The sequence below is a fragment of the Excalfactoria chinensis genome, chromosome 11 (assembly GCF_039878825.1).
Source record: "Excalfactoria chinensis isolate bCotChi1 chromosome 11, bCotChi1.hap2, whole genome shotgun sequence".
Taxonomy (NCBI): Eukaryota; Metazoa; Chordata; class Aves; order Galliformes; family Phasianidae; genus Excalfactoria; species Excalfactoria chinensis.
The window spans coordinates 14,898,319-14,968,360 of NC_092835.1; the positions used below are offsets into that span (position 1 = coordinate 14,898,319).

At 48.2% G+C, this 70,042-nt stretch overlaps 1 protein-coding gene and 1 long non-coding RNA gene across 2 annotated transcripts; one reads left to right on the top strand and one right to left on the bottom strand.

Moving 5' to 3' along the window:
• Positions 1-37,083: 37,083 nt before the first annotated feature.
• LOC140257311 (uncharacterized) lies at positions 37,084-42,245 on the bottom strand. The gene is made up of 5 exons (XR_011904995.1): positions 42,111-42,245; positions 40,926-41,156; positions 39,963-40,151; positions 38,134-38,236; positions 37,084-37,426 (listed from the first exon to the last, which is right to left on the bottom strand). It is a non-coding gene; the product is annotated as an uncharacterized lncRNA (long non-coding RNA).
• A 1,161-nt stretch (positions 42,246-43,406) lies between these two features.
• Positions 43,407-46,440, top strand: IRX5 (iroquois homeobox 5). The gene is made up of 3 exons (XM_072346532.1): positions 43,407-43,755; positions 44,689-45,094; positions 45,252-46,440. The coding sequence occupies exons 1-3, from the start codon at positions 43,507-43,509 to the stop codon at positions 45,998-46,000; spliced, it is 1,404 nt and encodes a 467-aa protein (XP_072202633.1). The 5' UTR covers positions 43,407-43,506; the 3' UTR covers positions 46,001-46,440.
• The last annotated feature ends 23,602 nt before the right edge of the window (positions 46,441-70,042 follow it).

Consider the following 70,042-nt stretch of genomic DNA (forward strand, 5'->3'; position numbering starts at 1 on the left):
CTACATTCTTCCTACCTCACCACAGCCCACGAGCCTTCTGCCCTGTCCTTTCGCTCTTTGGAGGATTCTTCCACGCTTCTTCCTACTTCGTTCTTGTCTGCCACTGCTATTTGATAACAACACCTTATAACACTCACAGTGATTCTTTATGAATGAAGAAATGCTGGACCATACATTAGAGATCACACAACCGACGGATACTGCCTGACCTGGGAAGGAGACAACCAGCTGTGCCATCCTCACGAGCCAGCTGGGTTTGTGAGCCATGAAACCAGAGGAGCTCTGCTTCCAGGATGGGCTTCCTCAGCCTGCTACCTCAAAGAGAAGGCATCGCTTAAATACAACAAAACAAAATTCTGAGTAACTTGAGCACCTGTCCTTCCAGAAGCAACAGGATCAGTGCCCAGCAGACAAATACTCTTGGATTGCTAATGCCCTTCCTAAAAACATCAGCTATTTGCAAATGACTGGGAGGAGTCTACAAGCAGAGGAGAACCTCAGGTTGACAGAACAATAGGCACGCACCTGCAGCTGCAAGAACACCAAGAGGGGCTGCGGGTCTCCAGGTGTGCACCAAACTGCAGCAGCGCTGCTTTGTGGGTTTGCTTTTGGTTTTTTGTCTTACCCCTAAAGGAGTCAAGAGCACAATTCAAGAAAGGAATCTATCTGGAAAAGAGCTCGTGAAGCCCTTGATGAGCTGCATCTCACACACAGTGCACACTGAGCTGCTGTAGCACAACCTCCCTTCCACCCACCCGTCAGGAAACAGCTCCATGGAGCAGCTCTTTTGTTTTAGTCCTACTGCATTAGACATGAAAACTGGATATAAATACTGCCTTAACGATTCCCCAGTCAGCCAAAGGGATCAACCTGAACTCAGCTCTTTGAAGTTTGGTATTACACACTCTTCTCTGTGTATCCAAATTTTGTCCTGCTTTTATTTTTCCACACTCCTTACCCCTTTGTAGGGAGGGACTGGAAGAGTGAAGGGAGGGAGGTGAAGAAGAATGGAGAAGGGTAAACCAGCACACAATGGGGAGTGGGAGAAGGGGACTTTGTAGTTAGTCATAAGGGCCTGGGTTTGTTCCAGCCTGCTTCAAGTCCTGATGTGGATATGAAGTCAGTGGCAAACTAACACCCTCAACTTTAGTTAAAAGAACTATAAATCTGAAATGAATGTATAAATAATATGCAACTGTCTAGACAGTATAGGTCACTTGCAAAGAGACTGGGTCAGGAAAAGATTGTCCATCAGTCAGACAACCATAACTGATTCTGATGCTAAATAATGGTTTAGATATTCAGTATTCTATATATGCGAAAGGCTTCACTGAGCATTGGATCTTCCCAACCAAAGTAGCTTTCTACTTACACATATCTTTATGCAGCCGTAAGAAAATGCACACGCTATTTAAACATTAAAATTAATGCTGAAAGAAAAAGCTATTTAGCGAGGGACTGGAACCAACCTATGTAACTGGCTTTTGGTAAAGCAAAAAATAACTATCATATTTTATCTTTGGTAAACAACCGAATCTTACGATACCGACAGAATCTTAAAAAGGGCTGGAATTAGAACTTTGAGCTAACAAAGAAACTTATTTCACTTACAGAATCAGTTCACAGACGCATTGGGGGAATTGCGCGCTGTATAATCCTACCTGGAGATCTCCCACTTCAGAATGTGCAGACTCTCAGGTATCACAGATGTAACCACATTGACTACGCACGCTGTTGGAATTATTATGTGCATGGTAATGCGTTTTGGTTTGGTTTTTTTTTGCTATTATCCTCACAAAAGAAGTAGGTGGTCTTCACATAACAATACTGTCATCCCAGTGCTTTCAGGATATACAGAAAGTTTTGGCAGCGCTTGGGTGATAACAGCCAAGAGCTACAGAAAATACTCAATTCGTTAGCAATGAAGAAAGCACATTTTGATACGCCTGCTAAAAGAGAACACGAAGGTACGGGGGGCAATAAACCAGCACACTCATCTGGGGCACAGCTGAGAAGCAGGGGCTACATCTGCATGCAGCAGGCGCTGGCTGGGTGCCGTGGCACAGGCTCCATGGGGACACAGTGCCGCATGCCTGTGCAGTGTGCTGCCGAGGGGTGCGTGGGAGCTCAGGAACAGACTCCATCAAACAGAACTGCAGCCATTCCTGGAATGGTGTGCCTCCTACACCCTGCTGGTGCCGAGTCTGAGTGGAAATGCACAGGTTATCTTGGCCTTCGAGTCCGAAAGCAGCCAATTGGTAGTAACTACTTCTCTATGGATTTAAGCTGAATTCCTATTAAAATCTTGCTGTATTTTTATCTGCAAAAGGTATTAAACATTTCTGTACAGAAGCTGCAAAACTGTGGCGTGAGCTCAGGTTATGTTGACCTATCCTGGCCCCACCTGAATGCAAGACCAAACCTTACGAGGAATTTTAAATGCTATACACAAACAGAGAAGAGAAAGTCATAAATGCTGAACGGAAATGTTGCTCCTGTCTACCCAGGGTGTTGCACACAGAATGGGTTAAGGGCTGCCAGGTGCACCAAGGACACTTGCAAACTTACACCCAGCAGAGCAGCCCAGCCCTCTGAACACTACGCTGCAATAGATCACCTCCCAGACACAAAGAGGGGTATGAGGGCCTGGTGGGCAGCCCTGGGGATCACCTCCCACACCCAGTGAGCCACCCCTGGTAGAAAGAATGCAGAGGGGAAACATCCAGGTTTATTTACAGGGCTTAATGGCCAGAATATTGTTAATATCAATAGCACTGGTCCTTCCTCCAAGCACATTTCTGTATTTTCCTCTACCAGCAGAAATGGTTAAGAATGAGCATTATACACAAGTTGTCAGAGACTTGTTGTTAATCAAGCCTAACAAAATGAACACTGAAGTTATCATTTAAGCCGTATGGGCTAATCCTGCTCATAAATAAAAAGACTTCCTTGCAGTTGAGAAGAATTAAGATCAGGATGTACACAGTTAAATTGAAACGTTACATCTTGGGAAGTTTTTTGCAGCTTTTTGAAGGCAGAGATTTCGTGAGAGATCCTATTAGCTGATAGCATTTGTTGTTTCTCCATTAGCAGCCTACAGGCAGAGATTTAGGGCTCAGAGACAAACAGGTGACGCCAAAATAGCTGTTCCTGAACAACTTTACATGTGGACACTTTTATTCTGGAATAAGAATGCAGTTATTCAGAAATACCTATCCCTATTTTAAATTCAAGCCCCGCATTAATCCAAATTAGCTTTCAAGTACAGCCATCCCTTAGGCTATTAGAAACCCAATTGTGCCTGGTATTACAAACTGGTGTAGAAGTCCTCTTCTACCATTCTGCCTCTAATCAAATTTATTCTGAGTTGCACTGAGGGGAAAGCAAACTCACACTCACATGGTACATGACTTGGAATCTTTGAATCCCTGTTCCTCCTGTGCTTTATTTCCTAATGATCTCTGTCAGCTGTTCAAAGCAGCTTTGTCACTGCCATCAGGTTCATCCGACTGCTTCCATAAACCAAGGTTCAAACGGGCACCGCTGGGCTGGAATTAAATGGACTTATTTTGAGTCTAAAACATGGCTCTATAAACTTGGAATATTTCAGTGGTGGTGGAAATTCTTCACTGCTGCCATCCAAATGGAAAACCTTTCATTGTGGAGATGCTGCCCCATGTAAAGAGGTGACTTTCTCCCTTCCCCCCCCCCCCTTTTTTTCTTTGATTTATAAAAAGCAAATAAAAAAGCCAGGCTGCTTTGGAAAACATCACCTCTGAGGTTTAGAAAGCACGAGTTTAGTAAGTAATTCTAAAGGCTTGTCTATACTTGAAAATTAACTCGGATCAAGATAGAAATGTGAATTTATAGCACAGCATGTTTTTATAAAGTTGCTCTCTTTGCAATAAGCCCTCAGGTGCTCTTCATACACGTATTTTCCTTAATGAAAAGTACCTTGGCTTACACAGACAGCATGCAGAGCATGGAAGAAGATAATAACTTTCACATATTTTTGCAAAACACAGACAACCACTGGAACCAAGTTCCATTTGGGGTAGAGGGGAGCACCAACAGAAAAAAAAAGGTGAAGGAAAAGCAGTCCATATTACTCAGTGCAACGCTGAACATCTTTGAAGCACGTTCCCTCCCTTAGCACTCCTAACCATTCGTACACCACTACGAACCTGGCTCCTTACTGAAAAGATCCTGAAAGTATGCTCATTTCTTAACAACAAACAGTAGAAGGCAAAAGCAAAAGTAGCAGCCACCAACCAGCGGGGAAAGCAACAAGCTGCAATCTCAGAAAAATAAATGATAGTTTTCAGTGCTTCGGGGCTTAGCTAAAATTAAAGAGCATAGAAAAGGAGGCTGGAAAAAAAAGGTGACATTACTGAATTCTCCCCGTATCAAGGAGGGAGAACGCAGAAATAGGGTATGCTGCTGTGTTGTCTCTCACCAAGGAGCTTTCTCCCTTCAGTGTAAAAGTTACAGAGCTATACTGAAATGCTCGAGATCCTTACAACCAAGTATGGCATGAGCTGCCATGGCACCCAGCTGAGGCCATTCCCTTATCCTCACACACCAAGCCACACTTCCAGAAGCACCAGTGCTGGGCTATGTCTGCATTCCTGTTCCATGGAACCACACCGAGCAGTTTTAGAAGACCCCAGCCCAGTTAACAGCAGGGCTGTCTGGCCTGCATGCTGGAGAAAACCACACAAACCAAACCAACAGAGAAACAGCCTTCACTCATCAGCTTAAGCAGAGAGGGCAGCACTTAAACAGTCCTCAAAAAGTCATTTCCTACAAAGGTGGGATTCATGGGATCAATTCAAACCTCCATTATTCCCAATGACACTGCTCCTCCATCCTTGGGTCCTGGATACATTTAAGCAATCTGCTATTCCCTGCTTTGGCATTACATTTTGGCAAATGAGTTCTTCCTGAAAGAAAGTTTTATTGCTATTAGGAAGTCAATTCTTATGCAACACTTGGGGTGAATGTAAATATGCAATGAATTTATTTGTGCTCAGTTAATGCAGTTGTCCCTGCCAAGATGGCTTTTTTCTTTGGATCTATTTGCATTTGATATGGTGACAGTTTGACCTTTGCAATCCAGAATTGCAGTTTTCTTAGAGTTATTCACATCTATCAAGAACCAGCAAAGCAACATTACAGAGCCGGTCTTCAGCGCTTTCCTAAAATTACATTTTCCTTTCTAATATAGAGAAGAAAAAGCTACAGCACCGATATTTCTTCCTATTTTCTTTTCCTTCCTAAGTCCTAATATTGGACTGCATGCTGTAACTGTAATTACCTCATTATCAAATCATATCTTGCTGATAAACTACTAACCTGTAAGATTTATCTTTACCTGAGAATGATGTGAAAGCACACTGTAAAGGTAGATGCAGGTTTTTGGTTTTTTTGCAGTTATTCAAATGGCGAGCAACCTGGTTTGAATTCGGTGAGACAGAATGGAGAAGGTGCCAAGTGAAACAAAGGCAAAGCCAACAGCTGACCTTAGAAGAAGAGAAAGGAGCACAAGAGAGAACCTTTGGCAAAGGTATTGTTAGTGGAATCAAGGAGCATCACACTGTACGGTCACTTAGACCACGATCTCCAAAGGCTCAGTGGGAAGGCTTTATGCAGCATGCCATTGGGAGTCAGCGCACGGGATGCAAAATTAAACACGAGTAATCCTTTGCAGAACTGGGGCCATATTTAGTTAACCTTTAGTGAAAAAATAAATCTTAAAGTTGTTTTCTAAGACTCTGTTAAGTCCTCCTGTATTTTAATAGGAATGAGGGGTTTGTTTCATTTTTTGCCACTCGATTGTTTGCATGGCTGAAAGGAAAACAAAATATTAATCCAACCCAATATTTTGAGAATCAAAATCCCAAACAACACGTGAGAAAGGCAGAGGAACACACAAGCACTAGGGAAGGTCTTTTCTACAAAGCCTTGCGCACGCTTAAATCCACTTTAAGAGTCGAACCATTATGAGAGCTTTAGAGGTTAAAACAATAAAAAAATATATATTTCTCACATGTAGAACACTTTGAAGAACAAGTTGCCTTCAAATTTCTGTCACTGACGACAAGTCAATGATAACATTACGAAATCAGGATCACAGAGATGCCAGAAAAATTAGTCAGAATGTATCATGCTGCCAGATCAATCTACTGCCCCAAAACTAAGAGTGAGATCTGGACAGCAGAGGAAAGGAGAAACGAGAGCTACATTTTCAGGACAAAAGCCCAGCAGAAAGAGGGTAATTTTTAATTCTTATTTCCAAAGAGTTGCAAGCTTTTGGCTTCTGATAAAAACAAAACAAAAAGAAGAAAGGTGCGGGGAGAGCTGGATGAGAGAAAGAAAGGAAGGAAGAAAGAAAAAGCCATTCCAGCCGAGTAATAAATCCCAAGGCTTAAAAGAAATGTGCACTTCACCTCAGCTGGCCACCCTGGAGCAAAGCAGTTCCCCCAGGGACAATTCCAAACTGTCCTCACACCCATAAGGCACTTCATCACAGCCAGACTTCAGTTTTTCAGCAGTTGCCTAATCACAGTGATTTCACATCTTGGATACGCAGAATCCCCAAGTATAAAATATATAACAATATATAACAATATATATAATATATATATATATATATATACACTTGTGCTGCAGGGGTCTGTTCCCTGAAAGGAAAGATGGGAAACAGGCTGGACAAGGTGACTGCAGACTAACGAGTCACAACCATCCAAAAATGGGCAGTTTCACCCAGACACATGTAGTGTCCCTGCTGTCTGATGCTATTGACAGTACTGACCAAAAGTAATGAAAACTTAATTCTTCAATGTATTACAAAACTCTCCAAAAATGTGAAAAAAATACCAACAAATAGAAGGCTCCAGGGAGACCTCATTGCAGCCTCCCAGTACTTGAGGGGAGCTTACAAGTAGGAGTGGGACTGACTTGTTACATGGGTGGATAGTGACAGCACAAGAGGGAACACCTTTAAACTAAAAGAGGATATTTAGGTGAGGTGTTCGCTCAGAGGGCTGTGAAATGCTGGCACAGGCTGCCCAGAGAACTGTGTATGCCCCATCCCTGCAAGTATTCAAGGCCAGGTTGTATGGCGCCCTGGGCAGCTTCATCTAGTGACTGCCAACCCTGCGCATGGCATGGGGTTGGAAACAGATGACCATTAAGGCTCCTTCCAACCTAAGGCATTATATAATTCTTTCTCTGTGACCCAGCCACACACCTTCAGAAAGAGCAGACACTGTGAGGTGCCTGATACTAAGCTGGGAGAGCCCAAGGACTCTTGACTCAAGAGTCTGGCTGACCAACAGTGTACAGATGACAGGAAACATCCCATGATCTAAACATACTTTGCAAGACCAGTCACCAGCTGGGTTATGGAGGATCAGAAAGGGCAAGTCTGGATCCTAGTGCATGCTTACCTCTAAATCCCCATTCTTCTATGGGAAATGACACAGGATTTTATGGCAGATATTTCACCAAAGCCTGAGCAAAATGGATGGCTGCATTCACCCTCGCTATCGCGCTCTGCGTCATACACTCACACTGGGAAAGTTATTCAGCAGCTTTCTGACAAGGGGCTCTGAAGAGCATCGTGTGATCTGAGGCAAGCTGAACGGGGTGCTGTTCTCACCAGAGACGTATCAAGTCCCCCGTCAGTCAGCGCTCAGCACACCAGCACCCAGCCTGTCAGCTGCGATTTGCGCATCTCCTGCGAACAAACCATCCTCAAAACATAAACACTGCTACACACAGTGCGATTTGAGCCACAGCACCTACTTGAATCGAGCTTATCCCCAAGTCCCCTGACACACCTCCACCGGACTTCATCAGTGTGGTAGAAGGAATACACACGAATGACCCAGAATGTGACCGCATGCACACTGCCTGCACGGACGATCAACACTGCACACAGCAAGTCTGTAATTCAAGAACTCCATCCTCTTTCTCCACTCAGAGACTCTACTGAGAGCAATGACATCATGCTGATTCGTTTAATACACAATTCCCTATTCAGAATATACATATACACACAATGCCAATGACCAAAAAGCATTTAACAGCACCCCCGTGACTCACAACACTATTCCACACATTAGTTACAGTTCAAGTAGGAATAAGTCTTCATGCAGTAAATACTGCTTAGGAAATAGGTATGTATTTACATTTGATACATTGGAACACTGCACTGCACTGGGAGAGATCTGGCTGCACGTGGGAAGCCAGGACTTGTCCTTCCATCCATAACTACACGGGCATGAATGGGACACCCGTCTCCTCCAGCAGCCCATTCAACCAGTCATGTTCACAGAGCCTGCAACTGATCCCTGCACTTCAAAATCGTTGCCAGCAATGCCAGTAAGACACTACAAAGTTGACTGACCAACATGCCTGCTCTCATTTGTTTTGTCATTCTCAGATCTCTTCTTAAATTACTCAGCATTTCTTCTGTTATTCATATTTGGCAACGGTACCACCCTGAATGAAAGCAAACTACTATTTGTTTCAACTTTACACAGCTATATCAAGATAATTTCTCTTAGATGTTTGAAGAGATGTTATTTTCCCAGATACTGAATATGCTCGACTATCTATCTGGGAGCAAAGATAAGAAGGTATCTCAGTCAGTCAGCTCTTCTAGGCTTTCCTGCTACACGGAGGATAAAAAAAAGTTGTGTACCTTATAAATGGTAAAATGGAGTGCAAAGACCAAGTTCAAAAGTGAAATGTTCCCAAAATCCAGTAGGTATCTGTAACAGCAGGTTTCACTTAAAGTGGATATCGCTTTACTGGTTTTAGCGAACTTCAAAGTAAGTGTCCTAATGCTACTCATTTGGTACGTCTGTTTTACATCAGTCACAATCCTCTATCACGGTTTCACTTCTGCCTGATACTTATCATAAATTTTTGTAACTGGAAAGCACACTTAGTATATGGATTAAATTAAGAATGGTTTTACAAAGCAGCATGATAGCAGACATTTATGTTATTAACTCACTTTTTTACATATCTGCTGATATGCTGTTAGTTCATGTTAAAATATGGTATGGTAATCCATACCACATCCGTAAGCAAGATAAATATATTCGACTGAAGTAGAATCAGAAATCAAGTTAATGGGGCTCAGTTGCAACTAACTGAAATGTAGATTATGGGGTTTTTTTTTCAAATACTATTACGTTTTAATTCATTACAGCATCTTAATTCAATGGAAAATGGCTAATTTTAATAAAGCCAAGTCTACACTGATAGTGAAATCTTATACCTACAAAAAGTTAAGTCTCCTGGGAACTCAAACTGGGAGCGATACAATGAGTAATGAAAAGCTATTACCCCAAATGGAAACGTCACACTGCCTGCCTGCAAGTGGATGGGCCGGGATGATTTTGGGGTGATTTCATAGCCTCTGTTTGAGGAGCAAGACAACCTGCAACACCAGCATCTGCAAGGCAACTTAAGGGAGTTTCACACGACTTGGTGGCCGCAGCCAGTAAGCACTAAGGCTTCTCTGTCCCTTTAGAAAAAGCCAACTCCAGAAGAAAAGCTGTGGGCCTGTGCTTTCTGTGAGAAGTAAGCTACAGATGGAGATTGGGTGGCAACCCTGGTTCTCTATTACACGTGGAAGCCCACTTCCAAAATCAATACAGAAGCAGGTGAGGTCAGTGGAGGTACGTTTTGCTCAATTTCCTACCCCTTTGATACAATCTAAACAGGATATTCATTGCTGTCATTCCATTTTTTCCCAAAGCAGCCGTTCTCTGTAACGTGGAGATCTTTTTTTCCAACAAGCTCCCTAAACGTAGGCTCAAACATACACTACAATAATAATCTATTGTCAAGCCTGTTCTTTTGCTAGAAATACTTACTTCTGCATGGGTCAGCTGTCCTACTTCCAGCCTCCCCAGCTTGTGCACATAACACACATACAGTTGCAGTCACCATGACCAGGAGGAGTCATTTGCAGAAGGGATGGTGGAACTCTTACTCATGATCCCAGGAGCAAATGACCCCATCAGATACATTGCCAAGGTAAAATTATTCCTTAAAGCTGTAATAACAGCCAACCACTGGAGCTTATTTTAGAAGCATTTCATTAATACAACAGTACGAAAAAGAAAGGCTGAGCGCCATTAAAAGGGAAAACTGCAGCAGGCACGCACACGTTTGTGCAGCAGGAGTGGAACTCTTGCTTTCTGTCCAACACACGTGCAGCACTGCACCATCACACAAAGCCTTTACAACAGTGACTCTGCATACACAGACCCGGGCACAGGCCCCTGCAGGCAGCAAGGACTGGGGCTGCAGCATTCACTGCCTGCACACACACACAGGGAAAGCCAAAGACCTCCCTGCAGAGGTTCTAAGCACTGTCACTTTTCCTCTGCAGTATGGATGAATACTGTGACTTTACCTCTGGCTTCAAAAAGCTAACAAAATCTTTCAGCTATCTATTGCTGCTGTTTCCTTTTACCTGATCCCTTCCTCCACCACTCCTACTGGCAGTGGCTGACAGAATAGGAATGGGAAGCACAGCTCAGCACAACCACGCAGATCCTTACAGTAGTAAGGAAAGTGAGATGGTGCAGAGGATTTGGTGTTGAGCCAAGCTGAATTTTCTTCAAATAGACTGAGCCATCAGCACAGAGTCAGTGAGATCTTGGAGAGCTGCGGGCAGTTGTCTGGGTGCCTCCTGTGCAATTGGGCTTAGTTCTCAGTTATGTATCTAAGTGTCCTGCACAAAAGCAAGAGTTGTAATTACTCCTCTGTCCTCCTCCCAGTATATGCAACTATGGTATTTAACCCATCAGACTTGGACACGTTCACAAGTCACAGCTGCCCCCAGCGAGGAGGAATAATGGTTTACGGTAATTTTGAGATTATACAACAGTTATTTAGTCATTTCATAGTACAAACGACTACTTTAGTAAGCTTACACATAAGTTATTAGTGAGGTAGATAACTCCTTTGAGACAGTAATTTAATTACTCCCTCCCTTGAAAATATACAAAATCTAGCACACATAAAAGGAGGCATCTCATGCACTGACTTGTCCAACGCTTATAAAGACGTACAGAGACATGAAAAGATGCTGCTGGAATATATGTAACCACCGAGTTCCAGAATAATAGCAGTCAAGAAGATAAGATATCGAGGATCTCCGCAGTCATTAAATACTGCTAGAGGCCACATTAAAAAAAAAAGTTACTTTTCTCTCGACTGTATCAGTACATTGACTCGCATTCAGACTGTGTGCTTTTCAGGGCCAGGATCATCTGGTTTGGATGCATGCTGCTCCACATGCCAGGACTCTCACCCAGAGCTAATGCTCCTAGATCGGTTACTGAAAGAACAAAATGCTACAAATAGAAAAGAATCAATTGCAGGTTTTAGCCTCTTTTCTTAGAGTACCATCACACCACCACCTTCAGCAGACAAAGAGGTCTGAACCACCAAACTCGGAGACCCAAAGCCTCCAGCTGCAGCAGTAGGGGCAGAGCCCACACACTGCTCAGTCAGCTCTGCAGAGTGCACAGACAGCACGAGCAGAACCCTGAATGGGTCAGGTCAGCACTTCTGGACCCCTTTCCCTTTGAGGTACTCTGCAGCTTCTTGTTTGGAATCATGTTTTTCTGTCCCACACCAAATGGAAGAACCACAAGAAAAGCTGGGCAAAGGAGGACGCTGAAGGCAGAAATCAGAAACCACTCACCTTAGGTGGAAGTTTAATTCAAAGGGTGCAGAAAACAGCCTTTAAAGGCAGAAAAAAATCATCTAGCTCTCGAGGTCTGTTCCAGCATAGTGTTCATACTGCTACACAAGTAGGTAAGCCTTTTTTTCCTCCAGATAAAAGCATGATTTCCAACCTCTATTAAAACCCAGCACCAGACTTATTTTTTTGGTAGGCTGGTTTAGAAAGAACGTGAATGCCATCACTGCACTAATTCCATCCCCCCCCAAAAAAACCCACCCACAACACAGCCAGACTGCTCAGACAGAACTGCATAGATAATCCTGTGTAACGCAGAACACAGTTTAAGCATGAGACCCCAGAAGACTTTACTACTCCTGTGCTACGTGCACCACGTAACCATTTCCTGGCTCAGACACCACTTCTGGTGCCCACATGTTCCATCCCAGCCACCCACACCAAGCTGCTCATTGTTTAGGGTGGCTTATGTGCGTAATCCATGACACACGCACCACACCAGCAACACAGAACATGCACCAACTGCACGAATACTTATCAATCAATAGAAGGGCAGCCCATCAAAATACTGCTATTCTCTAGAATGAGGGAGCCAGACAGCTGGAGGCAGGTATGTTCCTCTAAAAGAAAAAGCATGCTACAGTAAACATCCATTCCTGTTAACTACAAATGTCAGCATTAATGACTACGTAAGAATTTGGATAAAACACACATTTGTATAAACGTTGTTTTGAAAATAGGAAATGTAGTTCAGCAGTAAGCCTTGGATATGCAGCCTGAATGAAATGGGCAGCAAAAAGCCATTCAGCACCCCTGGGCACATGGCACCCCCACACACAGAGCACTTCTCACTGCCACTTTGCTGCCTTGCACTTTATAAACTTTGCTCTTGTTCTTACACTCTGCACCCAGCAGTAACCAGGAGCCGTGAAGGACTGCAGGTAACAGCACGACGCAGTACAAGCCACCATGTCCTCATCAGGATGGTCCTTGGGTTCACTTCTGCTTTCATCATGGCACCAATACACAAAGACTCACACTGAGCTCCAAGACAAGTGCATCCAGACTCCAGCAAGACCCCAAATTCAGTGTGTCAAGGACTGGGTCAGGCTTTCCCATAACCTCCCTTCACCAATCCCATCCCACTCCAGCCAAGCCTTGATTCATGACTCAGCCGTACCTCACACCAGGGAAAGCAAGAACTTTCACTGCCTTGCTCAAACAAGGTAACTGCCCAGAAGTCAATAACTTTATCACTGGAGATATTGCTGCTAATTGTCTCAGGGGCCCCATAAACTTAAATGACTCTCCAGATAAGGATCGGCAGACTTGCACGTGACACAGAGCTCAGAGAGAGGCACCTCGGGAATGCGAGTCAATCACAGGTACACAGGGAACAGGAAGAGCAACCACTGCAAGAAAGCGTAGCGTAGTTTTTCCTTATGCTTTCATATCTCATATTCATGGCAGAGAAACACAGAGCTCGCACGACTCACTTTGACACAGGGCCTTCATCTGCCACAGAGACCAGAGCTCCATCTGCCAGTACCTTGCGAGTTCAGTTACTTTCAGAATTACTTCAAAGAAACTCTCTGTGAGTGTTTTGTCAACAGCTCTGGAAGCCACGTTTGAAATTACATAAAAACAAACAAACAAAGGCAGGAAGAGAAGAAAATCACCTTAACAGTTATAAAACAACTGAATTCGGCCAAGATCTTACGGACTTGTTCAAGGAACAAACACTGCCATTCTCAGGTGAGCTGTCCGTACAACGTGCACAGATCTGTACTTGCCAGAGCTGACCTGAACACGACAGTAAAGCAGAGCGGCTGGGCCCATCGGTGGGTTGGTACGTGTTTGAGGGTTGGCTTTTTAAAATAAAAACCTCAGGAAAGAGAGTTCAGTGCCTGCGTAGCAGATCTTCCCAAGGTAATTTGCTACGATGCTAAAAATGGCCCCAGAATATCAGAGGCGAGATTTCATTTTATGATAAAACTAAAAAGCGTGTAAATTACGGTTGGCAAAATAACCAGGGATAACACTAATTTATGTAAATACATACTCTGCAACACAAAGAAATATTCATTTTTGAGGAGCATGTAATAAGATTAAAAACCCACTGATTAAAGCGAATAGCCTTTTTTTAATGCATTTCGGGTTAGATGGAGAAGGCTTCTAACACGAAACTGAATTTTGCTGAATTCAAAATATAAATAAAAGAAAATTAAAGAATTAATTAGAAACAACAAGATGTATTTCTCATCACAGCCGAGAATACAAATCAGATAAGATAAAAAGGAATTTCATATCAAGTATTGTCTATCACCCACCTCATCTGCCTGTGCGATCGCAACTTCTGGGATTCTGCTGCTTCTGTCATCTTTTCATCTCCACGCCGAGCTGCTTCTGTTCCTCCACGAACTGAGGGATCCGAGGAACCACAGCCCAGCACTTCAGCACCATGCTCCTCATCTTCTGGAAAGTCAACGCCGACTGAAGTCTCAAAGTCTTCTACAAAGGCTGACAGGGGCTCTTTGTTAGCGCCGCACGCACTGTCACAGGTTACCTGCGCTTCGTCAAAGGTCTGGTGTCTCAGGATGACAAACTTTGTTCCCTGCTGAACAAAGAAGAGACAAGACATAAAGGGCCTTTCAATAGGACACTGACTTCTTTAGCTTCGCCGTGAACTCTATTTGATACGTAAGGGATCCTAAGCATGTATGATGCTGGAGACTATCAAGTTTCAAAGCTTTTACAGCGTCTTTCTTGGGGAAAGGATGCTGCAAACCAAAATTACTACAGCGACATTCATCCATTTCCGCAGAGAAATCCTTTACAGGAAGGGAAAAAAGAAACCTGCACGCACTCAGTATCAAATAAACAAGCAAGTCTCAGCAAGAGGAAGCGGTCTTTGAACGTGTTCACAACCACAAGAGCGGGATGAGCTCCCAGGCCAGGCTCCAGCATCTCTCCCAGGCTGACCGTGTGGGGAACTGAGCCGGGCTGCTCAGCAGAGCTGCTGGGGGGATGCTGGCACAACCACTCAGCCCACCTTACCAGCACTGTGCTTATCCACACAATGCAATGCATCACGCATCCAAGTGACTGCACTGCTCAACTCCTTCCCTTCCCAAATATTGGTCTCCCACTAAATTCCAGGCTTCAGCATGGGTGAGCTCTCATCCCAAACATGTGTCACACAACTCTGCATCCTGGAACCATTTATTGCTGCCCTTCTCTTAATGCAATACAAAGGCGCATGCCGTGCAGTCCCACAATCTAACATTTATAATAAACAAAAATGATTTCATTAGTCACTCTAAGCCTTCCTCCTTCTGGCCTTCAAATAAAATAACTCAACATTATTTTGTTTAAAAAAATTGGCCGAGTATGACTTCCCAAGCAGCGCAGTAATGCAGCAGGAAAGGGAAACAGCCTGTGATCCCAGTGGTGTAATGCTGGATCCCATGCAAAGTACAGCTTTCAGGATTTACAGAAAAGACAAGAATGACCAAGTAAAAGGCTCAAGTTTCACTAAATAAAGCTGTGCAGCAAATTTACACTGGTCAGTTATATACCCCAGTAAAGCCACAGTGATCACCGTGCAAAGACCAAAATACACACCTGTATGCATGAGAAGTTCAGACCTTTGGGATCGGCAGACTTAGCTCAAATACACCCAAACCATATGCTAAGGGAGCTCCACCACAGTGCAATGAGTTTCCTCCTCAACAGCAAAAGAACAGCACGTTTGCTCCTGCACGTGTGCTAGATCCCAGGCCCAGCAGCAATGCTTACAGGTCAGAAGGCAGCTGTGCCAATCACAACTTGAGCACCACTGATCTGCTGCGTGCTTTCATGGTATGGCTGGCAATGAAACATGTCTTGAGTCATTGCACACTTGGAGGATGCTCACAGGAGGCTGCCCTGCAGTACCGCAAGGCACAGCAGCAACGCAGCTGCAGCACCGTGAGTTGAGCTGTATGTGAACAACTGGCTTTGGCTACTTTGCTGATGCAGCAAGCTCGCAATTGGCAAGCTGCTGGCCACAGAGGGCCTCCTTCAGCTCTGCGGTCACAATATTGAGCTGCAGCAGTGAGGAAGGGCTGCTCTGAAGGCAAAGCCTTCCGAGGAACTGGGGACAATGTGGTGTGGGTTGCTGCTAGGAGGTTTCCAACTCCATTCTCAAGCATTTAAAAGGTGGATAAGGAAAGAAATACTGATTAGAACTGTGCTATGCTTGGCTTTTTCATCTTTAAAGAAACATCCTGGCCTTACCACAGAAAATCAGATAAGAGCTATAGCTTTACACTTGGCTGTAACTACGGAACAAAGTGGTAAGGGCAGCATCAGGGATACTTCAGTGGATAACGTGTTAATTTTCACTGCCAGAACCCCAGGCCCACTCTTTTTGTAGTTCTAGAGCCTAAACACACCGAATGCAAAGTGCTCCTGGGCCTGATGTCACACCTAACAGCCAGCAAGGCACATCTTATTGGTCGCCATCGCAGACAGAAGCATCTTCAAACAGAAAGCCCACTCTTCTGCTAAGCATCCACTCAGAACCTTCCTACCCACCAGCTGTAACTCCAAGCTGTAGGAGCTCCTCCTGGGAAGCACTGCACACCCCACACCCAGCACCTCACTACATGGGCCGCCATCAACCGCATCCCAGGCTGATGTGAGCACACAGTGCTGCATTACATACAGTGACTCCCACCACGTAACCTGCTCCGACGGGCGAGCTCCCACTGATACCAGCGGATCATATGCCCTTACATCCCCACGACGACTCCATTTGCTGTCAGTTGTGTAACGCGGGCAACTTTGTTACCAGCCAAGCGGAAACGACAGTGGGGGGAAATTCTGCGCAGGGAGTGTGACACGGCGCTGGAGAAGGAAGCATTAAATGAGAGTGAGAGGTTATAAGTCTGACAGAAACCTGATCTGTGTTCCCTAATTATGGAGGCTCACTTCCACAAAACTGACACAAATGTTAAGCCAAATTAAATGTTGTCTAATTAACTATCATACACAAGGCTTCAGAGCAGAATGTCTACATGTTATTTAGCAAAGTAACCAAACCTCCAGCGGCTGGACGGCCTGCACACAGGCAGCTGCTGCACACACCCCATCCCACACCCCTCCCTGCAGCACCATCTCTGCAGACGCTGTTTCAGGAGCTGGGAAGTGAGCTGATGGGTTCTGTCCTCCAGGACCAGATGGTGAAGGGTTCTGGTTCCTGCCCCAGACGGAACAGCTGTGGCCGCCCTTTCCCATACAAATCACTTCTTATCCCATCTTAGCTTCCCAAAACATGGGTTTGTTTGTTTAGGAAGAGCCATGTTAAAATGCAACAGCCAAAGCACTGGAAAATGGATTAGTGAGAATTGGGGAAGAACTGCGTCCAGCAGCGGTTTAATGGCTAACACTGCCCGCACGCAGCGCAGACAGAGCCCTACTGTTCATGTGCTCTCGGAGCATGGTGGAAAGGCCAGATACAAGAAAAGGAAAATGGGGCAAGAAGTGTGAACAAAGCCTTCTATTAACATAATTCCCCCTAATTGTTTTACAACTGTTAAACTGACAGTATGAAAGGCTCTGCTATTATTCCCAGCTGTAGTCTCCCTCTTCCTACCCAGCCTAAGCTTCCAAACACTCAAGTTACTCAAAAACAAATTGAACAGAACATTCAATGCGAAGCCAAGCTGTCAATGTCCTCCTTTTTGCTTACACTCTACCTACCAAAGGCACAAACACAGCCCTACAATCTTGCCCCATTAGCACCTGGAACGAGCCCATCAAGGCTGGGGGAAGCTTACTTGAAGCATTTTCTCAAACACCAGCTCAGAAAATTCCTGGGACCTCATCCATAAGAAACCACAGAGGGTCTTCTCACCTTGCTGCACCCCACACTCCATCAGCAGCAAGCAAAGGCATGCAGGCATGCCCTGTTAGCAATGAGGGAGCCCATCAGCCAGCTGCACGTGGCACAGCTCACCTTCCCATCCATTAGGTTCAAATCAACTTCCAGCATTCACTGGAAAAGCTGCTTGAACTGAGCACGGCCAACAGCACAGGGGTGAGGAGACAAGAAGCCACAGAGAATCTTTATTCCCTTATGCCCCCCAAACAGCTATCCCCTTACTGCTGGGAATAACGGGAGGAAACTGCGCAGGTCTGAGCACCTTTACAGGTGGCAGCCTTCCATTTCTCAACAGGTGCTTAGCCAGAACCACAGCAAAATTAAACAAAAAACTATTTTTTTCTAATAGATATTAGGAGAATAGAACTGGAGAAAGGAACAGGAATCAGAATGGGGGTGAGAAAACCAATGGAGAAACAGACAGCAGAGAAAGGAAAACAGGGGTCTGCTTCAGAACCAGGCCAGCAGTTTGCCTCTCTTACAGCCCCGAGGTTCCCAAAACCAGCACAGACACATGAGCCCTCCATGGCTGAGCACCAGCACACACGACCTGACTCATCACACATAACCATTAAAAAAACAAAAGCCTTCCTGAAGGATCTGAGCAGTGCCCGTTGGCCCAGGCCCTGAGCTGTGGCCGTGCCATGGGACCCCCTGCCCTAAGGCCCTCTGCTCACTCTGACCTAAGGAAGCTCTCTAAGAATTGCCATGAGCCTTTTCCTCCTCTGAACTCTACCAGCACTCACGACAGCCTCATATTTTCCAGCACACAGATTTACTTTTTCAGTTCATTTTAGAGAAACGCCCTAATGCTCAGATGCGAGCGTTCTCAGTTTACAACAGCCTTAGAGCCTCCTTTGACTTAAACTTGGAACTGCCATACGCAACAGCCTGCTCACCTGCGCATCTGCCCTTCCTGCACAAACGAAGCTCAGCTCTCCTTTCTTACCCCCAGCACAGATTTAACAACCATCTCCGGCACCCAAAGAAGTTCATAACATTTCTACTACAAACTTATTTCATTCTGCAATTACCAAATAACATAATTGTTCTAATTATATATAAAGCTTTACTGTAAATTAAGATTAAACTGGGCTGCTGAAATAAATGCTAATATCTTTAATTGTGGGATGAATTACCTTGGCTTCCTCACCATTCCTCAAGAGCAAGGCTTCCAGACAAGCATGACTGAACAACACCCTCACGTACATCCACCCAGGTGCGCTGTGCAGCAAGCACAAGCAGAGCTGAGCTCCGAGCAGAGGGCACGGTGTCCCTGTGTTGCTTGTCTTTTGGTGGGCAGCTACCTGCTTCCATGAGAAGGCCCACGTTCTTCATTTCAATGTTTAAGATGGAGCTGACAAGCGCTCCCTTCTGCTGGTGGAGGTCAGGAGATCCTCCTGGAAGCGCAGACTGAGGGCAGGCCGTCACAATCTGCACTGCTGAAGGTGGGAAGTCGCAGCCCCAGCACAGGGCAACAAGAGACAGACACCAAAAGGCCTTCTGCCACTGCTCTGCCCTGCCTGCATCTTGTAGGGGATTGCCCACCGCAGCACTCATCTCCTCTATGCTGCATCTGAATTCTGATCAAAGTTAAGCAGAGAAGCTAAGATGTGTCTGCCAAGAGGTAACCATCAAACTGCCATTCCCACCCATCTGGCCTCCAATTTGATCCCAGGCCTCCCGACTGCAACAGCAGCCTGCATTTGCCAGCTCCTGATCTATGCTGTTAGCTTATTTAGTATATGTTAAAGGTAGGTACGATAAATTTGATTTGCAACCCATCACGTCTCATTTGCGTGATGAAGCCGTTAGGATAAAATGCTTCTGACATATTACAGTGGCCTATGACATGATGCCAATGGAAAATGACATGCCCCACCATGCTGAATATGAGAACATTTCTCTGCAGGACCGATATCTGCTAACGGTTACATATTTGTCCAGAAAACACAGGAAGAATAAATGCAGATTGTTATTATCCTCTCTCAGCACCTTTCTCAACGCCCTTCAAAACCAGCCCGGAGCTCAGCAGGTAGTGCCAAGGTGCTTCCAAATGCAAAGAAGTTTTTGCCTATCATTGTAAAGTAAAAAACAAACCATTAGACAAGTGCTGAAACGCTTCTATTTTGTACACATTTCTTCATCCGTTCTCCCTGTATCGCTGTCACAGCAGCCATAGCACTGCAGCAGAGGAGGCCTTGCTGTTGGATAGCACAGCAGCTCCAGGCCTGCAGCACAAAGGAGCATGGCAGCCCCAGAGAGGCTGTGCCCTGGCCACAGGGCTGGGCATGAATCAACACCAGGGCATCACCGGTGTGTGGCAGCTCCGCTAAGAGACCTGAGTATACTTTGTAAGCATTAATGAATTAATGGTCCAGCTCTTCTGCCAGTGGGAAACACTATCCTTCTTGTACAGGCTGGAAATCTGGGCAGAAAGAGGTTAAGTGATTTGTACGGGGTCACAAAATAAATCTATGTAAGCTGGAGCAAAACTCATGTATTCTGTCTCCAAGTCGTGAGCTTTAGTGTGAGCCCATTCTTCATCCACCTCGGTCACGCAGGGGCTGGTGCCAGGATCACCAGATAACAGACACTGCAGCTCTCACACACACAACCTCCCCCTCCTTCTAACTCCTCATACTTCAGAAATCCTCACATCTTCACACACTTTCTTCCACAATGAAGTTTTATCAGCCTGAGAATTTGCAGCAAGGTCCAAGTAATCGCCCTGCAGAGCCTGCACAGAGCTCCTAAAGGCCAGGCCAGTGAGGACCCCCAACAACTGGAGAAAGCCCCCAGCAAAGCAGCCTGCTCAGCTCACTCATGTGCACCTGCAGGACCTGTGCGTGGGGATGAGTGAGCAGCACTCGCTGCCCAGCAGATCCCAGGAAGAAGCAAACCCTGACACTGGAAAAGATTCTGTTCCTCTCGCCAGCCCTTGTGATGAGATTAAATTAATTAAAGAAAACTTTAGATTGAATACCCAGGGCAAGAAACCAACTTCCTGATATTCAGATGTATTAAGCAATGTAATCTCCCAAAGGAAGCGGTGGAACCCATATTGCTCAGAGCACTTAAAGCCAGACAGGACCGAACAATTAGTTCCCTTGTCCAAACTGAGACAGACAATTTCTCACCTGTGAACGGGCGCTCTTCCAGCAGACAAGCTCCGTCTTTAGCAAGAGCAGTTCTTCCCTCTGTGCTCTCACAGACATGACTGGGCAGGTGCAGCCCGGGGAAGGCAGGGCTGCTGCCAGCATCCCACGGCCCCACAAAGCTCCCATGTGTGAATGGGACACAGCCCTCCATGTCAAGAGAAAGGAAGGAGACCCACAATAGGGTTCCGAAACAAAGTCTAAGAACACGGAGCATCTTGCACTGGCAGTGCCCTGCTGACTGCTGCATGAGCACACTGGCTATGTAGGGTTGTGCAAAGACTGGCTCTTCCCCTGCACTTCCAGCACCGTGCATAAATGCAGACCAAGGGCACCACACACCTGTTCCTGATTGCCCCAGACAGGCATGGTCTGCAGGGTTGTCCCACCTCAGCCCTGGCACCCAGCTGTGGGGCACTGCACCCAGACACCCACTTTGCCATGCAAGCAGCTCTACAAAAGGTCCTGCTGTGTCCTCTCCCCCTCAGCACACAGCCCTGAAATTCCTCTGCATCATCACACGTCTCCTTGGAGCTGCAGCTGCATCTCAGCCCTGCTAATCACCTGCAGAGCAGCCACACCTGTGGCACAGGGCAGGGACTGGAACACAAAGGCAGCCCAGCTGGGGACATCTCCACCCACTCCAGTGCACCTGGGGGCTGCCATGGGCCCAGAGCAGCAGGCTGGCCCACAAACACCCACCAACAGTCCTTCTTTCCCCCCTAATCAAACCAACATCAAAAAGCAAACCTGCACGGCTTCAGAGCACGGGCAGCCCAATGACGAAAGCCTACTTGCACGCACAGCCCTCTTTCAGTTCAGAGACATCAGATCCATTTCATTTTCTTAATTCAGGTTGGCTGTGTGATTTCAGCTATGTCCAAGTCTAGCAACAAACGTGTAATGCTTCTGTCTTCTGAGCATACCAAGTCGCTTTGCTATAATGCATCTGATGGGTCAGAGTCCTCCTAAATCATGCTCATCGTAAAGCGATACTGCCATCACATAAATTGAAGCCTTTTAGTGCAGGCCTTTCATCAACTCATAATGCTGTCCATGCCTCGAATGCTGGATGCTTCAGAAAGCCTAATTGTAAGTTCAAGCTATGAAACGCTCATTTTTCTCTTCAAAACTCTTTTGCTCACAATTTCTTGTTGCCCTATGGTGTATATTGATTTTATATATTATACAGCAAGAGAGATAATTGCGCGCAAAGAGCTGCGTGTCATTTAGGAAAAGGGAAAATAAATAAATCTATTTGGTGATAGCGGGAGACGAGCTGAGAGAACGCATGGCAACCTCGCTAGAAAAATACACACCAGTTGCAGGCTCTGCTGTAACCGCAGCAATTACAGAAGTAGTCAGTAGGTTACAAAAGTGCATCGTTCAGTCTCATTCCTGGGGACCCCGGCCATTTGTCTGAACTATATTCTAGCCTTCATTCTTGGCGTGCAGTAAATCTGAAGGTGGGTGTCCCCTTTGTCAGCCTATCATGAAAACTGTACCAGGTGGCTAATCCTCCTTAGGGAACTTGAACCTTGGCAAAGTATCTACCAGAGTCTGAACAGATGCTTAGGCACTCATTAACCAATTCATTTCATCGTCACACACGCTACGCCAGTGTAACATTAAGAGCCTAACCAGCCTTCCTCCCCACCCCCACAACGGAGAGCCAAGACTGAAAATCTGCCCTTCATTTGTTCAATATGGCCTAGGTTTGTAATGCAAGTTTAAGTTTTCCAACTGTCTGGAAACATGCAGATCAGCAACGCAGCACAGCATGACCCCGATTTCAGAGTTTGCAGAACAGTGGGATGCACTTTTTGAATGTATTTTTGTGGTCCGGCTTCCCTATTTATAATAAAACAAGTAGCAGTAGGAAGCCCCTCTCTCCATGGGTCCAATTCTGTAACCGCAGTTAGATGAGTTGTCATCCTTATTGTATTGACAGACTCATTGCTGTAACATCGTGCCCTGCTGCAGAATCAGGCCCTAAAGACCGTAGAGAGCTCGAGGAGGACTTGAACCTTCACTTTGCCCTTCAATGGCACAGTGGGTTTAATGACATTAGCAGATACCTGCGGACTCAGGATCTGGCTTCAGCGGAGCAGGAGAAAACAAAGAAGAAAGGAAGCACACAGCACACAAACCTCAGCAGAAACTCGGGGGAGATCTACCACAGAGCAAGCTTGGGAATCTCAGCGTGGGTTTGGCTGGTTTCAGGGAGAGCATCAGAAGGAACACTGAGCAACCCTGGGCTGAAGCTGGTCTTTTCAGCTTTTGTTCCAAGGCAGAGGTTGGTGGCACAGCAGGTTGTGGCACGTCACCAAGGTGAGGACCTGACACAACCTGCAGCAGAAAAGGGCGCTGTGTCCTCAACCGGACCGATGAGGAACCAGGAACGGCCACGGCCTGCCTGTTTTGTACGGCACTGCGAGCAGAGATGGAAAGATGCAAGGGCCCAGTAAACGCCCCAACCCAAAGCTGCTCGTCCCCGTGAGCCCGGCCGTACCTCAGCACCCTGCGGCCAACAGGTGCCCATCTGCGGCCCCGGCCTCGTGCAGCACCACCCGTCACTTACCTGAGAGCCCCCGCAGGGCCGCCCGCCGAGCAGCCCCGAGCGCTGAGGTCCATCTCCGGGAAATCCCGCAGCCCAAAGCGGGCCGTGAGGCGCCGGGTGAAGAAGAGCCGTGAGTTCCACATGCGCTAAGGCCGGCCCTGCCCGCACCGCCTCCCGCACGGACAGGCCGCACCCCGCGGCGGGGCATGGCGGCCATCTTGTGCGCAGGGCGGCGCCGCCACGTGGCGCTGTTCCCGCCCAGCCGGGCAACATGGCGGCCCCGGCAGCGCGTGCCGAGCGGGAGCGAAGCTCGTCTGCAAACGGCGCGGCAGCAGCTGCAGCCGGTTGCACCTCGCAGCATGAAACGCGGCCTGAAACGCACCGACAAGCTGCGCCGTGCCCAAACACCGCGGTTTGTATTCACAAAACACAGGTGGCTTCGAACTGCCCGTGTCACACCGTGCCCAGCACAGCCAGCAGCGCTCGTTGCAGCCCGACGTCCGGCGCGTGGCTGCAGGGAGCTCGAGGTGCAGCTCCCTCACCGAGGCAGCGCGGTAAGCCTGGCTGTCCGAGCCGTGTCCGGTTGGAACAGCCCCGGCTGCTCCCCCTGTCACAGCTGTCGTTCCAGCCCTTTGCACTCAGGCTGCATCGCTTTCATTACCAAAATAGAAATTTGTGTCCTAAGCGCTGTTACATTACTAATGCTAAATATTTAATTCCCCGGGGCTCTAATTATGGTTGAGCACTGGCAACACTGATTCTACTTTCTAATAACAACTGTAAAAGCAATGTGAGCATTTCTCAATTAATTAAATACATAGCGTACGAGTAACCTCTTGTCATCGTGCCCTCCAGGACCTGTGCTAATTTGTGTGGAATAAAATGTTTGGAAAATTAACTGATATACCCAGCCTGACTGTTGTTGTTCTATTAAATTACGGCCTGCCATACCAGCCTGGTGTAACAAGCTGCATACGGCACGGCTTCCTTATTTCTATGACGGTGCAGTGCTTGGTTGGAATAAACCCACCCAACAGTGCTCAAGCCATTTCCACAGGCCGTGTCCACAAGGCCTAATGAAGCAGGAAGGAGGTGGTCTATGAGTGCTAGCAACAGCAGACTTAGAGCACAGCAGCTATGAAGCACGAAGCCTCGCTCCAGTTTCCAGATCTCACTTTCACCTTCTTTCACATCTGAAATTAAAAGTGTTAATTAAATGACTCTCTCCTGTACAAGTCCCATGGATTAGTTGGTAGTTTACACTTTAGCACGTGGGAATGGACTTGCAGTGTTAAAGCAGCACACAAAGGAGCTCAGAAACCAATTTTTCATCTTCAGCTTGCAGAGCCCAGGCTGGTGGATGGATTTGTTGGCATCCAGGAACAGCTGAAAACACACAGCTCCTCCTTGGCACATTCAGATATCAAGCTGGTTCCTACTGCACGTGCTAACAAGATGCTAACATTAACAAGTGTATATTTTCAGTGGATATGATACAGCCCTAGAGATACCAAACACCCATATACCACTGCATCCTATGCATCCCAGTAAGGAGCAGGGCTTTTTGGTACTAAAGATAGTGCTGATAATTCTAACACTTTCTGTAAAGAAATAGCAAAAAACAAACAAACACCCAAAGATTTAAAAAACTTGTCCATGTTTTTTATTCGTAGCCACCGAATCAGATTCCTTCAGCATTGGCTTTAATATCATGTTTTATTATATTTTATGGCAAGCAATAATAGCAAGGCAAACATAAAAAGTGCTTAGAGCTTTACAGATTAAATGTCCCCAAATAGGGAAGTGAAAGCAGGATGGCCTTAAGGTGAGTAACAGTAAGAGCAACACTTTTGCAACCACACACAACACAGATGATGCTACTAAGAATTTCACATTGCCAAAGCAGTTCTTACCTCTCATTAAATAACACCGCCATACTCAGCTTGCCACGCAAAAGCTGTCTGTGACTTAATTGGAACTATTTTAAAAGAAGATTTGGGGGAAGAAAAAACAAACAAAATCACCTGCAGCCACTGAGCTGGTCAGCGCTGGGACTCCGTGACTTGCTCTCTGTCAGCATGGAGATGGCTGTGCTTTCACCTGGAAGCATTCAGAAAACAACAAACAGCACATTTACAGCAGCACCTGCCTCCCCTGCTGTGTCCCTTCCCACTGATCCCAGGCACACAGCTTCCTCCCACCTGGCACCATCTGGGGCTGGCAGAGGTGTGGCTGCTGCTGCTGGTGTCAGCCCGGCGCTGGGCTTCCTCCAAGGAGTCACAGCAGAAGAACCTGGCCTTCTGATATTTGACCGTATCTGTTCTATAGCCAGTCTGAGGGATTTCATGTACAGCGCACTTAATCGCTGTGTGCTGCAGTTATGAGTCTATTTTTTGTCACACCTTGTAAGGCATTATGTATGAAGCACATTGCACTCATCATTTAAAACAAAACCAGGCCTCCAATTTATGTTACATGAGATTCCTCGCTTGCTACACCAAGCTCTTGGGCACTAGGAGCCGCAAGTCAAACTAAGCAGGATTGCATTTCAGTTTAAATAAAGAAACCAACTGCAGGATTCCTCTGGCACCGAGCAATCTGGGATCCTCAGTCAGCATTACAACGCTATTTTTTCTCCAGATAAATAGAACCAGAACATACAATTACCATCAAATCAAAGTCTCGGGTCTTCAGCATTTGTGTGCAGGTGTGGCTATGAAATGTATACAGAAAAAAACCAAGGGCACAAGCAATGCATCGCAGCAACAGTTCCCTTCCTAAAGACAGTTTTATTTAACGGTGTAAAAACTGAAGTTACCTTTACTCCTATTAAAAGTATCTCGACTTGTCTGACTGGCAATAAACCCTGGCAGCATTCTGCTCACATACTGGGTTTTAAAGAACATGCAGCGTGTGTCAGCTCCAATAAAAGCGGCGCAGCTCTTTAATTACTCCATTCGCCCAGGAGCTGCTTTAACAAAGTATTTTTCCGCACGTGTAAAACTGTAAAATAAAATAAAATAATCAGTCATCTGTGTGCAACGACTGCTCAGCATCTAACAATAATGGATATACTGAAGAATAGAAATGTCAGTTATGCCAAGCCTGTAATTCTCAGTGACTGACTACAAAGTACTTGTAGCCGGAGTTAAGCTTTTAAAACTCTAACCCTAATCAATCATAAACGTAGGAATAAAAACTTCGTGGCCTTTTGTGAAATCTGAAACACTGCTGCACAACTTGAAACAACGTTTCTAACTTCTTCTGAATCACACCGCATTCTTCCCACGTCAAATATGTTCTCCTGCATGAAAGCAGGCTTGCATATACACGTCAAACCATAACAACACCCCTCTGAACACACGAGCTAATTATACCTGGCATCTGGGACCTCCCCGATAACATATTGCTCGCCTGAGAGCAGTAGATACCCAAGCTGGCCAAAACCAAAGTTGCACAAGATTCAGAAGGTGAAGTGCAAACAACCGCTTTTCCCTTTTGCAGCGCCTGCACCCTGAGCCTGCTGCTGAAGAGCCATCTCTCCAGGCTGCATAGAACTTTGAATTGCACGACTTGCACGCATTTATTTCAACCTGGGTGACAGCACAGCAACAAAAAGCCCATTAAGAAGAAAAAAAGGCAGATAACCGGATGCGATCAACTTGCCACCGCTTTTTTTGTGATGCGTTGGTGAATGGGTGCCAGCTGACTGATCTTAGCAGAGGACAAACCTCATTTACACACAGCAGGACGCTGACAGATTATTTTAAACCTAATAATTATTTCTAGCAATGAGGCGACGTTCCACTTTGCAGCAGTGCACAAAAGACAGTCACTCTGAAAAAAAAACAAACCTCATGTGCTGCTTTGATTAATTGGCGCAGGGTTGGATGGATGGAGGAAATAAACCCACCTAAAGCCAATGAAACAGCACACTCCTTGGAACTGAGCGCGGCGATATTAAACAGCAGTTTAGAAAAAGGCTTGATTGTAGAAGTGAGGAGACTTGCCAAATTAGTTGGTTTTGTTCCACTTGTCCCAACTGTTTTTGTTGTCGTTTTTAAAGGAAGGACTCAAGGAAACGTGCCTAGCAGTTCAGTGGGAGCTGCCATGCCCCGGCTCTTTGTTACACTGAGGTACCTCCCTCTCTTCTAAGCCAAAAGCACGACTAAGGAAACTCAGTCCGAGCCCAGGTGTAACAAAAGCCACAGAAGCCCGCAAGGAATTCTTCCACCCCACTCAGCCATTTGATCAAGCACGCACAGCTACGAAACCATTTCACATGCCTTCAAAATCCCAAAGTGCTAAAAAATCTACTATTCCTTTTCTGATCATTTCTAATTATTCATTACTCTTATTAAAAACTTGCACTTTAGACACTGTCAATAACCGATCTTTATCCCCATATACTGGCAACACGTATTGCCTTGAAAACGTTTTGCTATGTCTGGAATATGAAAACAGTCTCATAAAACCAACTGCTGTATTAACAGACAAACAGATTTCTGTCAGGAACGCCTCTTGTTCAACCGAGATTGAACTCAAGTTAGAGGAGTTTGAAAGTAAGAGTCGAATCCTATTTAGGAAGGTAAAATGTGTTTTGTCCAACAGATCTGTGGCGAATGTACAGAGAAACCACACGTTTGTAATAATGAAAATAAATCATTACATGCCTGGGATCCTGATGTATTCATACAGAATGCAGCAACCACTGAAGAGCCAGAAAGTCTAGTTGAAACCAACCTATTATTTGGTGTATTAATAAGAAAAAATAAAAAATTATATACATATATATATATACATACATATATATACACACACACATATATCTGCTCTGAAATTTTGTTTTCTTTTAATTGCTACATAAACAATGTGACAGTCTTAACTATAATACTTGATCATTTTAAGTGCTCAGACATAAAATTTTACTCACTGGCATAACGCAGCCATGACAGTGCTCCACATAAGACAGATGTTATTTTACAGTACTGGTTTAATTATGTATAACTATATGGTATTAACACTTGAGTAGACAAAAAGGGTGGTTAGAAAGCCACAAGTATTTCATTAAGTATTTTAACATGGGTATGACAATGGCTCACATTAGGATGTGAGGATTCCAGGCTGTCTGAAGGAGCTCTGTAGGCTCAGCCCTCAGCAGCCACAGATGGGTCAGCAGTCCTTGGGACATGGTGCTTCACTTCTGAGCACAGAGAGCTCAGCAGGGGCCTGACCTCAGGCTGCTGTCACAGCGCTCAGCCCCGTGTCCAGAGCCACCCTCACCTTCACCTTAGAGACTGCATTAGTAGCAAACTGAGGATTTTGGAAATCATGTGGTCTGCCTCCTTGAGCTACACATGCGCTGAGCACTGCACTGCAAGGAGAGGCTAACGTGATTAAGAAACAGTTTGATAGATGAGCTCGCATTTTTTCCCTGGTGTACAGCAGTGCATAGCCAAATTAACTGAAAACTTGGCAGGAAAGCCACACTTTTTTGATGTGACTCACACAGTCACATCACACCTAGCATTTCTTTTCATCCACAATTGTTAAATACTAGCCACTCTAAGTGTATGCACAGTCCCCGGCCTGGGATTATCTGCCTTAGTCCTAAGAATGCCCAAGTCTCATCTTCTCATGCTCCTACTTTTGAGGCTAGCAAGAGGCTTGGGAACAGCTTTGGTCTGAAGGTACCGTGACACAGCAGTGCTGCTGGGGATACATCAGCCAGGGGAAGCCGTCCCTGATGTGCACCAAGTTCTTCTCCAGATACCATGTTATTTTCCTCCCTTACACACGGCACATGAGAGAGGCCAGTGCATACTTCCTCATTCTTTTGCTCAGAACCAATTAAAAGGTATCAAAATGCAGCACCAGCTGAGGTAGAAGCTCAGTCCTTTCTGAGACTGAATTCTTTTCATCTAGCAGTGCCCCAAGAGGAGACACGAGCAAAGTTGCTGCTCTCAGGTTTCTGACTGCTCAGAAAGCCTCTTGTTCTTTGTCTGCCCAAATCTTGTTAATGGGACAGCACCTACAATCCACAGTCTTTATGAAAAAAAGGGACAGGTTTGAAGAAACGTGCTGGTTTTACCCAGAATGCCTCCAGTACCAATGATCACCCATACTGGCACAGGGAACATCAAGAGCTTGCATGTCTTCCTGGATTCCTGCCCTTACTGCAGGAATCAGACAGACCAGCAGCAGTCAGTAGGCAGACAGGCTCTGCTGCAGAGGCAAGAGCTCTTCCCATTTTGCTAAAAGCTGGTCAGGGCACCAAGGGTCAAAAGCCATCTTCTAAGGCATGGTTAAACTATCTCTCTAGTGAGTGTGTTCACACAACAGTGTGTTTGCGATATATGGAATCATCACCATTTGAGCATCTTTACCACAGAGGATTTCCCTGAAATCACCATCCCCTGTTAGCTACACACCCTCACACCACCTCTCTCCACTCACATTGAAGAGTACAAGTCACAGAGCAAAGGTTTAGTTTACATGATCCAGTACGTCTCTGAAACACGAATGTTACACTCAACACAGCTCCACCACTTTCCAACAGGTCAATTGTTTTACCTTAGAGATGCAGCTGCACCTGCTGAACACACCAAACCACTGCCACCAGCTCAACTCCTCTGTTGGTGACACCCCTTCCCAGGCAAGCCATCGATGCAGCTGGTCTGCGTGCTTCCTGCTCTTCCATCAGAATGACCCAGGCCAGCAGCAACCAGCATGTGATAACCTGATCAGCTTGTGCTGCATTAGTTCTGGGTGTGCTCAGGAAAACAGTTCAACTTCCTTGCGTAACGGGAGTGATAACCTGCAAGAGAGCAAGCAAGTGTGCACGAAGCCTCCTTTTTAACCAGCACAACAGCTGACAGAGGAGGCTGTATCTCTTGCCTTCTCTGAAGTTAATCCCAGTGGTTTAAAGCAGACTAGTGGAGAAAAACAAAAACACAAAACCAGTGACAACACATACGGATCTGAAATTACTCTAAAATGCAACTCCAAGGACACATGAGTTCGACTAGAGTCAGAGTATAAGCCAGATACAGTAGGTTGAGTTATAGTTGAAAAGACTGAACGGAGGAAGTAAGAGTTAATAATTCTTAGTTTGGCATCACAGGACATTCCCAACAGTTTGTCTCTCCTCCAAAGAATTGTGTTTTGGCAATGCACCTATTCACAAAAATCACTGCACAAGTCACTTGTAATGGAGGGGGGGGGAAGCAAAGAAAGTAAAGCACCTTCCTTTGTAATGCTGTTAGTCTGAAAACTAAAGAAGGTTTTACAAAGCGGTAAAATACGCTGATCAACACATGAAAGGACAAAACCTGGTTCATTCCTTATTTGTTCAGGAATTACTATAAAGAAACACTTTGCAGGAGGCTACGGCAACAGTAATTTAGACAATAACAAATTGAGTGCTGTAAGAATAACTGTTTCATTGTGGGAAAAAAAAAGAACCCTGGCAAGAAAACTTCTCACATGGCATTCAACAGACTTTCAAATAAATGGGTGAGGTATGCAAGTTCAATTAGTCCAGAAATAAAGACCTTCCAGCGGTTTACCATAATGACAACATTGTATAGAAAGACACAATAACTCTTTGTATCCTAAAAATTGTCAGTTTCATTTTACAAAGATAACCTCCAAAAGCATCTTGTCACGACGATCGAGTTTTGAGGTAAAAAAAACCAACAACCTGTCATTTGATAAAATGATGAAATTAACTGTCATGAGAACCACTTACGCACTCCTCTTTCCTGCTGTCCTTCTCATCTTGGCAGCAACTGATAAGAAGATTTCAGGGAGGTTCGGTCATTGACGGCAGGATCTAGAAGAGAAACAGCTCTACATACAGTTAGCGTTCCTATTCACAGCTTCTAGTTACTGCATTTCACTAGCTTGCGCTTAATTAGTTCCCTTCTGCCAGTGACATGAGCACAATGGACAAACTATTTCATACAAATCACTGTTCTCAGCTGCAATTACACCTTACTCCATAAAAATATTGCCTCTTAATAGTGTATTCAGAGGTAACATTTACACGGCCCTGTTATCTACCGACTAAGAATTGTTAACATCAGCCAGTAGGAACCACACATCCCTCATTATCACACAGTTCATTACTTAGGGCGCATGGCTGAACGTGAAGCTGTTACACTGCTATGTAACTTCTGAAAAAACACCACATCATGGGAAAAAGAGCAGAAAGATGCAATGGCCGTCAGAACTCAAGAACAGCGTGTTTTCCCAAAACCATTACCTGAGATTCTGTTTAGCTAAGCAAGCAGCTTCGTGGGCTGGTCAGTGAAAAGACCCGAGCCTTGTATCCCCAGAAGACTGCAGGACAACCAAGCTTCCACCAAAGTAAATGGATTCCCACACTGAAGCCATCACAGTGCACCTCCAGGTTTCTGCAGCTCACAGCAGATCTCTAGCTGGCTTCTGGCTTCTCTGCCTTCCACACACCAGACACATCAACTGGCCTTAAGAGGCAGCCGAGTTCTTCACACCAAGAACACCTTCATGCAAACAGCTTCTGCCTTTTTCCACCTTTCTTTCTCCAGTCCACGCTACCATGCAGTCACTGCACTGACGCAACAACTGCACTTTCTCCTACTGCCCTGCAGCAGCACATCTGCTGATGTGAAGATGGCAAGAGGGGTCTTCATCCTTACAGCAATCTCGCTGCCTTTTGGACAGCAACTTGCTTCCTTTTTCATGCTGAGCACTGTAAGGACAGAGCATATGGTCCTTCGAAGGGACATCAAATAAATATGACAGGTCAGTGCAATCATTGCATTGAGTGAATTCAAATGATGCCGTATCTAAAATGAAGTGTGTGCACATAATAAAGATTCAAACGACAAAGCCCCCTACCCTTTACCCCTCCTTGAATTATTTATGAATTCTGAAACTCCAGCTGTTGCCACCAACCCAAGGACATTACCTCATCCTGGGAATGACATTTCCTACTAAAAGATAAGTTAAAACAACAACAACAAAAAGACATCGGAGCTTCCTTAAAAGTAAAATAAACAACAACAAAAAAGAAAGCATAATGCCTCTTTCCCCAGCACTGAAAATACCAACAATCATTTAAGCTCTTGTTTCTCAACTTGTTTCCATAAGGCCAAATGCAGATCTCAACACTCATGCACTCACTCAGTCATTCATTTTGAACTACAGCAGTTAGGCCAGATCCCTCAAAGCACCCTGGGTCCTCCTTGCTGACTGGTATGGCGTGGCTCTCTCTTTCTATCAGCCCACCATACACCCCGTACCACCATGTTGAGTGAAAGCTTCTAGTACATAATGTGCTCTTTGTAAAAAAAGTTAATATTCCGCATGCAAGTCTTCTGTAATGAAGAATTATTTGTGCGTTAATTACAGAAAGAAACAAAACCAGCAATTTCAGCACAAGAAGTTCAGGGCACAAGGAATAGATTTCAATTAGCTGTGCCTTTTAGATTAGCAAATTCTGGATGGTGTTGACCACTTACAAACCAGCTTTACTCAGGTGCCATGACACATCAGTCCTTCGATTTCCATGTACGGATGTGGAGCTGGGAGGTGTCAGGGAGTTTGATTTCTATCACCTACATTTCCATGTCCTCCCCACATCCTGCACCATTTTGGGACGCACGACCCCTAATTATCAACCCTAACCTATATTCAGTCTTGTATGGCTTAGCTGTCGGCTCTTCTCTACCACAAATTAGATTACTTCATTTTTACCCATTAGCTTTATTTCACAGAGTTACCTCATTTACTTTCACCTAACTGAACTGAGTTTATGTTCTGCTGGTAGGAGATTCCAAATGTTACCAACGAGCATTTGAGATGTGGGGGTTTCAGTTTGTTTTCTCTTTATTAATCACCTGAAAACAGCCTAGCAATCGCAGCAGTTCTAATGCTAAATGGAGACACCAAGAAATGCAAGAGCTTCCAAGTTCCCATCACCAGAAATCTCCGGTATCACCCGCTGAGCTCACAAGCCATTTGTCAGCTTCCTGCAGCCAAGAACGCACCGTTTGGCCTTGGTGCCAAGTATGCCGTTCAGGCCTGAACCGGAATGCCACGCAGGCAGGTATTTAACAAGCAAACACGTCTTGGGGAAAGGCAGCAGAACAAGCTACCTGGCTTGCAAGTAAAACAAGCCAGTGACGTTCAAGAAAAGCCCACTTTGGTTCAGCAGGACCTCTCCAGCAGTATCTGCTTTTGTTCAGTTTGGCATCACTAAGCTCGTGCAGTGTTATCCAGGAAAAGCAGATGTGGATAAAACAAACATTTATTTGCCCTTCGGACTGCAATAGATCTGGCACCCAGCCCCAATCTGCCTCCCTCTTCCTCGCTACTGTGGGAAAACTACGCAAAGGAGTCGTCCCCTTCCCACCTCCTGCTGCTAGCCAGAAAAAACAAAAGGAACAGGAATACAAAGGACAGTCAGACAGTTTGGGATGGCTGAACCACTGCTGATGAGTTTAATGTCTCCAGTCGAACCCTCGCCTGCAAAAGCCCCCAGTGAGGTTATTACTCTCATCATTAACGGCTCACCAGTGTTCTGCAAACCCCTGGTGATACACATAAAACCACTCAAACTAAACATCCTTCTGCAAATTAACAGATTATGAAAAACAGGAACATCTCTCAGATTGCAGGGTTGGCATTTCATTCACAGTGCCACAGGTTCTCAAGTGAAATCACTTTCTAGCTGTGCTAGAGGATGACATTTGCAAAAATCCCGTTTCTAGGAAGACATCCTTCTCAAGATTTCTCACAAGCTACTTGGATGCAACTGAAGTCGCCCCTCAGAAAATAAGGAATGTCATCTTATGGCCCAAACACCCTCACTAAACGCTCCCGGCTACAGTCTTATTTCATAACAGACGCATTATACACAAACACCTCCAAAATGTCGTTTGGTGCAAGTCTGCATTACACAGCCACTTCTACCCAGTGTTTTGCAGTGCCTTCCTTCCCAGTGTTGCACGGCGCTCCCAAATACAAGTGACAAATTGATCCTCTCCTACGATAGCTTTTCTAGCATTCGATATATTTAACGTTAAGAAAATTGCACCCCAACGTGGTCTTTAATCTAATCCTTACCCTGAACAATTGAAGTACATCCGTATTAATCTATTAGATGCTTTCCCACACCACACCTATGGCACTGCATAAATTACTGTAATATAAATGAATTACTGCTTGAAAATTCTCATTCTGTAAGGAACATGTGGTGTTACAAGGCACCAGAAAGAAAAATGTGCACCACGGTAACTAAGTTTTATAACACAGTATATCCAGCTTCTCATAAACCAGCTATTCTAAATTGTTAAAGGATGAGAATATTAGACTGATCGTATAGAACAAACATCAATATGTCCGAGAAGTCAATAATATGAAATTAAATCTGCAGTTTATTTAGATACATTTCCATGCTCATATATGCGAAATCCACTTTAAAAATGCCATTAGGCTAGCTGAAGAATATTACTGCTAGAGACATTAACACCAGCAGTAATTCTATCTCTGTCCTGGATAACTTGCATTTTTCTCTTTAATCATCTGATCTGCTGAACTAACCAGAGGAAGGAACTTGAAGAAAATAAGCAATCAAACAAGCACCAAAAAAAAAACCAGCAGCTCCGTTCTTCGTGCTGCACGTTGCTACTGTTTAAGTACAACTTGTTTAAAGCTGCACAATTGCACTACCTAACAGTAAAGAATGAAAAGCTTCTTGCTACAAGCTAAAAAGAAAGTCTTTACCATGCTCCTTGAAGAGCTCATTTTCACATTACTCAGGCTTCATTATGCTGAATCAATATTCGTTTAGTCACTGGGGTTATTGACATATTTTAAAATAAAAGTATACCCTTCAGCTACTGCACTCATTACGGGTAATTTGTCTTGTCAGGGAGCAGGGAATATTATCCCAGTCTTTCAGGGGCTGACAGCCCATGGAAATACCTCCCCTTGGTTACAACTGTAAATAATTTTAAGGTAAAATATTTAAAAATCAATGACTGTTTCCTGCGATCTGTCACAAACAAATCAATCATCATCTCCGCAGCCAGAGAGTATGATTCCAAGGATATGAGAGCAGATGAAATGAGGGATTCTAGCCAAGAATTACAAAATCACTTCACATAATGGTGTCATCATTTAAACACTTAGCAGTCACTGCAACTGCCACTCATTACATCCAGTTGGGCAGAACCCCAAGGAAGAGGAGGGAAAACGCCATTGCTGTTATGCAAACAAACACTGTATTTAAATGGTTGACCTGTTAGAAAATAGCACAGAGATAACAGTTCGGTTTGTCTCTCCACAAAAGCTCTAAAAAGCTTTTCTTTCTCAATGGGAAAGTCTCCATAAATGAGCGCCTTGGAATAGGAAGTGTTCTAAAACAAAAGTAGGCTTCACAAAAGGCATGCAATGATATCTGGTAGCACCCCTGCTTCTAAAAATATTTCCATCTCCTTCACTCCAAATTGCTCCTAACAGAATTACACGTCAAATTCTCCAGAGATCCAGAAAGGAAAATTGTCTGGAGTACCTTTGTCTTTTAAAGACCAACAAGGATTTCAATGCTTCTTTGTCCTCTCCAGATCACATTTCACATCTAATTTTCATTAAGCGCACACCAACTCAACTTTAGCATAGGTAACCGCTGCAGAATACGGGCCAGGAGGGAGACAGTCATAACCTACATAAATTAATTGATGGTATATTTTCAACTCGCACTCAAAGAGATTAACTGTTGTGCATGGAATTACATTTGTATAAAGGATCAATTTATACATAAAGAATTAATCACCGTGCGGTCAAAATGCTATAAACTGCTCTTTGTAAATGTGAATCATTCTATTTGGATAGAATACTGCTAATACTCGGGCCAAAATCACTTCCTCGTTCACTCCCCACCTCAGCACAGACTGCATTTCCACCCTGACACTGCCATGCATCAGACACATCTCTGCAGATCAGCTACGATAAAAAGGCAGCAGACAGGATGCAATTGTTGTGCAACTGCAACCATAGGCCAAAGCCTTGTGCTCCTTGCACAAACAACTCCCAAACACCCATGGAGTGCTTCACTTTAGAGCCTATAATTTGAGCTCTTAATCTTTAATGTGCAGCACTCGTTATCACACATTCATTTTAATCACATTAACCTTACCAACTCGTATTTCCAAGTATTTATCTTGCAACTATAAGACTGAGGAAAAAAAAATGCAATCAAAAGATGGAATTATTTCCTCTTTCCTTGCAAAGAATATATATATATACATATATATATATACACACACACATATATATATATTCTTTATAGTCTTTTCAAAATATGAAAGAATAGGGCATATTCTACAACTAAGCAAGCTTCTCCAAGATAGGCATTCCTTTCATGTAGGTTTTAAGTCTTCTACATGGAAAACACACATCTCTAAGACTAACTCTTTATTGATATGCATCAAAATCAATGTTGCTTGTAGCAAGGTAGAGAGACTCTCTTCTGAGCAAAATAAACTATTAAAAAAGAAACTAAAGTCTTGGGCCAAAAGAAACCATTACTGGCTTTGAGGCTAACCAAGTGCAAGAAAACTGCATGTACCAGCTGAGAAGTCAATCAGCTTCTCCTGGGGAAAGGCCCCTTTATTGTGAAAGGAAAGCAGGGGGTGGGGAAAAAGAAAAAGAAAGGAAGAAAGAAAGAGCAGCTCCTAGAAATGAACTGCAACACCACACTACGGAGGGCATTGCTTCCCTGGATAAAATCTCAAATGAAGCTGTCCGACAGAGACAGCCTCAGCACCATCAGCCCTTTTCAATCTCCTCACTGGCCACCAGACCAGAGAGAGACCCCACTTACCGCATGCAACGCCTTCGGTACGGCGCAGTGCTTCTCTGCCCCGAGCGGCTGCAGCTCTCCCCAGCGCTGCTCCCCTGAGCCATGCTGTTATTGCTCGTGGCCATTAGCCAATTAGGTGGGTCAAGAATCACAGCAGACAGACCAGATCCATTCCTCCTGCACGCCAGCTCTCCTATTTGCAAAAAAAAAGAATGCAATGACTCTTTCCCAGCATCGTAAGGCCCTTAAATATTAATAATAACTAAGTCACATCTCCTAGACAACACTGTCAAATCTTTTCATGCAATATTTGAGACTCATTGGGCTCAGGAGGCAGAACTCCCAAGTTCAAAATGGAAAAGGCTCGCAGATTCCACCTTTGGAGGCAAGGGGTCCCAGAGGGCTGCGCTGCAGTGGGCAGCACACGACAGCTCCCAGCCAAGGATCCCTGGGAAGGAAGGGCAACACATGCTGCAGCACCGCAGACAAACAGATATTTCTTAGGTCAGCATTATGAGTGTTATTTTCTGCTGGACAAAGCATTAAGTTATTGTAGCAGCTAAGAACTATGAAGGACAACGGATGTGTCTTTCTGGTCAAGAATAAGAACCATTTATTGAATAAAAAGGTATTGTTCTTCACTGTGACTTTCTCAAGTCATACAAAAACTTGCAGACAGCACCACATAAAGAAATGATGCTGTCTTGCAGACAAGCTAACAGCACTTCCTCTAATGCCCAGTTCCCCCATTTACTCTTCTTACTCATACTGTTTATTTGAGCCACTAGCCCACGTACATTTATTAAAAGCAGTTCCATATGACCAGTGACCAATAATGCAGTGCATAATCAGTTACAGCATGCAGCCTTACTGATAAAACAAAACTATCAGCAACACTACCTAACGGCGTTTGTAAGATCTCCATGTTCAGGTGTTCTGAAAGGAGGACTCTTCTTCCATCCATGAACTGCTGAGCTGCTTAAACTGGTCTCGCTGGGCTCATCTAGAGAGAGAGAAGAAGAAAAGAAAGGAAAACATAACTATTACAATGTTTGCCATCTGCACCACATGACAGCTTTAAAAGAAACAGGACTAACACTGGAAACATTATTTCTGCTTTTGGTTACAGACAGAAGCCAGCAGCACAAAGGACAGTGCCACTGCTGCAAAGCTTTATTTAATGAATCATCCTGTACACAAAACAAATCACTATGGATTAGCTCTGAATAGGACATGGCTAAAAACTGCTGCAAGCCCAAGTGCATCCTGGCTTCGGACAAGTCTCCTGCATTCAGGTGTGCTTGCTTGAGTGGAGGGCTGGATTCATTCCCCCATCACAGAGCTCTCTGCTTCTCCTCTTGGCTATGCTCTGCCAAGGCAAAACACAGGCATGGGGAGATCAGGGAAAGGGAGCCATAATGTTATCTCTAGTTATCTATATGATATCAAATTCTCTCTAATACCCCTTACAACCAAGGATAAAGGACAGAGCAACACAAGGGGCACTTCATCCACTGATCTAATAGAAATGTTAAAACCCACACACACCATGTTATTACCACATCCTACTGGATGATGTTGGTTCTGTGTTAGCTAAGAGTTGCACCATAACTAAAGCCAAATGGCAACCAAAGGTCTGGGAAATATGGAAACTCAATGGAATTTGATTAATAAATCAGTTATAGCACAAATAACTTGCTTTGGCTCGAAAACACAACAGTCTATTAAGTGATATGTGTACGGACAACAACTTAAATCCAAGTATTTCCAGGAAGTGCAAAGGCTTCCAGGCTGGCAAACAGAGGCACTGAGGTTACACACACACACACACACACACACACACACACACACACAGAGGCCACATGATGTGCCACAAGCTGAACAAGGAAACAAGCTGGGACTGCAGACTCCTTGCTCCTTTGCTGCTACCAAGTCTTCCCCATCATCTTCTCGGTCCATCTAAAACTCCTCAGCCATCCTGCAGCCTCTCAAATAACCACACAGGTTGCCTTGGTGTTAGTGCTACCAGAGGACTCGATAGCATAGTTTATAGCACAGAGGATATCAGCTGGTGTTTAACTGGAGCGAGAAATTAAATACAGAAATACACTTAAGAAAAAGCAAAGAGCCAGCTGAATAAAAGTGTCTGAAAAGTGCCTTTTCCAACCCAGGCTGTACAGAGCTGCCTCATTCCCAAGAGGCATCCACACAGGAGCATGGAGAGGCTGCGCTCCTGCCCAGCCAGCAAGGAGCAATTCCGGCACCGTTAACATCATAAAGAAGTTGTAGGCATCTTTTTATAATGACAGAGTATTCTTAATAAAAGCTTCAAGCAGGTTTTATAGCTGCATATTATCCAATGAAACCAGTAATAAACAGCACTGTAGCGTTATTTAGTGCAACTCCAATACGCCAAGAGTCACAACCTTGGCGTTATTTATCGCACTGGCTGCAGCGTTAGCTCCCAGCTTTACAGTAGCAGCCGTAGCCATGCTGTCCCAGCACACCACCATCTGGATATTGATACTTTGTTATGGGATATGAAAGAAGAGCTTAGTTACCTAATGCAGCTTAATTGAAAACAGAAGACCTCAACGCCACGCGTTATTCTGTACAAAATTAAACATGAAGGGCACGGAAAGTTTCATGGATGCCAGCACAGAATGTTTGAGAGGTAAATGTTGGTATGTGACAGAAACACTGAGAAACACCAAAAAAGCTGTGCTTACGGAACGAAAAAGCTGTGAAATGCCTCCTTCGGGAGGAGCAGGAGATCAATCCATCACATTCGGTAGCACAGTGCAATTCCTGTTCCCTGGATCAGCCTGGAAGCTCAGACTGGCTCCGTGCTTTGAAACAACAGCTACCCCTCACCTGCTCCTTCAGCACAGGGAGGCAGCTGCCAGCAGAGGTGGCTGCTGGAAGGGAAAACTGGGTGAGACATAAAGGAGCGGGCTTTCTTTCTACCCCCCACCCCTTCACTATAGCCAATCATACTTACCACATATGCCCAAGGAACGGTAAGCAAAATTAACCTTAAAGACATACTTAACTTAGTCCATATCGTGGCAGCAAATTCACTCGTGCACGTTTTTATTACACACACCCAAGAGGGTTTTTTGGTGCAATTAAGAAAGGATAAAGAGCGATAATCAGACTTCTAGCAAACAAACAAGAAGTGATTTTGCCTCCAAAGGTTTGCTGAAAGAAAACAAGGTGAAGGTCTGCCTGCGTTGCACTGTACCTGAGTGCCAGCACAATGAAGCTGAGCCAGCAGCCCACAGGGCTGTGCCTCTGAGTGCGAGCAGAGCGCTGACAGGCAGAGTGCAGGGAGCTGAACTGCAGGGATGAGGGGAGGGCTCCCCAGATCCATGCCATGCTGAGAGCCACGCAGGACTCACACTGCATGCACAGCCCTGCACCTCCTGGCGTCCCACCTGGGGCAGCAGCAGCAGCATGCACGGCAGTGCCTGCAGGAGGGCAGCCCACAGCTCAGTGCCAGAGCGTCGTGCAGGTGCTTTTAGCTCCTGCCCAGTGAGCTCTGCGTTGTAAAGTTCGTTCCACAGTACTGTGAAGGTGAGAAAACCAAAATCTTCTTTTCTTTACAATTAAAAATATATATAAATATAAATAAATAAATACACAGAAACGCATATATACGTAAGTTTTGTTCTTGCTGATGCAAGTTGTACCTTCAGACGTACGACATAAAGCACTCCTAGCTGCCAGTTTCTCCCGCAGCCCAAAGTCTTCCTCCTGTGTGGCTCGTAGGGGCAGCCTGGCACACAACGGCTTTTCCCAGGGCCTCCAGGCAACGCGTTCACAAACTATGGGGGAAACATCGTTCAGGACGAGTATGGTACGTCAGGAACTGCCATACAGAAATACCAGGAAGGGGCTGGAAATCACCTCCATCTCTCCGCCTAGGGAAGAAGGAAAAAAACAAACACCCAAACGCTGAAATGATCCTCGTGCATCTCCCTTCATAACTCACGCTGAAAGGTGACGTTTTTCTCCGGATCTTAATTAAGATAACGATGCACACCTGTGCCGGCACTCTCTGCCAAGACGCCATTATCCGTCAGCATCTTTTCAGTGCATCCAAAACCCAATAAAACGCACACGCATCAAAAAAAAAAAAAAAAAAAAAAAAAAAAAATGAAAAAGAGAAAAACGAAAGCGAAGAAACTCGCGGTGTTTTCTCTTTCGATGCGTTTCGGATCCGAGGCAGCTGCACCTGCGAGGGCCGCCATCGGAGCAGGCTGCCGTTCGTGCTGCCGGCAGGGAAAGCCGCGCCGAGCCCCGCGCCGCTCCCGGCAGCCGCCCGACCGCGTCCGCGAGTCCTAACAGGGATCACGGCAAAAGTAAAGGCGCAGCTTCGGCTCCGCGGCGCTTCGTGCCCGCGCTCGGTGCCGGCCGGGCCAGAAAGTTCAGCAGCCGAGAAATTACGTTAACAAACAAACTACCGGCAGACAGGGCGGGCAGGGCGGGACGCAGCCCGTGCTCGGGGCGAGCCTCCCGCCGCACGGAGCGCCTTCCTGCCGGAGGGAAGGGCAGGGAAGGGCCGCGTAGATACAGCGGGAAACAGAAACGTCGGTCCGCGAAGGGCGTCCGAGCGGCGCGGAGCGGAGACGACAGCAGCGGAACCGCCGCGGACGGAGCGCTCCGGGTCCCGACCGACACCACCGCGGCCTTACCGCCTCCTGCGGGCGCCGCTCCCATTAGCGCCAGGCGGGGCGGCAGCCGGCAGAGAGGCTCCGGGGCGGAGGCCTCGCGCAGTTACCTCGCCGGCAGAGGGCGCCCCGAGCGCCGGGGCAGAGAGGCTGTGGGCAGCGGAGGCAGCGCCGCGTCCCGTCCCGTCCCGTCCCGCTCCTCACCTGCCGCGGGCAGGAGGTGCCCGTCCCGTCCCGTCCCGTCCCATTCCATTCCGTTCCGTCCCGTCCCATCCCGGCCCGTCCCGCAGCGCCTCCACACGCCGCCCTGTCAGCGCCGAGCTCCCGCGTGCCGCCAGCGCCCCGCCACTCCCCCACCCTCGTTCAACCCCCCGCGGAGCGACGGCTCCGCCAGCCAATGGGAGGAGGAGAGGGACGGCCGGCCGCGAGGAGACGGCCAACCGGATGCCGGGAGGGGCGGGGGCGGGTCCCGCGGCAGCGGAGCCCGCCGGGAAGTGTAGTGCGGGCCGCGCCCGCCCCGCCCGCAGCCGCGCCCGGTGCCGCCGGCCGATCCCGACGGTCGGGGTTCGAAGCCCGAACCCGGCGCGGGCCCCTCCCGGGAAGGCGCTGCCGTTCGGCTGCGGGGAGGCGGCCGGAGCCCCTGTCCCGGCCCGCCCCTGTCAAACGCCGCCCCGAGCCGGCAGCGGGGCCGGGGGACTCGGGTCAAGCACCGGAGTAACGAGATTCCCCCGGCCGGGGACCGGGAGAGCGACCGGCGGGGGTGACCCGGGCCGTTCCCGGTGGGAAAACAGATCCAAGCGATCGCAGAGGATCGCGGCCGCCGATCGGCGGATACTCGGCGCCGTCCGTACGGCCCGATCCGCCCCGGTTCCCCACGAGGGCCGCGCTCCCCTCCTAACCAACCCCCCGCCCCGCCCAGCCCCGGCCCGGTCCGGCGGCACCCGACGGCGCGGCTCCGCGGTCGGATCCCCGCGTGCAGCGCGGCACGGCCGTCCCACCTTCGGCGGAGGGAGGGGCGGCAGGGGAGGGAACCGGGCGCGCGATCCATCTCGTGCCGCTCCGCTCCGCTCTCCCCGCCGCTCGGCACACGCCGAAAGTTGCGGCCGCGCCCGCACGGCCCCGCGCTGCCCGCGAGCTCGCGCTCGGCGCGGGGAGGGCGGGAGCGCGGAGCCCCGGCGCTGGTTGGGCCCCGCCGCGGGTCCGGGCCCGGCCCGGCCTCCTGACAACACCCCGCGAAGGAGGAGCCTCGCCGGGCCGCGCAGAAGGCGTCAGGAGCTGCGATTTCCAACTTAGCATCTTGGCAGGACCCCGCGGAAAGCGAGAGCGGGGAGGAAGGGGAGGGAGGGAAGGGAAAAAAAAAAAAAGAAGGGACCCCCCCCCCCGCCCCCATCACCCCCCCGCCGTGCGAGGGGCAGAGACAGAGCGGGGATCGCAGCACAGAGCGGGGGCAGAGCGAGCGGGAAGCGGTGCCCAGCGCGGGGCGCGGAGCGGTGCCGCTGCCCGGCTGGCGAGGGCGGCCAGCCCCGGCCCCAGCCCCGGCCCCAGCCCAGCCCGGCGCGGCGGCTCCCCCGGGCCCGCGGGTGTATGTGTGCGCGGGGCCATGTCGTATCCTCAGGGCTACTTGTACCAGCCGTCTGCCTCCTTGGCTCTCTACTCGTGCCCGGCGTACAGCACCAGCGTGATTTCCGGACCCAGGACCGATGAACTTGGGAGATCTTCTTCGGGCTCCGCTTTTTCCCCTTATGCCGGATCTACCGCCTTCACCGCCCCGTCCCCGGGTTACAACTCGCACCTCCAGTACGGCACGGACCCGGCCGCCGCCGCCGCCGCCGCCTTCACTTCCTACGTGGTAAGAGCAGCCCCGGGCAGCGACACCGCGCCGGGCACGGCACCCCTTCCCTCGGCCCCGCTTGTTGTTCCCGTTCGATTTCGGGGCTCGCGGGGACAAAAGGCGGCGCGGCCCCGGCGCGTTCCTCCCGCACCGCACGGCGCTGCGGACGCGGCCCGGGGAGAGCGGCCGGGGCCGGGCCGGGCCGGGCGGTATCGCGCGGGTCAGCGGCAGATCCGGAGGGACCGCTCCCGTTTCCCCAACAAGAGGGAAAAAAAAACAACCTATTTTTGAATATAGCGAAGAACAGACCGAGCGTCTGAATTCCGCAACCGTTTTCTTGTTGCGGTGTAAAGGGGAACGAACCGACAGCGGCCGGAGGTGGGAGAAGTGCGGCCGGTGAGCCCGGCAACTTTCCCCGCTAATTGCGCTCCGATGGGCCCCGGGGCGCTCCGCCGCCACACCCGAAATAAAGCCGGGGGTCGTGCTCGTCTCCTCCGCTCCGTTCGGGCTCCAGGCAGAGTTTCCTTGAGTTCTTTCCCTTTTTCTCGTTTATTTTTCCATTTTTATTTTCCCAGCCTCTTTTTTTCCCCCCCCTCCTCCTCCCCCCTCATTTGCTCTTTCCTTTTCCCTTTATTCCCGGCCCGGCAGGTTGTCCGCCGCGGCGGCAACCCTGGGGAAACGGGGGGCAGCGGGGAGGCACTGAGAAAGCAGCAGGGAAGGAAAGCAGCGGGAAGGCAGCGCCGCGCTCCCGGCCGCGGGGCAGAAAAGCGGGGTTCCCTCGGGGCCGGAGCCTTCGGGCCGTTCCCTGCCCCCCCCCCCCCTTCACCCCCCGGCCGGAGCGGCGCTGCGGGGCGCTGCGGGGAGCGGGCAGGCCCGGCTGCCCTTGCCGTGTCATTGCCGCCCGCCGCCGCTTCGCCCCGCGCTCACGGCCGCTGCGCGTTCTCTCTGCAGGGTTCTCCCTACGAGCACCCCCCGGCCATGGCAGGTTCCCTGGGCTACCACCCGTACGCGGCGCCGCTCGGCTCGTACCCCTACGGGGATCCCGCGTACCGCAAGAACGCGACGCGGGACGCTACGGCCACGCTCAAGGCCTGGCTCAACGAGCACCGCAAGAACCCGTACCCCACTAAGGGCGAGAAGATCATGCTGGCCATCATCACCAAGATGACCCTCACCCAGGTCTCCACCTGGTTCGCCAACGCGCGGCGGCGGCTCAAGAAGGAGAACAAGATGACCTGGACCCCGCGGAACCGCAGCGAGGACGAGGAAGAGGAGGAGAACATCGACCTGGAAAAGAACGACGAGGACGAGCCGCAGAAGCCGGAGGAGAAGGGGGACCCCGGCTCCCCAGACGCAGGTAGGCGGCGGGGCGGGGGGGGGGAAACGCGCCCTCGGGGCAACCCGGTGCGCCCGGGCAGGGGGGAGCGGGCGGCATCGCGCGGGGTTGGGGGCGGCTGCGAGGCCCTCGGGCCGCCCGCCGAGCCTCCCCCCCACCCCGGTCCTTTCCCCCGCAGGAGCGGCGGAGCCCAGGGCCGCACCGGGCTGCGATCGCCTGCAGGAGCCCCCCAGCCCGCGGGAGGCCGAGGCCGGCCTGAGCGACTCGGATTGCAAGGAGCCGCCGGAGGAGCGGCTCGACGGGCCGCCCGCGCTGCCGAAAGCGCCCGGCGCTTCCCCGCTGGGGCCGTGCCCGGGGGGCCGCGGTCCGGGCCCCGAGGAGCCCCCGCCGTTCCGGCCGCCCTCCGCCGCCGCGGGGCCGCCGCACGTCGCCGAGCCGCACCCGCTGCCGCCCGCCGCCGCCTCCGTCATCCACTCGCCGCAGCAGGCGGCCCTCGCCAAGCCCAAGCTCTGGTCGCTGGCCGAGATCGCCACCTCGGCGGACAGGGCGAGGGAAGCGGGCGGCGAAACGGCGACCCCCGGCCCCGCCGTGCTGGGAGGCGGCGGCCCCCAGCGCCCCTCTCCGCCGCGGCCCCGCTCGCCGCCCGCGCAGTGCCCGTTCCCCAACGGGGCGGTCCTGCCGCGGCCGCTCTACTACACGGCGCCCTTCTACCCCGGCTACACGAACTACGGCTCCTTCGGGGCCCTGCACGGGCACCCCGCCGGCGGGCCCGCCGCGCCCGGCGCCGCCTTCAATGGATTAAACCAGACTGTGCTGAGCCGGGCCGAGGGGCTGGGGAAGGAGCCCAAGGCGGCCAGGAGCCAGCCCCAGGCGGAGCTCGGCAAGGACTCGCCTTACGAACTGAAGAAAGGTATGTCCAGCATTTAATGTCGGCTTCCCTCCTTGCCCCGCTGGGACTGTGCTTCGGTTCTTTTCTTTCTTTCTTTCGTTTTCTTTTTTTTTTTTTTTTTTTTTTTTCTTTTATTTTTTCCTTCCTTTCTTTTAATTTATTGAAAGAAATCAGAGCTCGCCGCCGCAGTTATTTTTCCACTACCAAAAGAAACGCAAAAACGAAACAAACGGCACCGAGCGGTTCCCCCCCCCCCGCGCCCGCAGCGCTCCCCGCGGCCCCCACGGACGTTTGTACGGACCCCTCTGTATATTTAATGTAGCTTTTGTATTTAAATTGATAATACGGTATCTTTGAAGTAAATTATGAAATCGAGACACCTGTACAGGCATTAATGTTGTTTTCGTAATATAAATATATACATTTCTGTGTCTTTTTCCGAATTGTTTCATAGTTTTAAAATATATATATATACAAGTTTAATTTAATTTTTTATGGCTAGTGGTTTTTTTTCCCCCCCTTGGGAGCGCGCTAAACTAGAACGAAAAGAGGGAAAAAAGGGGCAAAGAGGAACGGCTCCCACTTGTGGGATACGGTGCTCGCTGGGAAAGGGGCGGGCGGCAGAACGCAGCCCCGCTCCGGCAGCCGCAGCCCCGCTCTCTTCCCGCAGCGGGCGCGGGGCCGATCCCGCACGTAACCTCATTACCCGCAATCAGTGCCGCGTTTCACGCGAAGCGATCCGCTGCTCAACTTCGCTAATGAGTTCGATTTTCTGCCAGATTTCCCCTTGCTGGCGGTGCCCGGGGCCGCGGCCGGGGGGGGGGGCAGCGCTCGGGGCCCCCTCCCGGGCCCGCGGTGCTTGCGGGCGGCGGCAGGTAGGGGTCACACTCGGCCCGGCTTTGGCGTCCGCCCGCCGCCGCGGGAGCTCCGCGCCGCCGCCCGCCGTCCCGGAGCTCTCCTGGCCCCGCATTGCGCCGAGGCGGGGGACAGCGCCCGGTGTCCGCGGGAGCCGAGCGGTCCGGTCCGGCGGAACGCAGCGTCGGGAGGGGGGCGGCCCCGGGCCGGGAAGGGCTCTGCTTTGTGCCGCCCGGCCGGAGCTGGGGGTGTCGGGCGCAGCCGGGTACGGAGGGAGCGTTTCCAGCAGCGGGCAGCTCCCTCCGTTCTGTTCCCGTGGGGTTCGGTTCGGGTTCGTCTTTTGGTTTGTTTGTTTGTTTGTTTGTTTTTCTTTTTTCTTTTTTAATTAATTTATTTTTTTTCCTGATAATCCGGATAATTATTCCGTGAGCCCTTCAACTTTGGCGGAGCCGTTCGGTGTCCGAAACGCGTTTATTCACGCGCGTGTGCGTGTTACGGGGGTTTAAAAGGGTCCTTCGTGTGTCACGTCTGAACACCTGGGTACCCGAACGGTGCGTGCGATCTCATTTAAAATCAAAACTGTTCCGACCGGAATGTCTGAAGACTGGAACTGTCCAGGGACAAAACTACGTTCTTTTGTCCCTTTATAAATTATACAAGAATTTTTACCGCCCGCTCCGAGCCGCGCTCGTGTCCCGCACTCACAGCGCACAACTCCGCGCCGGCCGCATTCCGCACAGGAGCAGCGCAGCGGCCGCGTGTGCCGCGAGGACGGGGCTGTTCGGGGCGGCCCCGGGTGGGATTTCCCGTGGCCGGGGCTGGCAGTGCGGAACCAACAGGTCCTAAACGGGTCCGACCGAACGGGGTTTCGTTTCTCAGCGAGCGGGGACGGATTTAGTTTAATGTCTCTCTACCTTTGACCAACTCACCTCCCTGTCTCTGAGAAAGCCGCTCCGCACGGCAGCTCCGGAGCCCCGCTCGTTCGGTAGCCTCGTTCCCTAAAACCGGGGCTGCTTTCGGCTGCTCTGTTCGCGGTACCAGTATGATTTTCGTTTGATACATAAATTCCGCTGGGAATTTCCCGTTTCCCTCAGGTCGCGGCCCGTCGCCCATTTAAATCGTAACCATTCCTGCGGCCCCACCGCTGTGTTCCCCCCGGTTTTGCCTTTCCCCGTCCCTCTGCAAAGGGGGGCGGGGGGGAGGAGGCCGGCGCTACCGTTGCCGCTTTCTCCTTTCTAACAGCAAGGGGGGGAGGGGGCAGCCCGCCCTTTCTGCTCTGCTATGTCAATTTGTCGTTCGAAAACAAAACAAAACACTTTGAGGACACTTAAAATACAAGTAACGGGAGCCAGTGCGGGTTCCCGGGAGCAGCGTCCGCCGGGCCGCGAGTGGGGCCAGGCCGGCAGCAGCAGGTAAAAGCAGCAGCTGTAGGAGCAGCAGAGCAGGTGCCCGGCCCGGCCGCAGGCGGCGGCGGCGCAGCCCCGAAGGGCTCCCGCTCCCTCCGGGCCCCCGACATCCTCGCGTGGGGCCGCGGAGCCGCTCGGGGCCCCTCGCAGAACGAGCGGAGTTCCCGCCTGCGGCCGCTCCGAGAGCCTCCGGCACTGGAGTAGGGGCTGCCCCGGGGGAGCCCCGCAGGTTCCCCAGCAGCACTCCTCAGGTCGAGGGACCGGTGCCGGTCGGGGGCAGAGGAGCCCCCCCTTGTCCCCGGGTCCTTTTTCAGTGGCGCAGGGAGACGAGGAGGGGAGCCTGGAGCGGCTCCGCTGCTTCCTCTTTCACGCTTAAAACCAAAACAAATCCGAATTCGGACACCCACATCTCAGGCCGTGTTCGCAGCCTCCTTCACCCCGGCTGCGGCCTTTCCCGTTTATCTGCTCCACGGGTCTCCCCTCGGGCCGGAGAGAGGGAAGGGACGGCGGGGTAGCGGGGGGCAGCCAAGGGAAGGGGCAACGGAGCGCTGCGTGCAGAGCAGAGCTGCCCGAGAGCGGGTTTGGCCGCAGGCAGAGCCCGGTGCGGAGCCCGAGCCCTGGGAGCTTCCCTGTACCCGCACGGTTATTAGCGGGGGCACCGAGGCCGGCCGGGAACGAGTGTCCCGAACCCCCCAGAACCTGCTGCCTTCCAACCGAGAGCTACGGTAATAATTCCCCGTCTCCCCGCCGGTTCCTTTAAGATCTGTCACAAACACATCAATGGGCCCGAAGAAGGAGCTTTGGCGGAGAACAAGTGGCAGTTCTGAATTTACCTTTTGTGTGCGCCTCAGATGCAATCTTAAGGCATTTTTTCCCCTCTCTTCCACAGAAAAAGAGCGTTAATCTGCCCCATCTCGGGGCCCGAGGATCGGAGCGGAGGAGACATTCACTGCGAGCACGTAGGGGAATAAGGGTCTCGCTTTATTGAATCATCAAATCCCAGGAACGAAGCTCTTAATTAATTATGGGTGCTAAAAATTCAGGCCAGCTGCTTCTTTTTACTCGGCTCTGACAGAGAAAGACAAAGTCTGCGGCGAGCTCCTCCGAGGCGCTCCGCATAAATCAGCGCTCCCGGCCCGCGGGGACAGATGGCGCCTCGGCCCCGCGCCGCCCGCATTCCTCCACCGCACCGCGGCGGTGCGGGAGCGCCGGCCCGGCCCGGCTCTGTCCGACGGCGCGGCCGCGGGAGCGGCTCCCATTCGCCGCCGGAAGGAGCGGCAGAACCCCGCGGTGCCCGCGGCCGGCGCCGCCCGGAGCCGTGTGAGCCGGCGGGTTCAGGCCCCAGACCGACGGGCTCCGCGCCGCGTTACCGGGCGGCCGTCGGCGGTGCGGACCCGCAGCTCTTAGCCCGGCGCTGCGCTGCCCCTGCGGGGGTCCGGCCCCGCACCTCTCCTTGCCGCCGCCATCGGCTTCTATTTGTTTAAAGCAAACCACGGCCCTCTCCTCGCTCACGCCTGATGGATGCAAATGTAAATGTGCACTTATTTAATTGGATCGGGTCCCAAGATAAAAGAGATAAACGGCTCCCGGTTTGCCAAGTTATTTTCAGAGGCACGCGGAGCCGCGCGGAGGGAAAGTTAATGAAGAGGAGCGGCCGCCCCGCGTCGAAACGGCCCGCTCCGGCCGCGGGGGGGCCCTCGGGGCCGGCCTCGCCCTGCGGAGCCCCGCTCCCCTCGCCCCGTCCGACCCCGCGTGCGGGAGCAACTCAGACGGTATTGATACCAACATCGGGTTTGTCGCTAAAGGCCTTCCAAAACAAATTCTCCGGCTGAATGCCAGCGCGTGCGTGTCGGCCGGTGACAGCTGATTAGTGCAGTGATTTACGGCCAAGTTACAAAAAATTGATACTGTCAAAGGCTGCAATTTGACAAGGAAAAAAAATAAATAAGAGAGAGAGAGAGAGAGAGAAGGCAGCTCAGCCTTCAGGGCTTCCACCGCAGCGCAGCCCAGCCCACCCCACGCCATGAGCACCTGCAGCCCTCCGGGCCCCAGTGGGCTGCACCGCACAGAGCACAGCCTGGCCCTGTCCCTTCGCTGCCTGCCCACGGCATCACCTGCAGCCCTGCACTGCAGCCTTAGGCTGCCTTTTTGTTTTGAGACTTTTTTCTGCTCATTAATTGATTAAAACAAAACAAAACACAACACAAAACCTTTCCCTCATTTCTCTGCAGCTCTTCTTCATAAAGAAAGCTTTTGCTCCGCAATAAAGTGAGAGACTTTGATCCCAGATCATCCTCTTAGGCCTTCCAGCTGAAATCAGCGGAGAAACTATGTGGAGTTATTGTTCGCACTTGCTGCACTTCTGATTCAGAAAGGGCTGATTTATTAGCTTGTCAAGGGAAGCATTGTTCAGGAAGGCAATCAAAAAGCACTTACCTAGCTAAACTAAAATTACTGCCTTTTCAGTGGCTAATTTGTATAACTCCCATGGAGGAACTTGGGAAGTGTTTGATGAGGCATAAAATGATGATTAATGAATTTATTGGCCTGCTGCTCATCAAATAGGAGTAGTATATCTTTCCTCTATTGGGCGTTGGGGCTAATGCTACATGGCTGTGTAAAGCAAGTCCAATATGATCTCCTTTTTAGCCCCCTTTTAACCCCCGTGACCTGAAGAATATCTCCGTGTAACAGAGGCAGCATCAGGGGAGCACACAGACAAAGAGCCCGTTTGATACGACGGCAAATGAGAAACGCGAGGAAAGTGGCTGCGGGGACAGATCCGCTCAGTTTTCGGCTTTCAATCACTTTGACTACTGAAGTGGGAAGAATGCAGAAACTAGATAAGGTGCGAGAAGAGAAAAGAAAATGACAAACCAATTTTAACTTTCAGAAAGGAGCCAGCCGACAACTTTGCTGCTCCCAAGGCGGAGCAGGAGTGTGGGCAGTGCTGTGGCTCTGAGCCATCGTGCCCAGCCCAGCTCATGTCGGGCACTGTGAGCCCATGAATGTCCTTTCTCCTCTGCTGGAACAGCTTGGATCCTCCTCTGAGCAATGGATAACATTCGAATGGCAATTCTGGGGCTGTGGCTTGGAGACAGACAACTTCCTTTCCCCCTTTAAAAGCCCATTCTAAATCACGTGTGCCGCAGTGCCCACCTGTATGCACAGCACTGATGTGATACCTTATGCTCTGCACATTGCTGCTCTGAGCAGGGTAAGACCCCCAGAAGATCAAAAACATTGCAGACATTCTTAAAATCTTGTTAAAATGCATTTGCCCGAGGTTTGGAGCCAGAGATCTTCCTGGGACGGAACCAATTTAGTTCTCAGCTTCACAGACCCCTCCCTTGCTGCTCCGACACGAGGGCTGGGCCTGGGAGGGCTGCAGCTTCACATCTCCCAGTGAAGGTGTGTGTGTGTCTCGGCAGGACCCGCTGCCAAGGAGGCAGCTTCTCCCATTCAGTCCCAGGACAAGGAGAAAATAATCTACTCCAAGAACACATATTCTGTGTGAAAAGCAAATCTGGCTGTCCCATGCTAAGTAACACTGTCCTTTCAAATGCTCTTGCTAGCAAAACATAAGGTATATAACGAATCAGAATGGTTAATTTTCCACATCTGTTAAGAAATTGTCAGAGGAGGAAATTCCTGACCCATCTTCCCATTGCGGAGGCTGTGTGAACAAATCACAAAGCTGCCCTGAGCCTACATGTTGCCTTCTGTGACTACAGGAATGCAGCACCCACCTCACGTCCAGACAATCAGAAAACATTTATGTTAACGTTAGCGAATGGGTGTTTGTCCAGGATCCTTCTGGGCAAAATGATCCCCTGGAAAACAGTGTTTATAAACATCCCGAAGCAAACAGCCCTCTCCTGACACCAGCCTACCACCAAGGCGCTGCTCAGCAAGTTTTATCTGCAAGTCCTTGACCTGTGACTGCTTTTACAAAGGCTCTCTGTTCATTAGCAATTTCAGGTCACTTTGAGTACTTGTGTCATGAGTGCATAGCACAGCTGTAAAATACACGTATTAAGTACCAGCTGCATTAATACAGGGGCTTATTTTCCTCCACTTGGCTCCCAAAAGCAACATGATCTTACACGTCGATGAAAAAAGACATAGTTGTATTTGCATAATTACAGCAATATTGTAGGTCGTTAGTGCAACGGACCTAAGAGGCTGATTTATGATTAAATATGTATGGCTAAAAGTTGCCATGCTGGGTAGTGTGCGTAGCATTAGACAATGACAGTTTTGGGGCATAATTGCTTTAATGTGGGCAATTAAGACTAAGTGCATGTGATTTTAGTGTCTGCCCTACATTCCTCTGAATGATTACAATGATCAATACACATGATTTGTAAGTCGCTTCCTATTGATCCAATGGTAAAATGTTTGACCTTCCTTTGAGGAAGTAATTTGCTAAATTATGACACCACGTAAAGTCTTTCTTGGTTCAGAGGTGAGGGGTAATGGGCGCTCAGGATTAAAAAGAACATAATAATAAGGAAGAAAGAAAAAAGAAAAAGAAAAGAAACTTTCCTAACCTTCTCCTGAAGGTCTCCGCAATGGCCCTGCCCACTTACTGACCTCACCTGTGCAGGGAGGAGCCTGGCACATCCCTCCTGGAAATTAATGGGGGAAAAGACCAGACTGCACACTCGGCCCATCTCTGCAAGAAACTCTCCTGAATGAACTCGATCTGTTTACACCCTGATGCCAAACCACCGGCAAGCTCTGACCACAAGGTCTGTGCTGTTTGCAAGCTGCTGGGGAGAAACGCGCAACAGCAGCAGAGCAGGGGAAGCAGAGCACCGTTGGAGAGCTGGGACACGTGGCAGGGCTTCCCGGGCTGCCTGCCAGCCTGTGCCTTGCTGCGCACATGGCGCAGAATAGCCCTCGCTGTATCACATTAGCAGGTATGAAAAGGAAAACAACAAAGAGCCCAAGAAACTGTGTGAGCTGGCGAGCAGTGACTTTGTTCTGGTGAGACACTTCCGCATGGTAGGAGTGCCTGAACGGGCAGGTAGCAAAGGAGATCAAAAGGAGGTGCAGTGTGCTGAGATGGAGGTGCAGTGCTTACAAGGGGGCTCTGGCCAGGCCCTCGGTGCCCCCACCCACCAGCAGCTTGCACCACCAAACACATCTGCAGCAGCTCCCACTCACTGCAGGCACATGGGCACGCAGAGGGGAAAAGGAGTTCTGAACCTGGTGGTTCAGCCAGGGAGAGCTCATTCCCTGCCACCAAACCCCTGCTGCTGGGAGTGCGGGGCTGAGAGCTGGATGGGGAAATGTTCATGTGCTGGCATTGCCCTGCACAGGGAGCCACAGGGTCAGTTAAGTCATCTCACCTCCCTGGCAAATCTGAACATCATCTGTGTTAGTAGCACAGTTCTCACCAAATTTCTTTTTTTCTTAATGCACTGTGCAGTACAAGTCCTGACCTTGAACTGGGAATCGAGCTGTTGGATATCCTTTGCTTAAGCTCTCCAGCTGCCGAGATCTGATGGCAAGCTTTTCAATTTCAAAGATAAGAGCTGCTGCCACTTTTTTCTCTGAACCTCCTTCCAGGAGGGCACATCCCCAGGTCCCGCTCAGCCCCAGCTCCCAGGCTCTGTGAACACCCCGTGTTCTCCTGGGACCTGCACTCAGGCTGCCTGAGCTGAGAAGCACCGAGCTGGCCTCTGAGAGGGAGGCAGTCACCTCAGAGAGGTCTCCAATGGCACCTGAGAGCTGCAGGGCACCTGGCTGTGACCACGGGCCTTTGAGAGCCCCACGCTGAGCAGAAGGTGGAGGCTAGGGAAATATGGCAGGGCTCCTCTGATAGCAGGAACACCCAAGGCAGGGCAACAAACAACAACCCTAAGCACTGCAACAGCCAACAGCAAGGAAAGGCACACTGCAGCATGAACCAGCCCATCCTAAAACCAATGCCTAAACCAGGGCTGAGGACAGACACACTGCATGTGCTCTGCTGACCATGGGGAGAGCCTGCAGGGACTACACTGGGTGTCTGCAGTGCGGGCAGCTAGAGCCAGGGAAGATGGTTCCACTGCAGGTGGATGGCCCCTCCCTGCTAGGTGCCTGCCTTCAGAGTTACCATAATAACCTCAGCAATCTCAAGCAAAAAACAGACCCACCCACTGGAACATCTGTATCAAATGACTTCTTTTTACTGATTCGAGAAACGGTGTTAAGGAGTATTTAGAAACAAAGGTTTGTCAAAATCTGAACAGCCCCAGTAGCTCTAGTACCTCCGCCAAAGTACCACGGCAGTACCCAAGAGAATGGGATAGCAGTTGTGATAAATGGACGAGTTGTCAAAGCTCTTACTTATGTTGGAACTTCACTCACAAACACTGCCATTGGCTTTCTACTGAAACACTCATGGAGTAAGACAGAACTCCACAACCCTCACTCAGGAGTGCCCATAACCACCTGCCTGGCTTTAAACACGGAGCCATGGAAGTTGACGGAACTTCAGTAGACAGCTAAAGCACATTGTGGGATCAGGACCGGTTCCTCATGTGGGGCTGCTCATGGCAGAATCCAGCCCACAGATGTAATGGCATGGCTACATGGAAACCAGCATCTGCAAAACTAAGTTCCTGGTTATGCTGAGGACCAAAAAAAAACAAAATAGGATAAGGTGTCAATATCAGAATAGGAAAAGAGGAACTTAGCATGCAAAACTGGTAGGAGGATTTGTGTGATTCTGCGAGTTGGAAATGTAACAGACACGTTGCTTTGTTGCTGTTAATTTTGTTTTGCCTTTTTATTAACTGCAACACTTTGATGAATATTTTTAAAAATAAAATAATGGCTATCAGTCAGTCAGGCTGCTTTGAAGTATCTCTGAGTAGAGTGACTGGTAGCATTTATTGATTTCATAGTGTGACACTAAAAGTTTTGATATGGGATTTTAAAAAATGATATTTGAAGTTAAAAGAAGACATCTTGATTAAAGCCAGAACAAATTGTTTGGCTGAGATTCAAGCTCTGGTTCACATCCCTTTCCAAGCCTGTCAATTCACTTGCTCACTAGGAAAGGCCCATATGCTTTCAATGGACGAGTTAAAAATTCATGCAGGAAACTGCTTCAAAGTTGGGAACCAACAGAACAGCTAAATCCATAAGGGAAAAATACATTCATACATGTTGGATATCAGAACGAGGTAGAAAGGCCTATGCTTAAGGGGGTTCAACTGTAAGCCACAGACAGTGTGACCTTGAAGCCCATCCCAGCCTTTCATGCATCCGTTGCCTGTATGCAGACTGCTGATAATGCCATTCCCATCACCTCCAGCACAGGGAGCTGGGAAGATGAGCAGCAGCTCCACGATGCCCTAAGCCATACGGCTGGAGAGATGAGCTGGGGGCTACCAGCTGGAATCTCATAAAGGCAGTGATGCACGCTGCAGAGCTGGTGGGTGTGAACACTCCCTGCCTGCAGCTTTTGGGCAGCTGGCTCCAAAGGTGCTTTGGAGACTCCACCACACCAAAAACTGAAGTCCTGCTGACAGTTCCTACTGAAAGGCCTGACAACAGCCTTCCTGGCTTCTCAAGGTGAAGAGGGAAAAGGACAAACTCATTTCTGAGGGCTGCTTCACTTCACAATCCAGCAAAGCCCCACACTTTTCCTTTCCACTCCATTAAACAAAGACAGTGTGCCACTTGGCGTGAAGAAACAGGAGCAGGAGTTGCTCATAAGGAGCTGATACTGATGAGTCTTCACAGGGACATTCTGTCCCAGACACAGCCAACTGGAGTCCTCAGGTCTCATTTGAAGAACCCATTCCTGAAAGAACTGGCCTGCAGCACCTGCTCCCTGGGCAGTCCAAGAGAAGACCATGACCGCTTCTCTCCACCTTCTTCCACTGCTGGTGTCACTGGGGATGAGACTGACTTTTAAAGGAAATGCTCGCTAGGGCCGCTTGGGAGGGTTGTGAAGAAGAAATACCTTGTCAGTTTTGCAATGGAAAATGTAATAACTCACCAGCAGGCTATTGACTGAGTTGTTAAACTCTGGGGGGAAAAAAACCTGTTAGGTGAGCTGGTTAATATCAAGGCTCACCACTCACTTCTGCATACTACAGACCATGTCAAAAGCTTTCCAGTAATCAGTAGAGCTTAAGAAAAGTCTCTGATTAACTTTTCTTTCATCTTTCTCTTTTCCATCTGGTGTTAAAGATCAAACCTTCAGTTCCTCTCCTCTTTTAAGCCTTGCCTGTTTGACAGCAAACTTCTCATCCATCTTAAATCTACTGTGGGCTAGAATGTCTTTCAGCAGTGGCTAAAGGGTAGACATATTATCAGATAGTAACCATATTGCTCCTTCCCTTTTCCTTTAGCTCTGTATTTGTTATTAGAGGATATAGCTGGGCTTTCCGACTGTTCAGCTTCTATCCCTCCACTGCTGGATAGTGCTGTGCTGATAATGCTTTGCAAATTGCTGCAGCATCCCAGCTTTGGAATGCACTCTCTGCACTTTGTATAGCTCCTTCCAACTGCACCAGCTGCCCAGGATGCCTGTCCTCTGGGACTTGCAGCATCTGTGCTCCTCGAGGTACTGTGACATGGGGATGACAGTGATTTTGACAATGCCAGGGCTGTAAAGCTTCACACCACACTGTGCCTGCAGGGTAAAGGCAGTGCCCTCCCTTCAGCAGAGGCTGCAGTAAGACTGAGGCTCAGCCACCCTTTAGAAATCTATCTATCTTAGTGGGACATGAATGAGAACAGCTGGAATCAGTAGGATCAACACAGTCCTGTCCCTGATGCTCCTCGTGTGGCATTCTTACAGCTATTCCTTAGCAGAAGAACAAGAAAAGCAGCTATAATTATTTGCTACGTGGCTTGCACAAAACAAAGAGGTAACACTGGGGCCACTGGGGGCTCAGAGATACAGAGCATTTGGATAATGGTAAATGGAAGAACGTCAAGATAATCACATTTCTAATTATCTCAATATAAACCCTGTGGGTGCTACCACATGGGAGCAACACCCTTGGAGGTGACCGGTGCTGTGTCAGAACCAGGTCCTGTCAGCTCACCTCTGTCTGACACCGAGCAGTACGAGGGGTCAGGAGAAATGCAGAAGCATCGTATGGGCCAGATGTGGACAGCCTGCATCCTATCCTGCTCCATGGTAGTCAGAGGCTGACTTACATCCTGAATCAAAACCCTTTGCATTATTTGTTGTATTAATTAAAGCATTGTGTGTTTCTGATTTCCACATAAGGAAGTAAATGGGAATCCTCCTACACCTCGGCTGGAGCAGTTTGCTGTGGCAGACAGGCCCTGCTTAAATCCTGTGTTGCGTAAAAAAGCTTTTCCATTTGTCAATGCTGCATTTCATATCTTTAACTATCAATTTAGCTGACACTGGAATTCACTTAAAACATTTCTTCTCAATGTAATATATTCTATATGTGTAGGCTCATGCTCATACGGTGAAATGGCAATCAATTGTGCTTACAGTTATAAACACAATTACTGTGCAGTGCCACTGCTGCAGTTCTACAGCTCTCGTTGGTGCAGGGACAGGGATTAATCGTCACGGGGACAGGAGAAGGGGGAAAATAATAATAAATGCAAACATTCTGATTAAACGCCGCGCAACGCTGAGCCGAATGTGGAAAGGACCAACTCCTCACAGCTCCGACTGGCGCATATCACCCCTCTGTGGGCCCAACTCATCCATCACCACATTTCTGCAGTTGTAAAGCAGCACAGCTTTGATTCGGGACGCTCAGCTGATAGCAAAGCCTGAGGGACAGAGCTGTGGGCCAGACTGCCCACTTCTTACATTTGTTAGTTGCATGTAACATACAGATTACAGCACGTTTTATGCTACGCTGTTGGCCAAAATGCGTTTTATTTGCTAAAGGGAGCTGAACTGTGGAAATAAATGAGCTATTTTTTAAGTTAACGATGTGCACAGGCTCCTGTTGAAATACTTGGAGAATACACCACCTTCCTCTACCAAACATAACTCTGCAGACAACGCTTGTTTAGCAAACCCTGTCTTTAAACCCGTATTTACGATCTCAGGAGGTCTGACCGTACTCCTTGTCTCCTTTGGTTGTGGGATACGAACTCATAACTTGGTTAGCTCAGCAGCTAACCTGCCTGCCTACCAACGGGCTTTCAGAATTCATTGGTGAGTAGTGCGTGCTGCTTTATGTGTGCAGCCCATATAGTAATCATGATTTATTTCACACTCAGTACGAGTTTTAAATACTCCTTTGCCCTATAATACAAACTTTGAAACAATTTCGAAACTGAGCTTTCAGTTTAGGGAAAAGCCATTTGCTCCTGGGTTCTCCGAAGGCATGGAAAGATGTCAAGTTGTTCAGCACTGCATCTGAGAGCCAGAAAACCAACACACTCTGGGCAGAATCAGCATCGTCATAAATAAAAGAGTAATGTTTTGATTTGGAGTTATAAATAATGAAATCAGCACCTGATTTTTATCCAAAAAATTAAGAGGCATAATTAATTCAGACATGCTCCAGGGCAGTTCTAACACGTGCTCTTTGTTCTCGTGGTTTCTCGTCTATCTGACATGGTTGCTAGGATGCTAAAGTACAACGATACCTCTCAGGAGCACTACCTCTGGGTTATGTGCGTGTGACGCAGCATCATTTTCAACTTCTTTTCTCCTTTAGAAGCTGATAATTTTGCCAAGCTGGGTGTGATCCCAGCCTCCCAGCCAACACACAGTTATGAAATTGGATGAATGAACAGGATGGGGACCAGAGGCTCTGAGGCCCTGGTATCTCCAGCACAGTGCGCAGTGCGGCAGGGCTCCCCAGCTGAAAACAGAGCATCTCTCAGGGAGGCATAGGTGGGAACAGAATGATGCCTGCACCTCTTGGTGCTTGCAGAGGGAAAAGCAGCTAGTTCTGCAGCTGAAGGACCAGCTGAAGCAGAGAGGATCTCTCTGACATCCCTGAGCTTCCGTAAACATGCCATCCTTAGGTCAGTAAGAGTAGGGGAAAGTTCAGCACTGACAATGAATGTTGGTTGCCAAGTCTTTGGCAACCTTGCCTTTTATCCGTTTTACTTATTAGAGAGTACTGATGAAGCTGATGAATTCACTTTCAGCTCCCACTGAGTGGCAGCTGCCAAGTGGCAGCGGCACACAAGGCCTCCCACAGCCCCCACTGTCATGAGTTAGAGGAAAAGAATCTGTAGCTCATAGGCAGCTATTCTATGGCTCTTACGACTTCGCAACTAATTGTGCCAAGTCAGATTCACACAGATGAAGACAGACTATAAAAGCGGCCGATTCTAACTGTGCATTAAGGAAATTGCCCTTAATGAAATACTGTAACTTCCAGCACCCACATGTAGCCAACTAAGCGCAGGATCTCAGAGAATCTGCATGGCTGACTGAAGAGCTGGTTTATTTTCAGACTGCGTCAGGTAGGAAACAGACACAATTTGTGTGATACAATTAGCGGTACTTCTTAATCACACACAAACTTCTGCGCACATATGCATACTTAAATGTAAATCTCCATGAATGCAAACAAAACCCAGCAGAGATTATGCAGCGAGGCTTCCAGTGTTAGGTTCATAAGGGAGAACCCAAGTGCTCAGAGGGCACTTGCAGCTGCGTTGCTTTCAGCTGGATAATGTGGGTTAGGGCACTGCACGGTTCCTCCCATAGCCTCTGCAAATACAGCCACGCAATGCTGGTAAAACAGGTAGGAGTCTATTCACCTCAGAATGGTCACCTCATATTTGCTGCAGCAGCCCCCAAGCTGTGCCACTGACAGCGCAAAGAACTCCGACTTCAGGCTCAAAATGCACACACAGCATCCTGCCATTCTGAGCTGTTCTCTTTTCCTGTGGGGTAACCAGAGTACCTCTCAGGGCTGCAGCAGAAGACTGACTTCCCTAGCTGACGTTTGCTGCTTTCTCTCACATCTTTGCCCCTGCAGAGTAACTAAACTGCTCAGGCAGCTCCATCATGAGCAAGGGCAGCCTCACCTCTGTGCGGAGGGAACTGAATAGTAAATAGGCCTCATGTCAGAAAACTTGATCTATTTCTTCTGAGCATCCAGTGACTCTATTCCTCGTTAACTTACTAAATCTGTTTTCCTTACTGAGCTCAAGCCAACTGCAGAGTTCAATCTTAAAGTTTAACTGTTCATTCCAGTGTTTGAAAAAGTGGCTTTTTTCTTTGACTGCTCCAGTTCAATCTCATCTCTCATCTAGACTGGCAGGTTCCCCTTTATCTGTCATTCCACTTTCCCTCTGCATACTGAAATCGCCCTGTCCAGAGGCTATGCTCTGCAGCAGGTCCAATGTGAAGGAGGGCCATGCTGTCAGGGTGTGCCATCCCCTGGTGAATGGCCATTGGCAGCTATGGGTGAACCCCCAGCTGTGCTCTGGCGGCCCACTGTCCTCTCCAGCCCCACTCTACACGCAGCCTCCCACCTCAGGACAAAACTTCTAAGTCAAGGCAAAGGCACCTTAACTATTCAAACCTTCCTTTTCCTTGACTGGCCTGAGATGTTAAACAGAAATGGAGCAGGCATTTAATCTGAGAGACTTACAATGTATTGAAAGGTGCCTATTATATTTCGTTTTAAATATCACGTAAGACAGATGGTGTTTGCTGAAGGCACCTCCCTTATTCTCTGCCAGCCCAGCAACAGGAGCCTTTAGCATTGCTCATTAAATTGCAAGACATATTTTCACGCACACACTATTCTCCGCTCTAAAATGACAATCTCAATGACAGTATCTACCTCTTTCGTGCATTTGAAACTGGCCCTCCTATCTCTGCACTTAGCCAAATTACAACGGAACGTGTGCAAAGAAGTTTAGGAAGGATACTGATCTATTCTAAGATCTGCAGGAAATAAATATTGTGAAATATGCTTTTCAAACCCTTTCTTCTGAAGTTTATGCTTAAATGCTCTGCTGGTAACACAGGTTTATCAGGAATGCTTGACTTGTCCAGATCTTGTGCTCAAATCGAATCACTCAACAGAGAGGAGAAAAGGAGAGAGTCAGAGAGATGAGGAGAAAATGAGAAAAAGGAAAGAAGAAGAAAGAGGCAAAAAGAGTAAAACAACAACAGCATGCAAAGTCTGACTGTCACTCATTAACACAAAGCCAGTGATTTTATCTTAGCTGTAACAGAAGAAAGCTGATGTCGAGCTGGTAACATCTGCAATGTATCCCTCTATTTCAGTCCTCCTGTTTGCACTAGCTAACGCTCTGGTCTTGATTATCTAGGCTGGGATCCTACTACTTACTCTGAAGACAGACCCTCTGACTCAGAAATACATTTACCAAGATGACTGAAATGGACACATAAGCGGCTTTCCCTCATTGGCCTTAGCCTGCCAGAAATGAAGAAGAGTGAATACACGTTTCACCAAATGCTATATAGGATAATTCGGATATCACGGATAGACCCAAGGTATGCATCTTAGGATGGAACAAATCGCTACCTTCCCCACTCCTAACTGACCTGTTTTAGTTAAAGCCAGTTATTAAAACAAGGCCTTCTAACACGTTTGCTCTGCAAGTAACCCTGCTTCCCACTCTGGGCACCTGAAGTATTTGAATTGATTTCTTGAAGTAAAAGCCAGGAGCGATGCACATCATGAGCTCAATGTCATAAAAATGACATTCAGTGGGGATAAACCGTGAAACCAAATGAACATCTGAGGCATGTTTCAGTTAATCTAACACTCCCAAATGTGCAAAACTCCTACAACATAAACAATGTGATTGTTTCACTCCGAGTGTAAGACTACATCTGGTGAGGAATCCAACCTGAGCAGCTCCAAGTAATAAGAACATCTGCTGAGATGCTGCTCAAGTAGCACAAATTGGTTTAGAAACCAGCTCCGTCCTCTGCCGCCCAAGATACCCAGAGCATTTGAGGTACACACCTCAGAGAAACTTGGCAGGGGCTTTGAGAAGCAAACAGAACGTTACTTGGAAAACATTAGTGACCTTTATAACACCTGGTGCTTGATCCCAAGACAAACTTCCAACAGCATCCATCCTGCAGCCTGTGAGCGCTGCCAGAAGGCGGGTGTGGCTGGGAGGGTTTCTCTGGGGATGCCAGGCAGCCCCAGTGTGCCAGGAGGATCAGAGCTGCCCTGCTCCAGCTCAGCAAGCTGCTGCTGGGCTGTGCGAGCTGGGGCTGGTGGGGCCGCGCTGTGCGTTCAGCGGTGCGTGACCTGGCACAGTCTGAGTGCCAGGAAGGAAATGGCTGTGTTTCATTCTTGCCTGAAGCTGTCATATTTCACGCAATTCCACTTTAAAGACCACATTTTACACGGTCCACCAGGCGAGGCACGGAAACAAGAACTTTAGGTGCACAGAAAGGCTAGTGAGCCTTTGGGGGGGGGCCCAAAACCCAGGTGCCACCCAGTGCTTGCCCCTGGGTACTGGAGCTAGACTGGTGTTTGTATGGCTGCTGTGCTACACAGCTCAGATCCTCAGGTGGGTGAATGTCCTTCCTGGCAACCCCAGCCCCACCATGCAGTGTTGTCACTACCCCTTTATGCAAACGGAGAAATGCTAGAGAAACTGGAGGGAAGCCCCCATTTGCTGCCCTTGCAACTCCTGCACTGAGACCTCCATTCCCTCCTGCACACAGCAGATGCATCACTCACTTCCTCGGCTCACTGCTCAAGGCCTGCATGCTGCATCACTCCCAGCTGCTCTTCAGCTCAGGAGCTGCAGTCTCCCAATGCTTTACACAAGACTCAGTCTGGGAAAATCCTAAGTGTAACATGGTCGGAACCATCCCAGAAACATGCCTACATTCACCTTCTAACATGATCTTCCTGACATCCAGAACTGGCTTGAGACAAGCCTGCTTCATCTCTGCACAGATCATCAATGAATAATAAGTCAATACATTTCCATTGCCACTTGGTGTCCCCAAACCTATTAGCAGAGAGTACTGCTCCCAGGAGCCGGGCAGGACAGGTGCTGCTGGAAGCAGCGGTGTGCTCTGACACCTTGTTTTGCAAAAGGACTACAGACACCACCCAGCCCCAGCTGTGTGCCAGGGCACTGCACGCTGCCTTGCTCTGCGGCAGCCCCTGGACAAGCTGTCAGGAAAGCTAAGGCTTTGTGCAATCCCTTCTCCTTGCCATCTATACTGTGGACCTAGTTAGAGCAGCTCTGTTTATTGCCTCTGAGAGCAGCCCTGATGCATTTTAAAACAGGGATGATTGCTAGGCAAAACTTTTCCTATTGTCACATTACATAAGATACGAGTTTTCTTCCTGCATGGCTTCAAAACATCCTGATGTGGGAGTCCTTGATGCCCCAAACATGAAGGCGGGCAGTGGGACCAGCACTGTGATACTGAGTGGGGATCTGGCTCCAAATTCCATGAGGAGTTGTATGCATCACACTTCCCTCAAGAATGTGAGTGGGCAAGTTGGCCAGCCAGCTCTAGCACTTGGACACAGGCACGGCGTGATGGACAACTGAATGGAGGCACTGAGACCGCTTTGTTGGTTTGGTCAAGACACAGAACCGGAGCCTGCGCTGCACAGAAGGACTTCACATTGCCTTTATCACCTCCACCTGAATCACTCCACATCCCCTCAGTCACTAATGATCAAGTCTGAAAAATGCCACTATGTGTGTACCCAAAAAGGCTGGAGCTAAGGGCACAGCCAGCCCTTGGGCTGTCCCTCCTCTGTGGGGTTCCCAGAAGGCCACACTCTGCCCCACACTTTGCCATGAGATGAGCACCTCTAGGTGCAGGCACAGACGCTAATTAGAAGCCATTAGGAAAACAGAGCTGGGAGGGAAGGTTTCCTTTCATTTCCTCCCATAGGTTTATTCTGTACAGTCGGCAGCTTTGCTCCATTCTCAGCACTTCTCCCTCTCCCACTCTTCTCTTACACACAGTGACAGGAAAGACAGAAACGGTGTAAAGAAACAATAATTTGTGACTGTGAATTATCAGGAAGCCTATCAGGTAGCACTCATTTGAAATGGGCTGGATTGCAGGTTGGACGTTTCTTTTTAATACAGTAAACTACAAAACCAAATCACAGCTGCCATAAGAGCCTATAGATCACTTCCCATAAGGCCACATAAATATTTTATCTCACTGTCATCTCTGAGCCTTCCTCGCTGACTTGTTATCCTGCATGACCTGGAAGGAGCAGTTTGGTAATAAGAAATACCAGTGAGGGGAACAGGGAGCAATGCTCCCATACGAGGTGTTGTACCCAATGCAAATGAGCCTCTTGACCTTGAGCTTCCCCAGTGCGCGGTGTCAGCCAGAGGAGTCATTACAGTGCAGGCAGGAGGGCAGGGAGGTGGCTGCACAGAAATAACCCAGCCCATGTATTCCTGATGTGGAGAAGCCTATCTTGTAATCACAAACTATGTGGCATTATTAAGGCAGCCCCGGCTCCAAAATATGTTATTCTGAGATAACACAATATGACTCAACACAGCAGCGTGAGACAGAGGTGACTTGAGCAGGTAAGTTGTCAAAACAGGTGACAGATGGAGTTGTGCTAAAAAACATTCAAGGTATTTGCTTCTTAGTTTTTTCTCCAACATGCATCTCCCACACAGGTTTAAAAATTTACCTTGAAGTGCCTCTACATAATCTAATGTGATGAAAGAGAGAGAACAAGAGTGAAGGAACGAATTGCAGAGTTGTTACAGATAATATGCGACATACAGCAGATACCGGCACACAGCAAATAGCCCTGTTTGCTGACAACCCATATTGCTTTGGAATAGTTTGGCACAAATTGCCTATACGTGCGTGATGTGTATATTCTCCTTTTCTTACAGCTCGAGTGATTTGAAAGGTAAACGCCTCTGTGATCGAGCTAAATAAAATAAATAAATCAGGCTATTACAACGCTATGAGATTTGGCACAAAGCAGCGCTGCCTGGGCTTTTGTAGGACACATTGTCCTTCCACCTTTAAAAGCAAGCAACATTACCTCCTGTTCCTTACAGGGATTCATTGCACTCCTTTATACACACGTGTCAGTTATATTGATGCTGAACTCCATCCTGAAGGAACTTTGTCTGACATCATGGAAGCAGCTCTCTTGGACCAGCCAGCAGGGTCAAGGTCCCAGACAGCCCCAAATACTCACGTCTGAGAACCTCACAGGGTTTATCAAAAGCACTGTTCAACTGTTAGAGTTATTTTTTCTAGTAAGACAAGAGATGCCCAGCCTGGTATCTACAATATTGTAATGCGTTTCAGTACAGATTTGCATCTACTATTGACTTGTCTATTTGCAAAACTGAGTGTAGTGACTGTGGGCACTGAAGCCTCGTTTAAGAACCTGCTGGCTCTTTGCTGGCTCTCAGAATATGCTGTATTTTGGGAACCTGTTACAGACCAGAGCAGCAGTGTGCACTTAGAAGCAGCCTTGCTTTGCAGCTGCACGCATAAGAATATTTAGCTATTTGGAGCTCTTTATATATAAACAAAAAGCAACCACAAGGATGACACTTTTATGCAGAGGCACTGCAGAATGGAAAGTCTATTTCTGTTCAGAAACAGAAAAGTAAACCTGTAACTTACTGTGTAAAATATTCACTGAGGAAAGAAGCGTTCCCTCTAGTAAGCCTAGAAACAAGAAGAAAGGACTGATTTGTGGGTCTCTTCTCCTCCTCATGCTACCATGCCCAGTGCAAAGCGACACAGTCATGTTAATGCAGAATAATCTTAGGAGGGCTTATCAGCTCAGGGCCAGCTCTGTGCTGACCGTGCTTTCTGCACAGCACTGGGTGCACCTGGCAGGGGTGGGCAGTGCACCCACTGCTGTCCTGCATGCCCCAGCATGGCATTTCCCAGCCAATCAGCAGCCAGAAAAAGTAAACGCTGCGTGGTTTGATGGGTCCTGTTGTAACCGCCCTCCTCAAAGGAAGCAGCAGCATTAGCTGGGGTCTTGTAGTCTCTGGAAAATTACCTATCCCTATAGCCAGTTGTAGCTTGTGAAGTCCTGCTGTTACAAACACAACTGCAATATCATTTTTGAGATGTGGCTGATGTATGGAAAATAACAAAGCGCTGCAGAGGCCCATGAGTATGCAATAGGCAAAGTGAAGCAACCCTAAAGCAGTGGCTGGTTGAGCTGTTGATCTGATCCCATTCCTACACACTGCTATTACAGAGCACACAGCTGACGAAAGCCTAGAAAGTAGGAAGGAAAAGGCAGTTTGTGCAACATCTGCCAGGCTCCCATATGGCATGTTCCAAACTCACTATTGCCTGATGACAGCACACAGATTAGGGCATCAGTGTGGGCTGAACTGGAACTGATCTTTCACTGACTTTTGAATAACTTCATGGCATGGATTAAGAGGGGCGTGAAATTCATCCTCACATCACTGTTGATTCCTTGCCCATAAAAGTTATTCCAAACTCAAGAGCATTAACAAAAGGTATTTTGAAAACATACATGAGGAATTGAAACTATGCAGAGCTTTTACTTATGCAGTTCACACTCAGCATAGTGCTAGAAGCATAATTTAGCTCTTCTGTGACCTTGGGTCCTTACTGTACATGGTACTGACACGTATTTCAAGCTCTGGATAAGAGGCCCGGTCAGTTCTGTAACCCTTGTAGCAGGAGTAAATCTCCAGCTCTCAGCAGTTGTTCCATCAGCAGCTCAGTGCTCACCACACCACTTGCAGCAAGAGAAACCCAAGAGCAGGAAGTCCATTGGGAGGCCAGGCCTCCCAGCTCCCATACTACATCTGCCAGTCCTTTCTTTCAGACAGCGTGAGGTGCTGACCCCAAACCCCACTAATGTACAGCTATTTCCATCTCACACTATAGTTACACCTTTAGTACCAGTGAGCAACCTGCACCACCGATCAGGGTTGTGCAGAGCTGCCTTGTCATCATGCCCATTTCCTCCCATCCTTCATTTAACTTGCCTTTCCACCTGAGACCAAAAGCTGTATTTGCACGGGGCTCAGGGATGGCAGCCGTGTGGTGTTATGTCAGCCAGGGACAGGCAATGGCTTGGCATCATTTGGTACTCAATGAAACTTCCCAAGTTGGAAAGTTTCATTTGAACTCAAGCACAACTGAGTTTGTCTTCCTTTAAATAAGGGCTGATAAGGAGAGTAAATGGAGGGAAAAGAGGGAGAAAAAGTACAAGAAAAAAACCACCCCAGTTTGCAGACCTGCTAGTCCTGTTTTGCTTTTTTTTCTTTTAGAACTCTCCTGTCAAGACTTGCTGACAGACGAGCTCTGCTGAGTCTTACAGCGGTGATTTAAGATGTTCCTGCATCCTCTCTCCCCCACCCTGCTGCTAGAGGTTACAGCCCTCACAACACAACTGGCAGAAAAGAATATTTTCCCGTGTCTCGGCCATTCCGGTTTAAATTCAGGCATATTAGCTTCAATATTTTGATGTGAGGCACAGAACAGCGGGGCTGGAAGGACGATGGAGGTCACCCAGTTCGTGCTCCTGCCTGCAGGCTGGCTGGGCTGCTCTGTGTCACACCTGACAGTGCTTGTCTGACATCTCCTCAACACCCCAGTGCTGGAGATACCACTGTCTATGAGATCCAAGGGGCAAGTGAAAATACAGCAGAGTACAGGGCCTGCGGCAAACTCCCATGAAACCCTACATCAGCTTTAGCCCCCCCCCCCCCCCTTCTTACTAGTAACTATCTATGGCTTTCCAACCTATTTTCCAGATTCCATATGCAAATGTTATGTGGGATGATGTTAAAAGCCTTGCTAACACACTGTCTTGCCTGCTCCTCCTCCCCTGACCACAGGTTTGTCTCAGATGGCCATCAGGTTGCATTGGAACAGGCCCTTCTTGACACATGCACGTTGCCTGCAATACATTTCTCAACTTTGATTTGGTACCTACAGTTAGTAATGTGAAAATGTGCACCAACTATAGTATAATTTCTTAAGTTGCCATTCCTCAACCTCCTCATTTTCTTATTAGACAGACCCCGTATTTGCCAAGCTGTGCCCTGTGACACTGCCTTTGTGCCCAGAAGCCCCGTGACTGCTGTATTTCTTTCAGAAACCACAGGGAAATTCAGCAGGCCATCAGTCTCCCAGTTACGCTGCATTTTGTATACTGGTCTTTCTAACTGCATCCCACCATAGTCAGGAGTCCATGAACCAAAGGTTACTCTCCCCTGCTGGCATACTCTCCCCAGGACATGAAGACTCTGTGATTAAACCAAACTGGTTTCTTGTTATCCCTTCTCTCTTTTCTTTAAAGGAACACTTTTCAGCTATGCTCTTTACATTCTTTCTTGAAGCACCTGCTAGATCTAACAGCACTTTCCTTGGAGAAGGCTTACAGACTGAACACGTTGGCATTTGCATTCCTAAAATCCTTTCTAAAGCTCTGAGGTTAGCATGAGTGAAGGGCAGCTCCTGCCCATTGGACACAACCCATGTAATTGTTCTTTTCCATCCTCTATACAAACAGAGCTTCCCAGGCTCTGAGCACCAGTATTTGGTGCTGCTCCACTGTGAGTTCCTATTCAATGCCAAGAAGTATTCTCCATCCCTCAGAGGTGCACAAAAACGTTTTCTAGGAGTATTGGTATGCAAAACAAAGCTGCTACGACGTCATTAGCAAAGCAGAATATTTCTGTTCCCATTATTTCAAGTTGAATAATTTAATGTTCACCCTTTTTAAATTTACCACTTTTAAATTAAAAACTCATTAAATGTTTCAATAACAGTTAATATTAGCATAGCAATAAGACATACCAAGTGGGCATTACCAGGAGATAATTGACCTGATCTGTAAATTGGTGCCCTTGGCTTTACCTCTGGATGTCAATCAATTAAAGCAGTCAATCATCCCCGAGTAGTGCCTGCCTCAGCAGGTCTTATTGCTTAATCATATAACTGTTGAGCTAATACCATTCATATTTCTGGACAAAAAGAATTCCACTAGGAATTCCCATTCATTATCACATCAAAATTAACAAGATCTTGAAATGCATATTATGTTATTCATAAGACAATACTCTGCCAAATGGAAAATAGCAAAATATATCTCCTCTTCTGTCTCTTTTTAAGCGTTCAGCTGTTAATTAGCAATTCTTTAGGATGATCAAGTAATTGAGATACAGGTTTTAGATCGGGTTCACAGAGAGTATGTGGTCAAGTTAATGAGTCATGAAGAGACTAAAATGCCACTGTATAGAAAATGGACTTCTGCTCAGCTGAGAGTAATTGCTGTGGCACCAGTGCAGTCAGTAGCTCTGTGCCAGTTTACTTCAGATGAGGATCAGGCCTAATGTTTACAAGAGTGTGGAATTTACTGAATGACTTTCAGTCTTCTACGTAATGAAATTTAGTTGGTGCTTTTTTGTTTGTTTTCTTTTTTAAACTCCCTGGATTCTGCCTAAAAACCTCGCCTGAACTGCTCTACTAAAGCTAATGACTTGGCAAAATATCACATGAATAGAGCTTTCAAATTAAGTGGATCTGTCCGTGCCAGTTAAAGCTAAAGACTCAGATCCTTTGTGAGTTGAAAGCTTACTATAGTTGCTAGAAAAATTGTTGCCTTCAGGACAGCAGTGCAAGCAAAGGGAGCGTGGGGGCTCAGTCCTGCACGTGTTCATTACATCACATTATATACATTACTTGCTGGAAGAGGCTCACGAGTGTCAAGGTAGACGCATACATACACATTATTGGGATCACTGCCTTCGCTCGCTTTCTAGGTTCAAGAAAGTAAATGTGTCATTTTGAAACTTAAAAATGGTGTAAATCAAATAGGTTTGATCATTATGAAAGTGCAGAGAAGCTGCAGTTTTGAAAGG

Coding starts and splice junctions, on each gene's coding strand:
- IRX5 (XM_072346532.1), top strand. CDS start 43,507: ATGTCGTATCCTCAGGGCTACTTGTACCAGCCGTCTGCCTCCTTGGCT. Junction 43,756..44,688: donor CCGCCTTCACTTCCTACGTG/GTAAGAGCAGCC, acceptor TTCTCTCTGCAG/GGTTCTCCCTACGAGCACCC. Junction 45,095..45,251: donor CCCCGGCTCCCCAGACGCAG/GTAGGCGGCGGG, acceptor TTTCCCCCGCAG/GAGCGGCGGAGCCCAGGGCC.